We start from the raw sequence: 51,343 nt of genomic DNA, 5'->3' as shown, positions 1-51,343 counted from the left end.
TAAAAAATCATCAGATGCATCGTTTCTTCATTTCCTTTTTCTGAAGTGCACTTTGATTTGAAATGATGTTTACTTCTGCTACAAATGCTCAAGAAACTCAAGCTGCTGTGTGTTTGTGCTCTTCAGGGCTCTGCAGCTGTGTTGCAGCGTCGCTCAGAGAACGAGGAGTTTGTGGAAGTTGGGAGATTAGGACCATCAGACTACTTTGGTAAGAGTCATCACAGTAGTCTTTTATTTTGTTCAGTATTCATGAATGTTTTTCTGTTTTGAATTCTAGAAAGGGACAAGGATGTACTAGCACCATTTTAATGTGACAAAAGCTATTTTTATGTCTATGGACTGTCAATGATTAGAATAAATATGATTGTTAATAAGTATTACGGAATTAAATTTTTTTATGTTGTAGAAATAATCAGCCATACCAGAATTATATTATTAGAGCCTTTTTTTTCCTTTTCAAGAATTGTGCTTGGACTTTTTTCCTCTACTTCAGAACAGAGGTCTTCACATTTGCCCAAACCTAAAAAGAAACAGAAATGCATGACGCAGAAGTGAACCCAGCCTGTCTGTTATTTAAAAAAACATGCAGAACTGAGAAATGTTGGACCTGAACTCAGCTGGGAGACACCGATTTTTAGAGATGCAAGTTGTCAAAATACACGTGTCATGTGTGATGGAACGTAGCCCGGCTGTGTGTTTTCTGTTATTCCTGAATGAATAGCTGATTGAAACAACATGGCTAATCTAACCCTTAGTTCAGAGTATTACTCCGCCTACTGTCACAGTGGTAGATGACAGATTTAATGACAGAATCGTGCATGGTAAAGCTGACTTTATCCGTTTGCTTTTTGAGCTATAATGTTTTCTTATTCATTGCTACAGCTGTGAATATTATTAATATTATTATTATTTTAGTGTCTATGGTGTATTTTCATGCGTATTTTGAAGGGTCATACTAAATAGAAAGTTATTGGAAATGGCTGAATTTAAGAGCTCTTTACACTCACTTGAAGTTGCTTTTGATTGTTTAGAAAAAGAGTTGATGCACATCATGGGACATGGAAGAACCTTCATTTAAATATATTCTAACACTCACCATTTAATTCATGTCACCGATCCATTTTTTTCCACTTCATTCACCATCTTTGTTTCCAGACAATATTGAAATAGATTGAAATGATTTATTTGATTCTTCTTCTTCAGGGTGTTTCACGCACAGCTGGTTCTGTTTCCTTTGTTCCAGTCATGTGTAACGTATTGTGTACCACTACCTTCTGATGATGCTACCCAGCCAAGCTTATTCACTCCAAAACATTTTATTTCACTTCAAATTCACTTAATAGTTCTGAATAAACCGGGCTACTGTTGAAAGTTTCACAGAACTTTTGTCATGTTCTGGACTGATCACTGCTGGATCTTGTCAGATCCACAGGATGTTAAATGGAACTGGAACATGTGATGACAGAAGAGTGACGTGGATCTGAACCAGTACAGATTCAGGTTTGGGTCTCAGATCCTCAGGTGCCAGGTTTTAGGTTGCATTTCAGAATGTAGAAAAGAATACTTTGCAGGAATTTTGCATCTGTGATACTAGGGGATTTAAGATCATTCTTTATTTCTCCCCACGCCAGGGTAAAATTCCCATTGTTACAGTAGTTTATGTAGAAATAAACATAGTAGTAGTAATAAAAAAGTAGTAATAATATTTACAAAATGTACAAAGATGAGAAATGAGAATGAAATGGTTCAGTTTTGACACACTATAAACAATACAATATAAAATGGCTCAAAAACTAAGTTTAAAAAGTGCAAAGATGTAGCAGTGCAAGAATTGCTGTGCAAATTTTACGGTTTGGGGTGATCTGATATGAGTCCAGTATATGCTACCATCACCACTGATGCTGATGTTCTAAAGCCTTACAGCAGATGGGATGAACGTCCTGTGATAGCGCTCCTCCTTGCAGGGTGGGTGTCTCAGTCTGCTGCTGAAGGAGCTGCTTAAAGACCCCACAGTGTCATGCATGATTTCTGTTTTTTTTTGAGATTCAAAACTGCGACCGTGTTTGTGTGTTTTCCAGGTGAGATCGCTCTGCTGATGAACCGCCCCCGTGCTGCCACCGTGGTCGCCCGCGGCCCCCTGAAGTGCGTCAAGCTCGACCGGCCTCGCTTCGAGCGCGTCCTGGGCCCCTGCTCAGACATACTCAAACGTAACATCCAACAGTACAACAGCTTCGTGTCGCTGTCTGTCTGAGGGAGCCGCCCTCCTCATCCTCCTCCTCTCCTCACACCCTCCACCTCCCTCTCTCCTTTCAGACCCAGGGTCCACCAATGCAATTTGCTTTTTGTCACTTGTTTCTGTTAGCTTTTTTTTTTTCCCCTCCCTCCCTTCTTTGTTTTTCCATGCACAGATCATTTTGTTGTTACCACACGTCACGCAGAGGTGACTTTTAGCCATTCACCAGCGCTTGTACCAGCTGCTGTACGCTACCTTGTAGGCACAGTTACACCACATGTCACTTATGTTCTAAATGTATTTGCTGGTTAGGCTTTCTTTTCAAACACAGAGCAGGAGATTCTGAAAGACTTTAGGGTCTCAGACTGATGAGACAGACAATCAGACTTTACATGGCGCTTTTGGTGAATTTGTTACAGATTTCTGTTGTAGATTGAAGTGAAGAGAAGACTGCTTATTCCCCGTTTAAGAGTTTCCTTTTTGGCATCAGTTGGCTTCAATAGACACCCAGAGTAGAGCAGAACCTAGAAACCATAGAAGGCAGGAAGAATATAGGTTTCAGCTGTAAGATGATGCTCCATTTTTTTCGGTTACCTTTTGATCGGTATGATGAGACAATGACGTGTCTGTTTTGCTTAGTTTGAGAGAGCTTGTACAACTTTAAGATTTTTTTTTTTATTGTGCAGCTACCAGGCTAGTGCCAAATGTTGATTATTGTCACGACGCGAAGATGCATAGCCGTGGAAATGCAGTGCGTGTTCTGTTCCCTGACTATTCGGAGCTCTGGCGGGAGGTAGTTATCACCCTTATTGTCCTTTTACTCGATAGAACGACCATACAAGAACTGCCTTGACTACTCTGAGGAAAAAATATAAATATAAAGAAAGGAGAAAAAAAAGAGTATTAAGTGTATTTCAGTATTCAGTTTATTTAGTATATACCAAATAACTTGGTCACTCTTCTGCTATGGTTTGTAATCCAAAATGTTCTCATAGTATAGTTAAAATGATCATAGTTATATTATTATCATTGACTAAATGATAAACTTATGGTTTGGAGTGATGGTGATCTTTTAAAAAAAATCTGTTTAACTGTCTTTTGTAAACACTTATTTTTCCATAAATTCTATTTTAGGTGTCCAGTGCCACAAAGTAAATAAATGCTTCTTCTTGTCAACTGACAAAACAGTATGTAATTGTATTGTGTAAAATGTCATGGGTTTTTAAAATAGATCAAAAGGGTCAATCGCAGGTATATTGAAGTGAAGAAAAAAAAACTTAAGTAGAGGGATTTTCAGGACATCTGAAGTATTTATGTATCAAAGCTTCACGCGGGCGATCTGGCGGACAGAGCGAGCAGATATTTATTTCAAAGTAGTGTCATTGCTTATTGCCTATTTGAAAAGGTGGCTGTCTTTTCATCAGAGTAGCTTGTGACCTGTTCTCTATGCTTACTTGGCATGATGTTTTAGGCATCCAGTGATCCGGTATGAATGGAAGCGTGTATTAAAAAGCCTGCAGCTTCGTACAGAAGCAGGAACTTTTGTCAGATATTTGGTTTGTTACTCCCTCGCTTAACTGCTTCATGACTATTTAGATAGCATAAAGTGTTTTCTTTCTTCTTTTGCTTTATTTTTAAAAAGGATCTTTACCAAAATCACACGATGTTCTGGATTCTAGGCTTAACTCTTCATTCCTGCCTCACTTGTCTGTTATCAGAAATGATGAGTCATGTTTCTGTTTCGTCTCATTCAGGGCACTTATATGCGCTTAGAATTGAGACGTTTGTTTGTACGTCCCAAAAAAGGTTTGATTTTTGGTGCCGATTGCAGGGTAGTCACGTTGGTGAGAAGACCTTTTTCTTAATGGATATGAGTATACGTTTCCTCACACTTAAACTGATCATCTGTTCCCCCCTAACCCTCAGGTTATCCTTGTGGATGTGGTGACGTGGATTTGTGTCCATTAACAGCACATCCTGTTATTCCGATCCACAGGACATGACTCCGTTAGGGGCGAGGGTTTCACCTTTGTCGAGTTTTCATGTAAATAGCTGCATCATCGGTTTTAGTCCAAAATGTTTTTAGCCACACTGCAATCGTCCCGGTTTGCCTTAGCTTACCTAACCTGGGCTTACAGTAGTAGTCAGTCACTCCTGCTAGCCCGACCTTCAGTGAGTTTGTTCGGCCTGCAGCGCAGAGAGCTGCAGCCATCAGAGGACCATTCTTTTTCTATTCTACCCTGTATTTAGTTTGACCTCCTGTATGTGCAAAGATGTTTATCCTTTTGGTATAGATTGTTCCAGATGGCAGTTTAAGCAATAAAAAAGTAAAAAATTATCCCACTTTGTCTCAGGCGTCGTTCTTTTCTTGAGCGGGTTTTACCTTGAAGACTTTACAAACTAGGAAAGAGGAGTGGAGCACAATTCACAACCTTTTGTTGTGCAAACAGACTCTGTGAAGACAAGAGTGTTGAAATGTTGCTCTGTTTTCACAACACAAGACTGTAAATTATGCAGGCCCCTTTTTCTTGCACCACAAATTTGCTGTCCTCCACTTGAGAAGCAACTTTTTCACCTTTATTTTGCCTAAAGACGTAAGTACAATCTTGTTTTTACTAGATTTCTTCATTATTTATATTTAGAACCCCATCAGTGCTTAATGTTTTTGCCCCAATACCAATTTTTTAAGCAGTCAAAAGAATCCCAAGTTGTTGTTTTTTTTTTTTGTCGGTATTTTTGATAGATACAAGGTTTGGCTATTAAATAATGGAGTCTTTTCTGTATTTTGGTTTCATTTAAGCAGATTTTTAGGTGCTGTATATTCTCGCTCTGATCAATGAACGACACAGCACTTTAGAGTTGCCTTTGAAAAGAAAATAAATGCAGGGGTCATTGTTTATTAACTTTCCAGTATTGGGTTTCACAAAGTAGTCTGCAACATACTGGGAAGACTCCACTCTGCTCATATGTGGTACGTGCTCTGCTACATGTGCTGCAGACAGTCCACAGGAATGTTTTTCTGTTTTTGGCACAACATTTCTCAGTTACCAATATAACTGAGATACGTAGTTCAACTTACCTCTTCGATGTCTTGCTTTCTCCAGCCCACATTTAAACACCCACAGGTATGTAGATCTCAAAAGTTTGGGGTCACTCTCTCTGAAAACTCACACTTTTGTTCATGTGCTAACATAACTGCACAAGGGTTTTCTAATTATCAATTAGCCTTCCAACACCATTAGCTAACAACATGTAGCATTAGAACACACGAGTGATGGTTGCTGGAAATGTTCCTCTGTACCTCTATGTAGATATTCCATTAAAAATCAGCTAGAATAGTCATTTACCACATTACCAATGTCTAGACTGTATTTCTGATTCATTTAATGTAATCTTCATTGAAAAAAACTGCTTTTCTTTAAAAAAAAAAAAAAAAAGGACATTACTGAGCCCAAACTTTTGAATGGTAGTGTATATAACACAGGATAACAATGTATTTACAACTGAGAAGCTGTAACAAGGAGAAAAAATTACTTGAGCTTTTAATTGAATCATAACAGTTGCTATTTATTTCAGTCAATCCATCAACAATTTCAACTCTATTCTTGCCAATATTAGCTGTGAGAAACTGGAAATATCCCTCTTCATTTACAGTCTGACCACACTGAGTATTAACTCGCTGCAGGCTGGTAGAAGTAGTTGAATCTTCAAACTAGACGAGCCCTCAGTAGAGGGCAGAACCACGCCCTCTACTGGCGAAAACCCTGTCCTCCCTATACAAATGATGCAATATGTATCAATTTTGATCATCCTACGTATCTCCCTTCCTACTTGATCTGCTGACCTCTAACTCCACAACTGAGCAGGGGACCTTAGACTGATCTTCAGTGCCAAATTTGATTATCTTGACTTCAGCACTTGCAGAGATATCGGAACGGACATAGCCACATACATACATACTTACCCAGCCAGCCAGATACCGCAACAAATGCAGTAAGCCCACTGACGTTCGTCAGGCGTGGTTAATTATTAATCTGCAGAACCTCCCTCAGCAACAACAACCTCCACTAGACTTTCACAACAGGGCAGAAAATTTCTGGTCTGGGCTTCGCGACAAAACTGTTTCAGCTCATCAATATTTCCGGGATATCTTGATTAAACATCTCTCCTCAGGTCATTCCGTAGCATCTTGATTGGGTTAACTTCAGGACTCTGACTTGGTTCTTCCAAAACTTGACTTTCCGCTCCACTGTTGATGATTCACTCCAAGTGGCCTCTCCTCAGCTCCAGGTCATGGACGGCCGCCCTGACATTCTCCTGTAAAATGTCCTCATACAAGTTTGATTTCATTGTTCCCTCAATGATTCCAAAACAGCCTCCAACCACGATGCTCTCTGGATGAAGTTTTAATGCTGCAGTGTGGCGTCATTTTCCCTCCGAACATCTAGTTGTGGATTTTTGCCAGACCTTTGTCTCATCAGTCGACAGAACACCGTCCCAGAAAAGTTGTGAAACACCCAGGCGGTCTGTTGCAAACTTCAGATGTGCAATAATGTTTTCCTTTTTTCCCAGTTTCCTCTCCCACTCATGCCACTGGACGCAGAGACTAATCGACAACTAAAATAGTTTTCTCCACTAAAACTAATAAACATGAGGTCAAATAGAAGGAACAGTTTTAAATCCTGCAGTCCTATGATGACAAGAATAAAGATTCTCAACAAAAACTAAATCTGCTGGTGGATTCCATTAAAGTCCTAATAAATGATAATAAAGTGTGATACTAAAGGTTTGTGGTGCTAAAAATCTCAAAGTAAAGATATCAAGTTGAACATCTAGATGGAGGTTGATCAAAGTTGACCTCCCTTCATTTCTCTGGAGTTGACTCCATGGATTTTATGGATGCTGGTTAAAAACCTGCTCTTCTAGTTGTCTTCCTTCTAGTCGCTGTAAAAAGTCCCTCCATCCTCGCCGATTTCAACACCTCTTCATGACAACTTGTTCAGCCTCTGACCTCGTGGAAACTCGAGAAACTCGGGAAACCCGTCGAGACTCGGATTTTCAAAAAACTCGTCGGGCGGGGGAAGGTGTGGTGGGCGGTGGGGGAGTAGAGGGGGGAGACCGCCACCCACCTCCCCGCCTACTCTCCGCCCTGACTCCACTCAGACTCCGCCTTGGCTCCACCCATGTGGTCACTTGGAAGCTACGATGTCAAAGGGACGACGAAATTATCCCTTTTTATCTGATCTGTAGCTCAGTGAGTTAAGGGTTTGCCTATGGAGTTGCAGGTTGCTGGTTCACGAGCCAGACCTTCTTAAATTTTTTGAAAAACTTAGACAAAGAACGAAAGAAAAATGCCAGGGGTGGGACTCAATCCTGCTACCTTCCACTTGGTAGTCTCTCCTCTTATCCTCCTGAGCTACTCACTCAGGTACTTATGCTTCTTTTTTTTGCCCATTTATCATCGTTTTTTTGTCGTTTTTCGAGTTTTTTTTTAACTCGAGTTTCGTCTCGACCGTTTTTCTCAGGAGGTTGGACTTCAGCCTTTGTGCTGGAGGGTTGAACCCTCAGTTCCAAGACTTTCCAAAGCCTCCAGACCTCCTGAGTCCTCAGGACCTGAGCTTTGACACAGTCTGAGGGCTGAAATTTTCTAAGTCCCACAGTAAATCTCTGTTAGTTTGAACCTTTAGACAGTCTGAGGGCTGAAGTTTTCAAAGTTTCTCAGTACTTCACTGTGAGTTTGAACTTTCTGGTGAACAGAAGCCTTAAAACTTGTGACCATGAGTCTTGATTTCACATTTAGACCATTGATCTGAGTTCTTCTCAGACCTTCACCTGTGAGTTCTTTAGAAATCCTAAACAAACTTTGATTCTCTTCACTGAACAGTAAAGTTTGTGGAGATCAGAAGGTAACATTAGTTTGATCGATGCCTTCAACTACTAGTAGACTTTATCTGGAAAGCAGTTTTCTGAAATGAGTTTTTAGTAAATCTGTCCACAATCAAACCAAGAACACAGAAAGAGGAAATGTTTGAAGAAACAACTTCATGTTTTCATTTCAGGCTAGAAAACGCTTTACGACCTTTATCTGTTTTTGCTCTTTTTGATCGTTTTATTGTCTCTTCTGTTTAATTTGATCTTCTAAAGTCTAACTGGTGTCTTTTCAAATGTTTTGTCTTTAGTTTGATTCTTCTTAAATGTTTAGTTTTGCTCTTTCTCACCTTTTATTCTTTTCTAATGTCCGATTTGATTTTGAAATGTTTTGTCTTTTCAGTGTTTGTTGTTTTTTTCAAATGTTTTATCAGCTTGTTTGAAAAATTTCCTTTTCTTCAAGTGTTTAATTTTTAGATTAAATCTTTAAGGTTTTTCTTTTAAAATGTTTTACCACCTTTTAATGTTTAATTTTCTTTTTAAATGCTTCATTGTATTTTCTGTTTAATTACTATTTAAAGTTTTATTGTCTAAGATTTAATTTTCTAATTGAACATTTAATTTTTTAATTAAATGTTTTCTTTAATAAGGTTTAATAATCTAATTAAATGGTCTTTATTTTTTAAAATGTTTAATATTCTTGTTTTATTGTATTTATTAAATGTTTAATTATCTAAAATATTTCATTTTTAATGTTTAATATTTTTGTTTAAAAATGTTTAATTTCATAATTACATCTTGTATCTTCTGTTTAATTATCTAATTAAATATTTTGTCTGTGTAATATAATATAATTGTATTCAATGTTTAATTTTCTTTTTCAGTTGCTTTTGTTCCTTTGATTTAATTGCTTTTTAATGTGGTTTATTTCTTTAATCTTTTTTTCTGTCAACATTTTAACCCCAACCTTAAAAATGAAACAAACCCTTAAATCAATGAAAATACTTCTGTTGTCACAATCATGAGTTCGTCAATTATTCAGTTTATCAATTCAGCTTTATTTGTTTAGCACCTTTCACACAGATGACAAAACTAAACAAGCAAAGAGAAAAAACTAGGCTAAAACTATGATTACAACTCAAAAACATGATAAAACCATTTGACATGGTAATAAAACGTGTCCAGGGGATGCAGGGAGTTTATTAAGTCTTCTTGGGCTCACACAGTAAATCATTTAAAATAGAAGCTTGATATTCAGTCTAAGGAAACTGGAAACTGCAGAGCGACAGAAGAACCAACAATTTCTCCTGTTTTCTCCTTTAATGTGTCGACACTTCTTGTGCTTTCAGACCAAAGAACCACAGACTCTTCACAACCTGCTCAAACTCTTGGTACAGGACCTCACCACACGGGTCAGGAAGGTTTCCTTCTCATTTCTACTCTGAAGCTCACCTTCTCCTGCTCAATCTGCTGACAAATGTTTCTGCTGCTCCGAGGTCTGGTCTCCAGAACTTCCTAAAAACTCTTAAAGTCTCTTCTGCTGCAGGTTGCTTTGTAGAACTGTTACAGAAAACCTCACTAAACCACATGGAGGGGCCTCAAGATAGTCGTCCAAATGAAACCGTACAAAAAACAAACTAGCACAACCCAAACACTAAAGTCTCCTGCAGCCCACCAGAGAACCGCTTTAAACAGAGAATCATGACAGGAACTCTTACCTTCTGGACAACCAATGTTGGTTCACAAACAAGAATAAAGAATGTGTCTGACTAAAAACCTCTGAAGACTCACTACAGCCAAGATAAAGACACAACTCAGCTGCACCAAATCCACTAATCACTGTACACATTAGCACCATGTGCTAACTGTGGCTAAATAACCACATTTATCAAGACAACTATCCAGTACAAAGCCCTAAAACACACCAAGAAGCACATTAAAGACAATTTTACTGCTGGAAGCTGCAAGCCAACGCCTAAAGAACAAACTAAAGCAATGGAGCCGAATCCTGTTCGGAGAAGAGAAGCAGAGGAAATGTTTGATTGCAGACATAAAGCAGGAAGACACTGAGCTGCTCAGGTGTTCCTGATAACACCAAGCAGCCACCTGGACAGCCAATAGGAACACAGCTTACTGGAAGTCCACAAGGCTGGCTTAGTGAAGGAAATTTAGTTTAAAGTTGAAGCAGAAAGTTAAATAAAGTTGAAAACCACCTTTTGATACCTGAAACTTCTGAGTTTCCACACTAAGAACGCCTGAACATGTCAAACTGGTTCCATAGTAAAACCATTATTGTAAAAATGTCATAGTGTGTTGCTCAAAAAACATTACGACCAGCTGTCTATGGTCGGGGCTGCACAGTGACGTAGTTGTTAGCACTTTCGCCTTGCAGCAAGAACATCCCCGGTTCAAATCTCGGCCTGGGCCTGGGAGTTTGCATGTTCTCGCTGTGCATGTGTGGGTTTTCTCCGGGCACTCCTACTTCCTCCCACAGTCCAAAAATATGCTGAGGTGAAGTGGCTACTCTAAATTGCCCGTAGGTGTGAGTGTGATTGTTTGTCTGTATATGTAGCCCTGTGACAGACTGGTGACCTGTCCAGGGTGTCCCCTGCCTTCGCCTGAGTCAGCTGGGATAGGCTCCAGCACCTCTCATGACCCCAGTGAGGATAAAGCGGTGTATAGAGAATGGATAGATGGATGTCTCTGGTCGCTGAAGTGCGACAAACGCTGGTTTCCAGGGGGTTGAAAGAGTAAGTTTACAACAACACAACATGTGAGCAGAAAAATCAAAAAGTCTGTCTTTAGTTCAGCTGAAAATATTAGTTTTTGTCTTTTTTATTGACCAAACTTTTCAGGAAGGAGATGAAGAATAACTAAAGCTCCCATGTAGAAGTCAAACTTATTTTGGATCTTTGTGGAGAGTTTAGTCTTAGAGTTTGTAAAGCTGTTAAGTTTTTAGAGTCAGTTGTTTTGACATTGAATAACCGAGTCCTGAAATAAAATTGCAGTTGTGGATTTCTGTCATTTAGTCTGGACTAAACAAATAACAGCAGCATAAATTTCAAATGTCATTATGAGGAGTCTGGATTGAGGTTTCTCACTTGATAATGATCAAAACATGAAATTTAGGTTGGGTTAAAGGAATATTCCACCTTAAATCTTTGAATGTTGACCTAAAAGGTTGGTTTCAGGAAGTACAAGGTCCTCACGCATCAACCGTAAAGGAACATTCACCAAAAATCCCTGGACATGCACCTAAAATGTTGGTTTAACCGAGTATTCCATCCAAAATTCTTAAAGAGACCTGAGGGGCTGGTTAAAAGAAATATTCCACCTGAAACCTCAACTAGGGCAGTATGTGTAGCAGCGACAGCAGAAAGAGGTCCTCTCTGGGTGGAAGAACCGCGATCGAGTGGCTAAACCAACGCTACTTTATTTCCATCCCATATGAAGAACGCAAAAAGAGGAGGTGCTCTCGGAAGTAGACGATGCCAGACCCCCCCGGCCTGTTCGATGGCCATGTCTGGACCATGGAGCTGCAACACAAGAACATCTGCTCACTGTGAAAGATTACTGAGAGCAGCTTTTTGTGAGTTCTATTCAGAACACTGTGATGTTAGCTGAGCTGTGCACTATAAACCACAAAAAAAAAAAAACTTTGTAAAAGCAAGAGGTTGGTAGCAGCTTTCATTCAATATCTGTTGTACCTCCCTGCCCCCCACCCCCACCCCCACTAACAGTAATCTGGATCCGCCCCTGGTTTGACCTACAGGACAACACAAGAGCTAAAAATAAACCTGTAATGTACCGTCTGCCCACTAGGGGGAGACATTGAGCCGCTGTATGTGCAAAAAAAAACACGATAAGTTGTGTCCATTTGCTCAACAAAACTTAAAATCTGGTATAAATTAATCCATTATTAGTCCAATTTTAAATATACAACTTTTCATTCATCATTTGTGACCTAGTTTTTTTTAAAAAAAAATCAGACTTCGTCCAGTTAATAACACACTATCACTCACTTTTTCCCGTAAGAGCTTTTATGACTTAGATCATTTTGCAGTTATATTTTCAAAACTTGATCATTAACAGTTGTACTTGGCTCTGGGACACACCAGCACTCGCTGTTTAACTTTTGTTGGTCAGTTTTTAAGATGGAAAAGTTCACTTTCTTCCTTCATTTTTTAATCTGCAATGCCTCATTTTAGGGAGTGTTTATTCCTGCTGGCAGCTCTTCCCGACTGTATAAACTCTTTGGTATGAAGGTATTTACCTGCGCTTAAGAGCACATTTAATGAAAAGGGCCTCTGTGTGCTCTGATGTCTGACTTCACTTGGCATGATTCACCATGTCTAAGATCTCTTAAAAATAGTTGCAGTTATTCATCTTGCTGTACCTCACATCTAGACGGGGAACATGTCGGGTTCAAAGAACAAAGGAAACGACGACGGCCAAAACTCTGGCGTGTTCACAGAGGAAAACACAGATTTATAACACCAGAAATCTGGCTGGGATCAGAGTCACACCGGCGCTGTGATGAAATGCATGTTTGCTGGTTGCTTTACCTTGTCTGCTTCTGTGTCTCGGCCTGTTTTGGTTGACAGTGATGTCGTAAAACTAAGCAGTCTGATGAGACGGAGGATTATAAGTCTGGAAAACCGGGTGGAGTGAGCTAAATGACTGTTTAATAGGTAGCACTTTTCTCACACACACACTCTTCTGTTAATTATAGGTGATAACTTCTCTCCAATACTTGCAGTGTCGTCACATAAAATAACTTTATTTTCAAATTAAAACAACACAGATCTTTCTTTGCACAGTCAAAACACACACCAGCAGCTGATCAGTGCATCACAGCTCTCTCTTATGAATCATAACTCCTTTGGTGATTTATCAGACAGTAAGAGCGCACCGATGGCTCCATGCTGCTCCTTCAAAGGTTGAATGTATAAACCACTGACCTACAGTCATGGACAAAATTATTGGCACCCCTGGGAACTTTCCAGAAAATACACCATTTCTCCCAGAAATGGTTGCAGTGCCATAGTGATTCTTCTCATTCATGCACCCTGGATCTACAGGACAACCTGGATTGTGTGGAAGTTGACTGAGGATGTTTACCTACCATTCAGACTATCCTGCGCTGCATTCTTTCATCGGTTTTTCTCTTCCGTCCAGCGAGATTAGCCACACTTCCATGGGTTATAAACGTATTGATTATATTACACACAATGGACAAAGGAACTTCAGGATCTGTGGAGATGGTCTTGTAACCTTGTAACCGCTTCTCGGCTCTTCTTTCTCTTCTCCATGCTTGGTGTGACACTGACAGGCACACGACACAAAGGCTGAGTCAACTTTTATACGTTCTAACTGGCATCAGGTGTGATTTCTATGCTGCCAGCACCTGTTACTGCCACAGATGAGTTTAAACAAGCATCACATTCTTGAAATAAAATGATTTACCCACATTTTTAAAAGGCTGCCAACAATTTCGTCTGACCCATTTTTTGAGTTTTGTGCAAGATTATGTCAATTTTGGCTTTTTTCTTCTGCTTTTTTTTGTGTTTTTCCAAAGCACATCAAGGAAATAAACACATGTACACCAAAACAAATCTATCTGAAACAATTTCTGGAAGAAATGGTGTATTTTCTGGAAAAATTCCAGGGGTGCCAATGCTTTGGTCCATGACTGCATGTGCACATGGTGGACGTAAAAAGATAGAAATCTCTCTTAAAATGCAGCTTGGGGTGAATTTATGACCAAAACCAGCTACCTGAAGTGATTCTCTGACAGATCCCTATGAAGATTTCACAGCATCTTCCATAAACAGCTTGTTTCTTAAACCGAGTCTTCTTGGCTCACAAGGTGGCAACACTTCATCATGAAGTCTTCTCCAAAAGCAGCAACGAAGCAGAGCGATGGCTGTTTCACCCTCTGCTACCTGACCCTTTTCCCCACTGTGGCCGTCTGAGGTTTCCCTGTAGCTTTGATAAAGTCCTTGGTGATCACTTCCTCCTCGCCCAGCCTCCGGACGCAGCGCTGGACCACTCGGAGGACCTTCTGTAACCTGCGGTCCAGAGCTAAGAGGTGGGGCTCGGTCAGGACCGGACGTAGAGGGTCTCCCTCTAGAGATTCCCTCATCACGTCGCTGAGCCTGAACTCTGATCGGGCCAGAAGCTGCAGCCTCAGCAGCGTGGAGCGTTTTATCCTGAGGATAAAAAGCAGAAGGGTGAGTACACGAACCCGTAAATCCGGTTTGAAAGGCATGTTGTCTTTAACCGCCTGTTGTCCTCATTTATGGGCACCAAAAAATATTGTTTCCTTGTCTGAAGAAAATCCAAAAAAATCTGCAAAAAAATTCCCCAAATTTCTGAAAATTTGCAAAACCTTCAGGAAGAAAATTTCAATGATTCCTTAAAAGTTTCCCTTAAAAGTTTTATTTAAAAAAAATCTTAAAATATTTTCAAAAATGGAGTAAAATTTTTCCAAAAAAATCCTAAAAAATATCTAAAATGATTACATATATATATCAATAAAACTTCTATTTTTTTCTTTAAGAACATTCACAAAACGTCAAATAAAATCCAGCAAAATTTGCTGGATTTTGGTTCTTAAGAAACATTTTAAACATTTCTTTTTTCCTACCAAAAATGTTGAAAATATAGCCATCAGAAGTTCACTGTGAAAATATAGATTTTTTCCCCACATTTTCAAACTTTAAAACAGGCCAGTTTTGACCAACAGGACAACAGGAGGTTTAAGACATCACTTCAAATACACCATGTACCAGAGACAGACACGGTAAAAACAGAAAAAAATCATCAGATTTTCACCTTTTCCAAATATATTGTTTGTTCTAACCAGATTCTTTAAAAAACAAAAAAATCTGCCATCCTCAACACAACCGCGAAACCACAGAGAACTGCAGGCTGTTTACACAAAGCAGAGAGGAGACAAGCAAACAAATAAAACATGCAAGTAGAAAAACATCGGTGGTGTGTGGCGCCCACATTTCTTTCCAGTTTCTGTAATAACTGTGGGCACTTGGATAAATGTTGCACACGTGTTGATTCTAGTATTATTCAATTCTGGAAAATAAATGACAAAAAAAAAATCTAACTTTTGCTTTTTTTTCCTCCATGATTTATGGCGTAACTTTCACAATGTGTGCTGCTCATTTCTGAGGTCTTTCTCCTTCTTTATGGTTGTGCTGCTTCCATACAGGAGCAGGACTTTATATTGCGGTTAAAAATGAGCTCAAAGTGAGGAGAAATGCGACAGGAACAAAATAAGATCCAGCTTGGAGTTCAGAGGGTTAACTTGGTTTGGTTGAAGAGCAGCAGCAGCAGCGAGACGGTTCACAAACACTCCACACAGAGACACTCATTACTCCAGTCCTGGTTGAATTACAGCGGCTCCTCATTCATTACAGAATCCAGATTCTGCTGGTTACTTTTAAATCTCTGCATGGTTTGGCTCCAGTCTGCTTCTCGGAACTCTTAACCTCTTATTTTGCACCTAAACTGCTCCGATCAGAGAATCAGCATCTGTTGAAAGTTCAGCATTCCAGGCTGTAAACAAAAGAGCTTTTATAGGTTTTATTTGTCTTATTTTCAGAACAGCTGAGATCAAAAAGCTTTTAAAAACCCACCTGCACAGATTGGCATTGTATTTTATATTGTTCTTTCTAATGTTTTATGGCTGCTCTTTTAATGATCTTTTCAAGCATTTTATTGTCTTTCTCGGTGTTTTATTGTTGCTTTTTTTATATAAAGCACCTTGCAGCTCTGGCTTTCCGAAGTACTATAAAAATAAGTTTATCATATAGTCATTTTCTTAATGCCTCTGCCTTATTAACTATTTGAAAGCAAAGTTGTGAATTTCTGGGGTAAATCTGAGCAACCAAGTTTAAAATTCCCAATTTTTAATTAAACAAAAAAAAGAAAGAAAGAAAGAAAAGGATTTGTAAATGCTGCCTTATAAATTCCAGACAGCTCTTTCTGAGTCATTCCAGAAGTGGAGGACATTTTACCGTACATTTCACCCATCACATCTCAAATAATCCACGTACAAAATACTAAAACATGCAGTCGTGTAAATATACTTGTCCTGAGAGCAAATCTGAAAAAAAAATGTTTGAAAATATTTTTAAAAATGCCAAATAAGTCTGGAGTTCACCCTAAAATGCTGTTTTTCTCTTGTCCCAGCCCCCTGATGACCAAACTGAATCTACAATAAAACAAAATTAAATTTGAATCTACTTTTTTGGGTTTTTTTAATTGATGTCTCTTGTAATTGTGGGAACATTTTATGATGCATGGACCATGTGTCCCACTGCCCTGTTAGCACAACCTTTTCCGCTGGTAGAAGAAGAAAAAAGTGAATCACACGATACATCGGAAATTTACCAAAAGAACGTGCAGAGCAAAGCTATGTCGTCTCTGCTATTGTTCATATTTTCATAACACTGTCATTCTTTTGAGTTTGTTCTGGACTTTATTCCATCGGTCAGTTTGCCCTCTTGGTCTGCAGTAGCAGCTAGCTAAATATCTAGCTCCTACTGCTGAGAAAACGCTAACATTAGCATGGATTAGCAACCCTGTTACTGTGATTAGAGCAGGGTTAGCAAACAACAAATAAAACATGGAATAAAAATGGTAGCACTGATGTGTACGCTGAGCCAATCCAGGCTTTGATCGTTTATTACCTATTGTTGACGAATATGTTGCAGAAAATTGTAAAAAAAGAAGGTCTATTTTTCAGACATTTTGAAACCCAGATGTCCTCCAGTTCTGGGATGGCGCTGAAATCTGTCAGATCGAATTCTACAACAAACCCAGCAGACTGACTCTACTCACATGCAGCACTGAGTCAGAGGAGCCAGGATGGACGTCTCATCCTGAGAGTGTTTCCCGAACCTGAACACAGGATGTGACACCAAATGTGATGAAATGAAAGGTCTACACATCATTTCACAACAATACAACTCTGAACAGTGTTTCTGCCTCACCCTCTGGCATTGTCCAAGTGGAGGAGGAATCCTTCATCCCCAAATCTGGTAAAAATCTCATAGTGGTGTCTGTCCATGTTACCTGTAACAGAAGCTTTTCTTTAGTGAAGGCAAAAACTTGCTAACATATAAAGAGAAAGATTGGTTGATGTGACATTTTTAGTGCTTTTATACACAGCTGATAACATAGTGGATGAAAATACCCGTCAGAAAGTCGAAGATGGACATGTCTATGATGTTCAGGAGCCTGTTGCCTGAGTTGTAAGGATAGAGCTGCTTCACTGTGTCACAGTAGAACGGATTCACTTCCCACCTTTATAAAACACAAACAAGAGGAATGAAAAGAGATCGATGGAGAATATTATCAGTGAATCAAATAAATATCTATTATAATGTTAGAAAACTGTCTAAATTCAGTTATTTATGGCACATAAAGGGAAGTCATTTCCATTCATTTGCTGCAAACTGACATCAAAAGTTACAAAACTGACAAATGAAAAGAAACAGAATTTGGAAGAACAACTCTTTTTTTGCCCTAAAATGGAAAATAGATGAGCATCAAATTTATGCAATACCTTTATCTAACAGATATGGCTTCAGTAGCAGAAACATCCTGGCTAACATCATCTCCATCCATCTACAGTTTCTTTCTTTGCCACCTTAATATCCGTTTCCATTTTTACGCAAAATGGAGCTGACTAAAGTAAATTATGTCTGCATATAAACACCCGCTGAAGCTGTGAACCTGAAAACAACAGTCGAGCTGCCAAACTGCTTGAAGACATACAGAAGGCGAGGTCTCCAAATGTCCTGCTTCTAAATGCAGATAAAGCAAAGATATTGACTGTAGGTCTAGATAATGGAAAGATCCAGTTCTGCATTCATCATATCAGACAGTTTCTTTCAACTAAAAACTATTTTATTCTGTTATTCAGCTATTTATTACTAATCAATTAGACTCCTGTAATCTTGCTCATCTATGGCTTTGATTTTGACCCAGGTTCTAAAAATGAGCCTGGCTTCATTAAAGTTGCTGCCTGTTGCCTTCAGCGCAAATTGTAGTTGCCCTGAAAGGTCTCAACTCTGATTACTTATCTGAAATCTTATTGTGCTATCCTGCCACGAGATCCTCCAATGTGTAATTTTTAGATGTTCAAAGGCCCACATTGGCAAAGAATAAAAAAGACGAGAGAAATCAGGGCTTCTTAATGACCTACCTGAGTGGATCAGGGCCTTTAAAATGTTGCTTAAAACCCATCTTAAAATGCTTTTTTTGTGTTATTTGTGTCTGTTTTTGAATTTATTATTACTATTATTTTAACTTGTGTGTCTGCCTTTGTGTTTTTAGTATTTATGACTGTTAGTTTGTTTTATCTCAGTCAAATCTGAATCTGTTTTGTACACTGATCTGCATTTTTAAAGTTGCTATATTAGGTGTATTGTTACTATGACTACACGCTCTATAATATTATAGACGCTCCCAGTGTCGGCTAAAGACACAGCCCTGTCAGCACTGATGTCAGGATATTCTCACTGAGCAGCACAAAAACCATTAATCGGCCTACTGCGCTTTCAAATAATAATTTCTCTCGATTGAACAGAGGTTGGGCTCTCACTCTTCGCGCCCGGTGAAGGTGTAGGAGCGTGTCCAGGGGTTGGGGATGGAGATGCGGGGGGCGATGCTGAGGCCGGGCAGGTAGGCAGACAGGGATCCCTCCAGCAGGTCGGGGCGGCCGCACACCGCATATTCAGTCTTGCACACATACAGGCACTTGGCAAAGAAACACGTGTTGTTGGCTGTTTGGGAAGCAAAAAGGGGAGAACGCAAAACGAGTTCACACACAATGACTCTGCCTTCCTCTGTGTCAGTGGTGTCAGCCTTTTTTCTTAACATATAAACCTGAAGAGTTAAAAAAAATGCAAAGCTTAATCTCTTCCATACAGGAGATCCTTGTACTGGGATGAAACTAAAAATGTTTGACACGGGTTCATTTGCTGGTAAAATGGTTCTAGCTTTGTGCTACTTTACTTTTGACGCATCAAGTTTAGTTGAGTTGCAGCTGAGAGGCTTGAGAACAGATGAAATAAAACCGGTGTCGCTGACTTTTTGGTACAAGATGGTACTTTGTTCTAATTTTTTTCATGTGCAAATAAAAATCTAAGTTTTTGCTGAAGTTTTTCAGATCTTACCCTAATCTGGTCATAAGAACAGTTTATTAGATCTGAAAATGTTCCAAACTGTCTCGTATCCATACAGGTTATTGGGTTATAGACATCTTTACTGGGGTGGAGGTTTAAAAAAAGGAGTTCTCGGGCTTCTTTACCTGGTGAGGTGAAGAACACAGCTCGTAGGTCTTCATTGTGGGTCACCTGGAGAACTTCTCCTGTGACGTTCACCAGCCTGCCGGCGACCGGCGGGACCCTCCGGAAGTCCAGGATCCTGAATGAGAAGAAAACCCGAATACAATGCAAAAACTCAAAATCTTACCAAGTCTATTTGTCTTATTTTTACTCAAAATGTCTCGATTTAAGATAAATTCAGCAAGATGAAGGGACTTGTTTTAAGACAACACATCTTAAATCTCTTGTTAAGTCAAACAATCTTGAAATGATTTTGTTTTGAGTTGAATTTTACAAGAAAACTCAAAATAAGTTTAACCCTCGTGTAGTCTTGCGGGTCAAATTGACCCATTTTAAAGTTAGAAAATGTGGGGGAAAAATATATTTTCACAGTGAAACTTCTGATGTCTGCATCTTCAACATTTTTGGGAAATCTTTGAACATTTTCTGGTGGGAAAAAAAGCCATGTTAAAAAAATGTTTCTTAAGAACATTCACAAAAAAAAATCAACCAAAAATCAGGGAATTTTGGTTGATTTTTTGTAATGGTTCTTAAAGAAAATATTAGAAGTTTTACTGATATAATAATAATAACTTTATTATTTTGGAAGCTTTTTACTCATTTTTTGAAAATATTTACAAGAATTTTCTTGCCAAATTTGGGGGATTTTTTAAAATAAAAATTTTAAGGGAAACTTTTAGGGAATTACTGGAGTTTTCTTCCTGAAGGTTTTGCAAATTTTCAGAAATTCGGGGAATTTTTTTGAATTTTTTTCAGACAAGGAAACAATATTTTTTGGCGTCTGTAAATGAAGAAATCTAAAAATAGGAGGTTACATGAAAGCAAAAACCTATTTTTGAGTGAAAAACTGCTATTTTTAAGCATGTCTGGCTTATTTGAAGACACCTAAGCTAAACAATCCTGGTAAAATATCACTTAAAATAAGTTTTCCCAACTAATTTTAGGATCTCAATATTCTAAATATCATATCTTATTTCAAGAAATCTTACCAAGCCATTTTTCACTTGTTCTATTGGCAGATTTTTTCACTTATTTCAAGGGAAAAGTTCCTTGAAATAAGTTTTTTTTTCTTGCTTTGAGAGTGGCATTTTTTCCAGTCTTGAAGTGAGTTATCTCTGCTTCTACTTTACAGTCCCTGCCTGCATGAATGTAAATGTATTGTGGTCCTCCTGAAGATGATTGCAGTCTTATCTCTGTCTGCTCACCTCATTTCACAGGAGCCCACGCTTCAGTTTTACTGATTCTTATCAATGGATACGCCCCCTCCACGGCCTCCACACTGTGTAATTCAGCCGGCTGTGTTTATACACACTATCAAGAGCTTATACCTCCCCGAGGGCCAGTCGTGTCTCACAAACAGTAATCAAGCAACAATCAGTGTGTGGAGCTGAATTGCTGTTTCTAAAATTGACGGCCTTCCTCAACCCCTGATTGCGAGTGATACTGATAAGGGCCTGTGGCAGCCGAGTCAGACACAACAGAGAGAGACGACACGCTGCCACAGAGGGAAAACATGTTCAATTAAAAAAAAGAGGGGGCAGAAAGCGTGAAAGGGACGTCCAAAATGTGAGCAGTTATACAGTAAAATGACCCTCTGAGTGTAATGACAGTAACTGTTTGAGCTGCTGACTCCTCTTGTTGTCGTCTGCAGCTTGTCATTGTGTGTGGCTTCTTAATGACACCGTCTGGCTCCGATGACTGTATTTCAGAGTGAATCACCTCACCTCAGCTAATGTGCTATTGCATCAAGATGTGTGTGTCCTCATCTATGTCCAAACACTGTGGTTTCCGCTGATCAGCGAGTTGGGAAATCCTGGGCTGGGCTCACATGTTGCAATCTTTCTGGAGGCTGGTTGAAGCATTCAGGGGCAGAAGGAGACTCTTTTTTTTCTATTTGTTGGAGAGTATGTGGAATTTTTATGATTTTTTGTTTTTGTTTTTGTTTATCGGTGTGTGCTATTACAACAGCGTGTTTCTATGATTACCATCTAATTTAATTGCTGCTCCTCTAAGGCACAGTAAATGTTTTTGATCATTTCTGTGGTTTTTACCGTCTGAACTTCAACAAAACTAACAATCCACAGCCAGGGTGATGGCACGAAGGCTGATGCATGTTTACGGTGGTGTGTTTACCATATTCAACTGCAAGTTAATGTTCTAGCATTTGCTAAGTAGCTCCAAACACAAAGGGATTTTTTTTTTTGACTTAAAGTTACTTTTATTGCTGGTTGAATAAAAGTAACTTTAAGTCAAAATTTACTACAGGTATGAATAATTTCAGGCTTGACTGTATGTATCCTCAACTACACACCAAGAACAATGTGTTATATTTTAAAAGCTCATTATATTATCCACAGGCTCAGATCTTCATCTCAAAAGCAACTCTGGCTAGCATATAAATGCAGTGAAATAGAAAGTACAGTATGTCCCTCTGAAATGTAGTAAACGGAAATGATAAAGTAGCATAAAATGGAAATACTAGTAGCAAAGTACCCTAAAACTGCACCCAAGTAAAGTACTTGAGTAAATGCCCTTATTAACTTTCCACCACTTGTGTACCCAAGGAAATAAGCGGCACCAATAAAATAACAGATGTGTAACCAAAACCAAAATTACCCCCACGCATCGGTGTCACTTCATTTTAAAGAGCAAACAGTAAAAACAGCCAGAGTGTAAAACTGCAAACACAACAAAGTGATAATGAGGCTGCACCTGTCCAGGTGGAAAGCGGCGATCTCTGCGTTGTGTCTCTGGAAGTCGACAAAGTAGAAAGAGTCCTCTGGAGTCTCCTCGTCCCTCTGCTGCCTGAAACACACACAGCGATGAAGCTGTCAGTCACTATAGTCTCCTCTGTAATATATAATCAACAAGACGTTTACTGTGCTGTTCAGAAGCAGCCTCAGGATGAACACATTAATTAACACGCTTACTGTTACACTTACTGTACTGTTATATAATTATGTAACTTAATGCAATTTTTTATGGCTTGTTGGATTTCACATCAGCTCAGTGCTTCAAACGCACATGCAGAGGCGGAAAGTACATCTACTCAAGCACTGATAATTGTGACAGGCTTCACTCAAATATTTCCATTTTATGCTGCTTTCTACTTTCACTGTTCTTCATTTTAAAAGGAAGTTATTGTACTTTCGGCTCATTTATCTGACAGCTTTAGTCCCTTTAAGATGAAGATTTTACACGAGATGAAGACAACATAACCAGCTTTTCAAGTACAACACATTATTAAAGATTAAACCAGTGGCTTCCATCTTCTTTGGGCTTTTGATGTCTTACAAAAAGCAGTGTGCAGTCAGTCAGATTGTAGATGTCTTTGAGTTCCGCCAAATAGATTGCTTTTTTCCGACAAACTGCTCACTTGGGTTCGCTTTCATAACCGTTCAAATGATCCGACATCTCGCTGAAAATCAAAGGTTAATAAAGCTGAAACATGAGAACAGATTTGTGCCTCAGAACTTAGGTTTTTCTTTTTCCTTCTAACATAAATCATCTAATGACACCTCAGATTTATCTGCTGTTTCTGTGTATAAAAGTGAATATAAAGTAGTTTAAATCTTCCGCAGCTACAACACTAACAAGCTGCTGACACACTGATGTTTCACTATTAATAATCTAATGGTGTCATAAATAATATTTTATTCAAAGGGAACAAACCAGAACTTTCACATGAATATGTTCAACTACATTTTGCTGCTAATACCTGCCGGACTTTTCCATGTAATAGATGTAATGGAGTATTTCTACATCACTATATTGCTACTTTAATTTAACCCTCGTCGTGTCAAATTGACCCATTTTAAAATCTGAAAATGTGGGAAAAAACATATTTTTATGTCCACATTTTCAATATTTTTGGGAGATTTATGAACATTTTTTGGTGGACAAAAAGAAATGTTAAAAAAATGTTTCTTTAAGAACATTCGCAAAAAAAAAAATCAACCAAAATCCAGTGAAACTCGCTGGATTTTGGTTGACTTTTATCTGAATGTTCTTAAAGAAAATATTTCAAGTTTTACCGATATATATGTAATCACTTTAGGTAATTTTAGGATTTTATTTTTGAAGATTTTTACTCATTTTTTGAAAATATTTAAAAGAATTTTCTTGTCAAATTTGGGGGACTTCTTTAAAATGCAACTTTTAAAGGAATTATTGGAATTTTCTTCGTGAAGGTTTTGCAAATTTTCAGAAATTTGGGGATTTTTTTCAGACAAGAAAACAATATTATTTGGTGCCTGTAAATGAGGACAACAGGAGGGTTAAGTGAAATATCTGAATACGTCTTCCATCACTGCATATATAGTGTTTGATTTAAAAAAATCTAGATTCACCTCATCGGTTTGAACATGGCTTTCGCAAAGTTCTTCATTTTCAGAGCCAGCTTCAAGTGATGTCCGCTGGGTTTCACCACTGCAGGAGAGACACACAAAGAAGACGCATACGAGTTTAAATGATCCAACTTTATATCCGTTTATTATTTCGAAACTGACTCCCACTTTACACCGAGTCAAATTTTGTGCTTGAACATTAGTTCAGAGAGAAAATGAGCATCAGGTAACAGAGTCAGGCTTGGAGTTTTCAGCTTTGAATCCCCAGAGGCCAGTTTGAACTGTGGAATATTTTCTGGGTCTGCCTGCTCCCTGTGATAAAGTAATTGGAGGTTAGTCACACAGCTTGCGCTCTTTCAGCGGGCAGCATTCCTCCCTCTCAGTCAGTGTGTATATTATGTCACAGCAGTAGGCCAGACTAACCACACACACGCCTCCCCCCCCCCCCCCGTCGAGCTCTCTGAAACTTCAGAGTATTAATAGTTAACAATCGCTTTGGGTTCTACAATCAGAAATTTGCTGGAAACGAATCAAAGCGGAGACCGAGCAGCTTTTAGTGGTCGACGAACGGCGTCGCTCTTTTGGTCGCTGAAATAATGAGGAAGTTTCACGAGGTTAAATTTAAACACGAGGGACTGATTGTTTTGCTGCTCGTTTCTTTCTTGGCAGTGAATCATGTTTGTGTGGTCACAGAAACAGGACAAAAACAATGACTAGAACTGGCTTCATCTGTATTGGCCTGTGTTGGAGTCAAACACATACTATAAAGTTATTATTATGACTAAAATATACAAAAAACGGAGCTATTTTTAATCCTTAATGCTCACATTAGCAGCTGAAAAGCACATTAGAGCCTTGACACATGTGTTCTATCCATTTGTAAGCCTCATTAGGTTCTCTTAGCCAACAGCTAGCTGCAACACTACTCCATCCATCTATTGTTTGTCATGTCAGCGACTTTCAATTATCCATCCGTACATTTGCAGCTTTGTCTTGCATGTGGCTCTGAGGTAAAGTAGGAGATGGCAGCGTAGGTGGTGGCTGCTGTGTGAGACGTCGGCTTCCCTCTGAGCACGAAAGACATCAAACATTCAATTAAGGGCTCTGTCTTTGAACGCAAGCGAACGCCTGGTGTTTATGCCCCAGAGCAAGTGTCTCACACGTGGAGACAAATCTGAATTTTGGTGCCAAACGAACAGCAAAATCCGCATTATCACAAAGGCAGCAGTGTGTTAGTCTTCCGATGGTACCGCCAAGCAGAGAGGAGAAGCAGGGAGGGAAACAAAACAGAGAAACAAAGAGGCGAGTCAGAAATCACGCTGTTACACACTGCGCACAAAAAAGCAGAATTACACAGCGTGAGATGTGAGATAACGAACATAAAAACCCAAACTCCCTGGAAAGTCTCATGAAAGGCAGGGGTGAGCAGACCGTACCTTGAGTGCAATCACAGGCTCCTTTTAGGGCTTTCTCATCTTGAGTGTAATCTGGAAGAGAATTGATGAAATTAGAGGTTTTATATGCAGAACACTGAACAAAAACTACCATCTAAGAGTAAAGCATCCATTATTAACTGATTCCTTGCATACATATGTTTTAAATCCCATTCACCTGCGCTGACGACTGCCATGTTCTGCATGTCCTTGAGGAGCTGGAGGACAGCGGGGTCGTCACGGGAGTACAGAGCGTAGCGGTTGATTCCCAGGTGGAACTTCATCCAGCTGGCGTCGGGGTCGTAGGTCACTTCATGCTCGGTCACAGTGAGGTTGGCCACAGCAGCCGCCTCACTGTACAGCTTCATATGTCTGAGGAGGAGGAACAGAGGTTACAGGACGTTATGATCTCTCTAATCTAATATCGGGACTTTAAGAAAATAGCTGACACATTCACTTGCTGTACAGACTTTTTTCTGTAAAACAACCAGAAATGCTGCGTGACTTAAAATCAATTTGGCTGACTTAAAGAGGCCAGGGCTTCTGCTTTGGCTGAACCTGAGATGGCAACTGTAACCCTGTGAGAGCCAAATACAGAAAAAAAAAGAGCAAAAAATAAATGAATAAAATTAAACTAAAAATTATACATAGATACATTCAAGCCTGAAATTATTCATACCCCAAGCAAATTTTTAGTTAAAATTACTTTAAAATGTAAACAAAAGCTGAGAAATGATTTTTTTTCCACAATGATGCCACTTGTACGTCATCTTATTGTCTTTTGGGAAACACCTGTGTCTTTTCCAATAAAAAAAATGGCTAGTTGAATAAAAGTAAATTTAAGTCAAAATTTGTTAAGGGTATAAATAATTTCAGGCTTGACTGTATACATACACACACACACGCACACATATATCACACACACACACATATATATATATATATATATATATATATAAAAATAGGAAAAAATTAAAATAGAATAAAATAAAACTAAACAAAATAAATGAAAGATATAAGTAATAGAAAATAATAAAAAGCATATATATATATATATATATATATATATATATATATATATATAGAGAGAGAGAGAGAGAGAGAGAGAGATAGAGAGATATAAATTGGTCATTGAATAAACCCCTAAAAATTAATTTTTGTGGGTCCAAGTTCCACTTATAGAAGTTTTCTCTTTGAAAAAAAAATCCTTTTCTGCCTTAAAATGGCCTAATGCATGAATCTGTGAAGTCCCTGCCTGTTAATCCACCAACCCTTCTGCTATTAGGTGCAGCTCGAGCACATCAGCTCTCCCACAACTCCATTAAAACACTCTTAAACTACTCTGCGCTACACAATGGCATGTTGTAATATTGGAGTAATTCACTCAGACGTATTTGAACTGAAAACTAATTCTGAATAAAAAGACAGGATTGGTTCCTTAGGTTTGTTACATATGAAAGCCCAAAAGCTAGAAGCCATATTTTTGACGCTGTCACCAGTACACTGCAATTTTAAAGTGGAAATGCTCTGTTATCGCACTGACTGCTTATTTCTATCATATGTCTTCTAGCAAATAAAGTGACACATAAAAGCACCATATGGGCATGTTAGCAAGATAAAAAAAAAACAGTTTTTATTGGAGAATGTCTTTAAACAACTGCTATATGGGAATCCCAAGCAGGAAGGTTAAAATTACTCTGAACATTTTTTTATGGCCAGCATTTCATTTTGTGTAGCCTACAGACTTGCAGCTCTGTTTGGTTCCAGAAATTTGTGGCGTGGACATGCATTCAACGGGTTTTATTTTAGAGCAGGCCATACATAAATGCATTACAAACAAAGGAAAATCTGAGAAAGCATGTTGGGATACAAACAACTACTAAATATATAAAACACATTGTGGTTTACAGCTAGTTTTATTTGCCAATTTACACTTGTGTCCATCTCTCATTTACTATATTCAGCCCAGTGTTATGTTACATTTCTCACTTATGGGCTTTATGTTGTGTTCAAATGCAGTTGTAACACATTTAAAATTTCTGCAGACTCCTTCACTTCCCCTCTAGCTAAAGCAGAAACAAGAATAATTTGATAGCAAAAGAAAGCAGCCTGTGGTGAGAGGAGCACCACATGGCTGGAGCTGACCACACTGAGTGGGTCTGCGCAAACAAACTTCATCACAGGCTGGAGTGACGTTCGGCGATAATGGGCTAAAAATATGTGTTTGTTTGTCGGTCATCCTGCCATCTCAGCGGCCAACCAGAAGTGACAGATTGGGCTAATCAGGACTCTGGACAAGTGCAGACCACAGAGTGTGGAGCAGAGCACAGAGCTGAAGCGGAAAAGGGATTCTTGCGTGCACATTAAAACTGCCTCATTTGAGCCGTCTCTGTCAAAACATGTGTTTACTGCAACGCCAAGATGCTGCTGCTGTTGCTGCAAGATTTTGCAACAAGCCTCTGGGCTATCCATTGTTTTTGTGCACATTTGTAAGGCAGCAGAGAGAGAAGATCCATTCCTCATATTTCTTCTTATTTTCCACCTTAAGAGCCCAAAATCTGTATCTCTCGGAGGGAGTGCACTGTGTCGGGATAGACAGACAGCCTCACAAGCCAAGACAGCTACAGCTCCCAAAGATTAACTTGGATTTCAGCTGCTTTAAGTCCCTGTTTACCTTAAAGATCCAAGCTCTCAGAGTGACATGTTTGTGAAGGGTTTTTGCTTCAGCCCACTTGACATGAGGCTTTTATGACGCACAGAATTGTCAACACATTCTGCTATTTATCTGTGGGTATATATCCATTACCACGAACAAAGTGCATTCATGGATGAGTGCTTTGTGTGTGCTTTAGGGTGGGTTTGACTGTAGTGTCACTGACCCTGCCTCTCGACCACAGTCAAGCTTCAACACGTGCTCTCCCAGTGGAAACATTCAGCCAAAATGAACATGTTATTCTTTCACAGTGAAGTTAAGTAACACTGGCAAGTTTGAATAACTGACAGTGCAACATTAAAGCCACTGTGGAGGAGATAAACCTCGGTGTTATTTCAAAAAGTGACATCAGCAGCTTACCTTTCCCAGCGTGACACCTTCCTCCTGTAGTACTCGATCAGCTGCTCCACCTGCAGCAGCCTCTCCTCCGGCCCCAGCGCCGGAGTCTGGATGTTGTACAGAGTGTGAGCGAACAGCTTCTCCAGCTTCGAGCCTCCATCTGCAGGTTCAGGCGTAGCACCGTCCAGCAGCGGCACAGAAGTCCAGTTGGAGAGCAGCGGCGTGGCCAGACCCCCCTGCTTGGGGAGGCTGAGGTTGCTGGGGCCACATGAGCAAGAGTGTGTTCGCCCCAAACTCCTCAGCTTTGGCAGGAGGATGAAGTAGAGGTCAGCAGAGAAGATAGCTGTCAGGGTTGCAGCCAAGAAGAGACGGTCTCTTCTCAGCATTGTGGAAATTAAGAGTTGAGAGATAAAAGAAACAAGAGAGGAACAAAGGTCCTGACTATATGCTGCTCCAGAGTGTGCGAGGCATCACTTTGCCTTCCTCCAGTCTCCCACACAGTCAGCCAGGCAGAGGCAAGCAGTCGCAAGATTGGTCCAAGTCTCTCTCGTTCTCTGGTCTCTCTGTGTTTCAGTCTGTTCCTTCCAGCCTCACTTCTTTTTCTTCTCCTCCTCCTCCCTTGGCAGCAACTAAAGAAGGAGCAGAGCTGAGAGCGAGCATGTGTTAGCAACAGTCACTGACAGTTTGGCTGCTTTCAGGGACCTGCTGCTCTGAAGGAAGAGAGAGAGAGAGAGAGAGAGAGAGAGAGAAAGAGGGAGAGCGAGTCACTTCATTGTGGGTGTGTGTGCGCAGGTATGTACACAAACATCAAGTTACCGGGTAGCAGATTGAGAGAGCGAGTCAAAGCAGAAGTCCTTGAAGCAGGAAGGGGTGGACACAATGCGCTTCTCCTTATCACAGCAGATCTGAATGAAACCACGTCCAGCTGGTGTATTCACTCTGATGCAATGCATGAGTTTGTGTGCAAGCGCAGCTCCAAGTCCAGTTTTCATTGCTGTGTGTGTAAGCTGGCTGCCTTCCTCCACGATTTCTGGCAGGAAGACTGTGAGTGTGTAAATTTACGGAGAGTGTGACTTGCCTTGACATCCCTTCTTTTTTTCCCCCCAAGAAGGCGTGGAAACAAGCCTCCCTTCCCTTCTGTCATCTTCTTGTCTCCACCCTCCTCCTCCTGATTAAGTCCACTTTCACTTCTCCTTCAGCTTATCAAGTCTTCTCTCCTCCGTCATCCCCGCTTGAAACTTTCATCCTCTTTGCGCCTCTCCTCTCATCCCTTCCTGCCCCTCTCTCCTCTCCTTCTCTTTTTGTTTTGCTTCTTTACGCCACAGACCTCCAGTCTGTCTCGCTCCAGGCAAAAATTCCCAGCTGCACTTTCCTTCCTGCTGCAGTTCCCACACATGAGTCCTTCACTTTTCTCTCCTTTTTCTCTGCTGACACGCACGGAAAAGGCAGAGCAGGACAAAAACAACAAATACAGCTTCTTGCACAACTTCAAAAATGAGGAAACACGGGGAAAAATAACACCATCTCTACCTGATTCCTCATGAAAACATACAGTGTATAAATTACGATTGCTGCTCGTTGCCTGTGTCTACCCTAAAAGCCCTGGGCAGCTTTATAGTGAAGCAATGAAAGTCTCACCGGGCATTTCCCAGCCTGCATCTGTGCTGTTGTTACTGTGGTATTTTGGAACATCTGTCATCTGCTTGGGTGTGTGTTTGTGTATGTGTGTGTGTGGAACTCTGGCAAAATTACGCATCGATGTCTGGGAGTAGCTCTCCAGGGTGTTTTACGCTCTCTGAAGAGAAAACAGGCTGAGAGAAGCCGATGTTGGAAATTAGTGAAAGGAAGCTTTAACTTGCCATTTAGCCAGATTGTAGAGGAGCTTCTGTTTTGCCTCAACACTCACAGACTAAGTGGGCGACAGCCATCTAAAAGTTTGTTTTTTTTCAAGCCACAACTGCAAAAACCAAAAAGAGACACTATTGTCTAAAAGCAGATATTTTTGAGATTATGCATTTGGGTCAAAACAACAAGCAGAAATCTGATTTATCACGACTGAATGAACTTTCCATTTTAAAATGTGCATTCTGTTGTAAAAGACTTCTAAAGCAAAAAGTCCCAAAGCTAACCATCCCATGTGAACCCTCAGGGACAACTAAATACGAAATGGACGAACTTGTCATTTTATCTTTATTCCGCTACACAAAAAGGCAAAGATGTACGCCTTTGGTTGAAAATTTAATCACTTAAGAGTATAGTAGATATTTTTGACAACACAATACGTTTGGTGGAGTTCCGTACCACTGTGGTGGCATACGGATGCTTGAGGGGGCAAAATGCTGTCAGGATGACTTGCTCTGCTTGTCCCAGCTGTGTCTGTTTTTATTTATCCCCAAGAAACAAACTCAAAAACGAGCTCTGAGCTCGCTTCCTCCCCCACTAAAACACCCAGACCGGTTCTTAAAATAACACAGTTTTCAGGGATGAGCAGAAGAGCGAACGCAAAGAAGTTGCAAAATCAAATATGGAAAGAAAACATACCAAAAATAGGGCATTGAGCGTTGCGTCACCAATTTGTGCAATTCAGCAGAGCCATGATGACAAGTGCAGGGTGGCATTTGTTGACATAAAAGGAGGAGATGGCTCGGATGTCTGTCTTTCTGGATGACTGTCTTGATGACCCAGAAGCCTCGCATCAGGAAATGTCAAATTATCTGCTGATGAAACAACCACAGGAAATCAGATCACAGCTGGAATACAGCAGAAGTGGGGAGATAATCGTACCTTAGCTCAGTTTACCGTCAAGACACTGAGGGAAACAGTCAGCCTGACGCTTTCCAAAGGCACAAAATTCTGAAGAAAATATATTGAGTGGTGCAGTCAGTGAGGAACAATATTGTTGGTAGAATGAAAATAATAAAGTACAAATAAGTTTCCCCCCCAGAATAGGTCAAGCAGTCAGTAAAGATAAGAAAAAAACAAAAAACTGTCCCACTCCTTACTAATGGACTTCCTTGGTACGCATCAATGAATATCCAAGGCATGCTGACTTCACATGTAAAAAATCCTTTCTGATACAGCATAGAACTCCTGTGTTCTGGGAGTTTTCATTGGAGCAACATCATGATATCTGCTCCAATGTTTCTTGAATGGAGGAAATAACATCCTGGGATCTCCATGGGTTGCATGGCAACCTCACAAAGGCAACAAGACTGCAGGTAGTGTCTGGTTGCAGCCAAACAAACAGCACAAAGCATGAGAAAACATTAACGCTGCATTGTGATGTTTTTACACTCCAGTTCTTGTGAAGATTCTGAAAAACCGATGTGATATGCTAACTAGTGAGCAGCAGATGTGTCGATTAAGTGGATTTCTGCAACTTTGCACAGAGTCAGATAAGGTATTTACCCTCATTTTCAGTTCTTATGAAAACTTAAACTAAACCACCACTCTCTCAACATATAAGCAAGTGCATTTCCCAGTATGTCATAACTATTCCGCTATTTAAAAAAAGTATGGTTCATTATCTAAAAGAGATGAACCAAACATGAGGAAATGAGGGAGGACTGAGTGACATAGAAGATGAAAAAAAAATGATAATGAGGGAGAACAAGGTGAAAAACAAACAGTGAAGTCCACATTATATCAGTCTAATTCAAAGTGTAAATCTCCAGGCACAGCATCATTATCGAATATTCAAACAGGCATATTTAATTAACAGTTTCAAGATGACTCTCTGAAGCAATGGAATGCATAGAAACAGTGTTCATGTTTGGATTTTTGTCTGTACCTGACTGGAAACTCACTTTTCCTTCCAGATGCTGTGTGCAGAGCTTTGTGCTGCCAGTCACACCCAGCGGATTATGGGAGAAAAAAAACAAGGAAGAGCAAATAAAAAGCAGGTTTTTCATCTTCAGAAATGGTATTTTTTTCTTGAATATGGAGTTTACAGAGTTATCACTGAGGCATTTCCAACATTCTTTCCTTGGAAAACATTTAAAGAAGTGAGATAAATCACTGGAAGTCTTTTTAACTCTCTCGCTCTCTCTGACCTCAGTGGTCAGTCCACATGAAGAAGCAGGAAGCCTCTTCCATGTCTGGGCCACAAATGCACAATGTGGCGGTAAACACACATTATAGGGAGATGAGGTAAGGAGAAGAGAGAGAGAGGCAAAGAGAGGATGGAGAAGAGAGGCAGAGATCAAGATTAAAAACTGCAATAATTAAGACAAAACATGAAAAGGTGAACCAGCAAAGACGGGAAGGCACCAATCCATGAGAAATAAAAAGAAAATAAACCTTAAATAGGAGGGAAGCAATCATTTCTTCCTCCATCTATCCCTCTTTCATTATCCCCTCCCATCAATCTTGTTTTTTTGGACAAATTTAGCCTGACCATGGAGTACTGCAGCCACAGAAGCGGGACAGAACCAAGTGGAACTGCGCTGTCACATTCCTCCAGAATTGATCGAGCCTTTTATAGTTGCATATGTTGACCAGTTTTTTATGTGAGCCACTGCTGGATGTCCACAACAGGGGCGGAGCCAAGGGGTGGCCATCATGTACTAAGGTCTGGCCACCCCACACATCCAGTCGTAAAGTCTGTTAGAACTCATAGAACTGACGACACATCCAGTAACCACTATTTCTCTTACTACTACAAAGCAGAAAATGTTTACCGTGAGTTTATATCAGTTCAAATATACCATAAAAAACACAGTACACAAATGCGTCTGCTATTTGTATGAAAATAAGGAATCTGTTTGCACATGTTACTAGTTAAAGAGTATTAAAGTTTAGCTGTGGATTTATTAGAAGCTCTTCTGCAGACTCTTAAAGACTGAAGGAATGAAAGAGGAATGAAATCTACTTTGAAGCTCTGAGTGGTACAAATTGCTGAATGTAATACTGACTCAGAACCTGCAGCCAAAAGAAAGAAACCAGAAGGCTGGATGGATTAAGAGTGATTTCTCAGCTAGGTAGGAGCAGAACCAGGACATTTTTGGCCTCAATGTTTTGTATGTACTTATATAAGTTCAACTGAATTATCGCATGAGCTTTATCCACAATTATAAAACCACAACTTCAGCAACCGTTCCAGGTCTGAAGCAACTGACACTTACATAAAAAAAACTTAATTTACTGTATATGAGTCCTCATGTACTTCTAATGGCAGTTTTGCCTGCAAAAACAAGTGACAAATGTGAACAAAAAGATGACTAGTCTGACTAGTGTGCGACTGAAAAAATCTTAACATTTTACCACCTCAGTCAGAGTAATGGTCTCAGCCTGAACATCCCTATAAAATCACCACTGATGTACAAATCTAGACGAGATATCCTCCAGTACACCAGTAACACATAGTCATGGTTGTAGGTGAAGACTGAATTATGAATTAAAGGATATCTACTGGAAAATCAGGAGGAAGATAAAACGCTAATACAACAAACACTTCACATTGCAAGTGACACAGTATATTATAATCAAATAGAAATGGTATGGGTGCCAAGATAGCACAACTGGTTGAGCGACTGACCCGTTAACCCAGCAGCCTGGGTTTGATTCCAGCTGACGGCCCTTTGCTGTAGGTCCTACCCCCCATTCTTCTCCCTACTTTCCTGTCTACCTCCCAACTAACCTATCTAATAAAGTCAAAAGAAAAAAAAAAGTAGAAATGGTAAAACATTGCCTTATAGCAACACAAGTTGTGCAAAATTTGCCAAAATGATCCACCTCAAGCTACTGGTCATACTAATTAAACTGCCGTTTAGTCTGTTGGTGTTGAATTTATCTCACTAACAAATAAAGGAATCTCTGTCTTTGTGTCCGATTTTCGCTTTTCTCAACAACCGTCTCTAGGCAACAAGTGGAGAAAACCTCCAAAGTTTAAGCTGCACTTGCCCAAGTTCAAAGACGGCTAGACAACCAGAGGCAGCAGTGGGAGGAGGACAGCTCCTGTCTCCTGGCTGAGCAGTTAGAAACAACATCGAGCATGAAGGCGGCAGGCATCCAGGAGCAGGAGGACCTCAAGGGTAAAAGACTGCAGAGGCATCAGGAAAAGTCCTGAATCCTGAAGTCTAGAAGCATCCTGAAGGAGGCCACTGAGGAGAAGGGAGAATCCACAAATGGGTTTCTGGACAGATTCAGGGTCTAAGAACAATAAATAGAGGAGGTATTGAAAAACAGAAAACAAATCTTTGAAGAAAAGACCTTACCTTGATCTGACTCCGACATCAATCCAATCAAACCATTCTCTCCCCACCTCTGCCGCCATACATGTTTCTCTCCCCTCACCCCAACTGGTGGAGACAGACGACTGCCCTCCCTGAGCCTCGTTCGGCTGGAGATTTCTTTCTCTGAATTTTTTTCCTCCCACTATCACCAATTGCTTGCTCAAAGGGAATTGTTGGATTTGTTGGCTTCCTCTCTATATTATATTGTACGATTTTTACCTCACGATATGATGTGCCCTGAGATGACTTGTTGTGAATTGACGCACTATAATTGAAATGATTTGAACTGACGTGAAGCATCTTCCCCTAACTGAACCTCACTATTGTTTTTCATTAAATGTGAGAATAATGTGTAAACAAAATATCCATCCATCCATGCATTATCTACACCGGTTAATCCTCACTGGGGTCGTGGGGGTAAACAAAATATGAAAAATCTAATAAATCATTTAAAGATGTAAGAAAAAAACATAAAATTAAACAATGTCCCTTATATTTTTTCTGTAAGGAAGTGCTAATACTAAATACACTGAGGACAATACTGAACATCTATGTTAATGTAAATCAAGCAGTCTATATGTGTGTGTGTGTGTGTGTGTGTGTGTGTGTGTGTGTGTGTGTGTGTGTGTGTGTGTGTGTGTGTGTGTGTGTGTGTGTGTGTGTGTGTGTGTGTGTGTGTGTGTGTGTGTGTGTGTGTATTTGCATATCTCAACTATACATCCAATTAACTTCAAACTTTGTGGGCACACTGCTGGGAACCCGAGTGATGCAGTGTCTTGAAGCAGATCAGATAAACAGTGTCTGTTTTTGTGGTCTCTGGTGGTCTTATCAGAGTCCTCAACCCGTCATAAATAAAAGGAAAGATTCTGTAAGGAATTTTTGACTACAAACTTGCATGTGTCTGCTTGTGCATACCATATGTGGCTGTAAACATCAGATTTCACCACTGACAGCAGACTCTTGCTAGCTACTTGTTAAAGATTCAGCTTTGGGTTTCTCTCTACTTAGTCTTGCCAAGAGTTGACAGACAGAATTAATATAATGTATCTCTGTCCACCAAATTTGGAACTTCAGGAGATAGTTCAGGGGCCAGTAATGCTTGTCAGATCATCAAATAGGTCTGAAGACCACAAGCAAGGTTCATCATATCTTTCCAGCTATCTTTTTTCCTTTGTTACACAACATTCATCGTGAAGAAACGCATATCATGGTATGAATGTTTCCAGGAGATGCTACCTGACACACTCTTGATTCCTGACTTGTTCAGACAGCACATAAGATCTGCTTTTGATCTGCAACTCACCTCCCTCAGCTTAGTTTATCATAAAAACAATGGCAGGAGAACAGTTGACAGCAAGTCTGGTGGTTTTGCTGTTTTCAGGGGATTCAGATTATCAGAAGTTTCACGTTATCAAGTTCTCATAGTGGAAACGCAGCTAAAGCTACATCAGAAAGGTTCTGAAAGAATCAGCAAAAAATTGCCCAAACGTGATCACATATATGTTTTAACCATTTAAATTTTTTATTTATTAGCACAATTAAACCCCACATTTTCACATAGAAAGCTCAGTATTAAAGATGTTGAATCACAAACATATATAAATGTGTACAACGAGGCATAAAGTTGTGCTAAGATTCACTGAAATAAAAAGTTAAATAAAATTAAGTATTATTTGATCATTTTTAAGGTAATTTATAAGTAGATGTCAATACAACAGAAGCAGAGCTTATAAACATAACTAGATCTATAGTTTGTTAGTTGCATCGAATACACGTCATATGTGTAAATGTATGAGATAAAACCTAAGAAGGTTCAGACTCGGGGTTCACTTTATTCTTTTGTAAAACCACTGAATTACAATGCTTCCATTCACAGAACAGAAAAAAAATTCCCCCAAAATCTAATCATGTAATAAATACTAATAATTATATTTGACATTATAAAAAATAATTAAATAGTATTGAAAAGATTTTCAGCTCTCTTTCTGCTCCTGCTGTACAATTCTTCTTGTCTATTATTTACTTACTAGACCTTAAAATTGTGCTTGTATGAAGACATTTACTTTTGTTGTTAGACAAATGGGAAAAATGTGTTTGACCATCTTCTCATGCAAGTTTCGGGGTCAAATCTCAGCCAAGGATCTTTCTGTGTGGCGTTTGCTTGTTCTTGTTTTTGGTTTTCACTGGCTGCTCCGACTTCTTCCCACAGTCCAAATTAATTGGTGATTCTACACCCCCCGTAGGTGTGAATGTGCTTGGTTGTGGCCCTCTGATCGACTGGTGACCTGCCCAGGGTGTAACCCGCCTTCACCCTCAGTCAGCTGGGGCAGACTCCAGGCTGATTTCCCTACAGCTGCTGAGAAAACTGTTGTAAAAGTGCGACAGAAAATGACTTTTACCAAAAATAAGAGGATTGCTCATTCGAATGACTTCAAACTGTGCTTCCTCAGGTCCCCAGCAGTACACCCACCAAGTCTGAAGCAGACGCACGATGTCAAGATATGAAAAGAACAGACAGACACACAAACTCTCACACATTCTTACATTTACTAGTGGCATATTTCGGAGCACCAGAGATGTATGAAAAAAAATGAAATAGATTCATTATTTGTTATTGCAGCCACGAGACAGCAACAGAGCATAAAGATGAGGTGTTTATAAAACCAGCAGGGGGAGAACAGAAGGGACGGGATCCAGTAATCAGTACAAAAACTCACCTGCAGGACCTGCAGAGTCTCACGAGGTGAAAAAAGCCCGTCAGTCGTGATTGTTGTTTTTGATGCCATCAAAGAGGCGTCTCCTCTCCTGACTCACAGCTACTGCCTGGCAAAAGTCCTCACACAGGTACTGACGCACACAGATAAACCGATGATGGATGGGTGGATGTGCACGAGGGAGGGAAACAAGACAACTGAGGTGAAAATGAGAAATCACAGTGTTTACCCTCACCAGCTGCTGATTGCGTGTTTGCACATTACCATAGGTTGCTGAGGTTGCTCTCGATCATTGTCTGCTGGGCCGCTGGATGAAGCTAAAGTGGATGACAGGAGACAAGGTTAAGTGTGTAAATGTGTGCATGTGTGTCTGCCTGGGTGTGTCCGCAGAGAAAGCACAGCTAATCGCTTATTTTGGCACGTTCGGAGCAGACAGCGAAAGGAAAGAGTAGGAAATGTCTTGCAGATACACTCACGCACACCCTCAGACACAAACTTTAAATGTTTGTGCACTTTTAAAAAAAATCTGGCCTGAGTCTCTGGAGCAGAACATTTCCCAAACGTTCCAGAGTTGAGCTCCAGACTTTAAAAGAGGAGAATGTGAAGAATGCTCTGACTCTCCTCTTCATAATGTGGTGAAATTGGATGTGATTGAATCAGAGTATCAGGTTTAATTAGCTTGGAAGCCCATCTTGACCTGCACTGTTTAACCCTCTTTCATGAATATCCTCAACAGCAGCAGCAGCTACACACACCCATGTACATGTGCAGACGGACTGTGATGAAAGTGGTCATTACTGCAAGGGACATTCCCAGTGCACGGCCGAATGTGACCGGCTCAGACCTGGGTCAGGGAGAGGACATCTGTATGTCTGTGGGCAGCACACAAATACACCTGCTTGCACTGGATAGTTACCTTCAGGGCAGCAATCTTCCTGTAAAGTCTGACCCTTGTTGCTGGGGTCAGGTACTTCACTTTTCACCTCACCGGGTCCCAGTTTGTCACTTTCATTCCTCTCCTCGTCGTCTTCTTTCTGGTTGTTCTCCCTGTCAGAAGCAAATGATATCACTCCCTGCTGAAGTGAATCCACTTGTGCAAACACAAAGCTGTTTACTTTAGATACAGACGCACAGTTTTGTTCAAGGACTTAGGTCAGTGATCTCTGTTTGATGATATCTTGTCACTGAAGCAGATATTTGTGGGAATGTTTGTTGCTAGATTTGATTTAAACCAGAGCCGTTACTGTTCTCCATCTCTGTGGTGCAGTTGGCCTCTAGTTGAGGACTCTGTGTGCTCCTTCGCAGTGTGTGCGTGCACACATTTTAGGACTGCTTTACTGGATAAGGTATCATTTCAACATATGCAAGGCTTCAACTTCAGATATTTACAAGCTCGTAAGAGTCGATAGAGCATTTTTACACTGATAATCTGTTGACATCTGAATTGTTTAAGCCATCTGTGGAAAAATAAGGTTATGAAGAGCTAAAAAGTGAATGTGGGGCAGCTACTATGATGCACAAATTATGCACACATGGAATTATTTTATGCAAATAGTTGCTGCTTGGTTAGAGTAATAGCCCAAACGTTTATAGCCTAAAACTTACAGGAGAGATATGAAATGTTGTCTAGTGCTTGGTGATTCTTCACAGAATCAGAAGCCACAGAGGCAGTGACAGAGGGTGTACAGAGCCACAGATACCAAGAAAATAAATGACAGAGAAAACACAAACTGTTGTAATCTGACCTTTTTCTCTGTCAGTTTCTTCCTCATACACAAAGACATTAAATACACACTCTCCATGAACAATGCCTTCAGTTTCAATAGGATCACCCATGTCGTACATCTCTAATTTAGAGACCACAAGCAGATGTCTTGACATATCTTGACCTGACTAAAACAACAATGTTGCAATGACTTTTGCCCCACTGTGAGGTTCACATATTCAGACATTTATGTTTCTAAGCGAGTGCTGACTCTGACTTTTACTTTAACTGCACTTTCTTATGCCCTGAAATTAAACGACTCCCGACAGCTTTCTCCTTTATGGTCCATGTTACCCAACATGTGACAGAAATACAGTCAAACAGGCAGCAAAGACCCGGGCCAAGCCAGAATTTATGACCTTTAACCAAACGGACGTCTCTATTAAAGACTGAAATGTTTGTGGAACGGAGAGGGAAGTTTCTTTTGGAGGACATGCAACGGAATTCCTCTTCAGAACATCTATATTAGATTTAGTAGAAACCATTCATCCTTGATGTCATTACTTGTTTGGACACGTTTCGAGTTTGACAGAGGCAGACTTAATATGCCAGGTACACTCTGCTATGTGTAAGTAGACCTGAGCGATCTAATTCCAAAAGGCTGCCACGGTTACATGCGTCATCATCGAAATTTGAACTGTACAATCCAATGTGCTTCACATTATCATGTGTACGGTCATTTTTAGCATTTATGGCTTTTGGTGAACCATCCATGGATAAGTTAGCACACCACTGAGTGATCTAAGAAGTCAATATGAGTTCACTTCAGTTATTCAGTTAAAAAAGTTGGCTAAAAGTGAAGTTTTGGATTTTTTTAATCTACCTTTAGATATGATTTTGTTCTAATAAGTTAATAAGTATATAAGCAATTCCAAGCTCTTTCTATAATCTTTTAAGCAGGCAAACCGCTGAGATATCCTACAACAAGAACAAGCTGATTTACCTCACCTATGGTAAGTAGCTGGGTCAGTAATATTCCACATCACTCCCTGTCCAAAAATTCCCACACAGCCTCCGTCCTTTGTCCACAGTCCAGCTGAACCGTCAACTGATGCTGTGAGGACGAACAGTCTGTCAGCTACCTCAAGGACTTCCACACATACCAAGGCCTTTGTATGAGCCTTCCAACACCGCAGCAGGGGAGGTCGTTCACAAGCTGACTGCACGGAAAGAAAATACATCAAGTACAAGGGGATGTATGGTACAGCACACATTGCAATTTTTCATTTCAATTCAGCAGCTCACCTTGGGCTGGATGTCCAGTGCATAGGAAGAAATATCCCAGATCTGAAGCAAGCCTGTTGTGTCACCTGAGACCAGGATGGAGTTTTTAGGCTGATCTGAGCTCAGGCTAAGCACACACTCATTTGGCTGCTCTGGAGCACAGAACTGACCTGGAATAAGAAGAACAACAGTATAATACTCATGCTGTTGCCCAATCACAAAGAAAAATCTTTAAGAAGGTTGTATCTATACGTTCTTGTAAATGTTTACATGCAGTTGAAAGGTCTGCAGGTTCACTCAAAGTTGCACGCCAGCAAACCTAATTATAATCTGATTTTGCACCAATTTCAAGAATTCTATTTTAATATTAAATGACAAATGTACCTCTGAGACAAATTGCTACTCTGAACTGCTTTCTGTTATGTCATGATCTGAAATTCCTCACTGCTAGAAAAATGCATGGACGCATACGGTATACAGACACACAAAGTCTAACACGCACACACACACAAACCCATGCAAGCTCATACACATATGCAACGGTCACAGTGCATGAATCCCACACCACTAAACACAGATGGGATCTGGAAAGAGACATAGCTGTGGGCTGCCAGGAATGGTACCGGCAGGAGGCCAAGTCGCCAGTTCAGCCTTACTGTCACTGCCTGCCTTCGTTTGTAAATCCATCTTACTGGAGGAGGGTCATTAAAACTGACAGCGGCTTGTCAACTGGTTATAAAGTGAGGATTTTCTTTTAAATGAATGTATTTTAGTCTTTTTTTTCCCTGAACGACCTCACGTAAATCCCTCATGTAACTGTTTCTCACCATACGTATGTTTCTGTCCAGTGATGCTCCAAAAGCACAGGCAGCCAGCCTGCGATGAAACCAGGACACCCCTGCTTCTTAACTTTTGGCTGCCGGCTCGATGTTGAAGAAACAGGAGGCTGTCCACAGGGAGTGCCACTCTGGACGCACACAAGGAGAAAAAACAAAACAAAAAAATAAAAATATAAAACCAACCACTGAAAGAAAGTTTGGTTCCCACCAGTCTACTTCCAGACTTTCCAAACTTTGCATGCAAAGGTTCTATAACAACATTAGTATCTATTTTTTTTAGGTTTCATGGTAACAGAAATAAGTTAACCACTTCAATTTTAAGCAGTCTTAACATTTTGTTTTTAAAAGTAGACATCTGACTGGGATTTGTGATTTTATAGATAACTATGGAGGTTTATAATGTGTTGGTTTTGCTGGTGTGCAGCTCATCTCCTCTTCATCTTTACATCAAAGATCGCAGCGCTGAAGCAATCATTTGATTATTCATTCAGTGCACCCTTCAAAAAAAAATAATCAAGAGTTGCTTTGATTATCACTTGATGGCATAAATCATTTGTTCCAGCTTCTCAGTTGTGGGTTTTTGTCTCCTCTATGGTCTTATGTTATAAACCATCTAGAAAATAGTCTGCATACTAAGATTGAATCTTCATAGTCTTTCATTTGACATGTTCTACAGCAGAGGTGCTCAACTTGCATTTTCAGGGGCCAGTAAATGTCCATGTAAATCAAACAAAATCAGCTCTGTTTAGGGATTTCTGTAGCCTAGCCGCGCTAGACAAGCCACGGCAACGAATTTAATTCTCTGCCAGGGTGGGTCTAGTTACCCTCCATAAGGCTCGAGGTTGGATTCTCCTAAAACTGGCCGACGAATCACCATGAAGTGTAGAGTCAGAAGGCGGGCGTAACTAAGTGACGACAGAGGTGCGACGATTCTGACAGAAACAACCGGCGCACAATAAACAGTTATCTTTCAACTTGGCTTTGGCCACAGCCCTTAAAGATTTGAAGCTAAAATTCAACTTGAAAGATAAACAAAGGACAGCACTGAAGTGTTTCATTGAGAAGAAAGACGTATTTGGACTTATGCCGACGGGATATGGCAAATCCTTAATATACCAGTTGGCTCCGCTGGTTGGGAAGCTAATGGGACTTAGCCACAATCCGCCGGCGCTCTAGGAACTACGTCAACCTATTCGTTGCGCTGAATGGTTGTATACCTACCCAATTGCTGCAGAGTGATTTGAAAGACAACCTTTTAGCCCGCCTCCCTCCCTGTCGAGCGGTCCTAGACCCTTGTGCCTTCAGAACATGGGTCTAGCGCGGCTAGGCTAGGATTTCTGATGAATGAATGAAAACTTTCCTTTAAGGATATTATAGTTGTGAGTCTTACATCAAGTTGTACTTTAATAAACAATATAGATTTAAACATTTTATCCAGACAGCACACACAAGGTTGCCTCCTCTCACCTCGCCTGTGTCTCTCTCTGCAGGTGGAGCACAGGTCCTTGTGTCTCCAGCCTCCAGACAACTACTTCTCCATCATAACTTGCTGTGGCAACAAGTCCCAGGGCAGAGCACTGACACACAGCCAGGATGTCTGATTTGTGGACGCCGCTGGACTTCCACGACATGTCTGCTCTCACATTCATGTCCTATAGACACAGCAGATTATAAAGTTGAGGAAAGTGTCAGCATATCACCAGTGCTAACGTACAGAAGGTTGTCCAGAAAAATAAAGTCCACTGCTGTTTTCAGGTTGTATTTTATACATAAGCTTGCTGGTTGAGATTGTGAAACTCTGCGCATGGCTTCCCACTGGCTGACAGTTTACAAATGGAGTGAAATAACATGTAATTGTTTGTGTTGCCTTGTGGAAAGCAGGTCTATTTCCTTCTCCGGTTTGCTGATTTTGTTTACACCTCTGGGCTACCATGTTGTGGTGAGCTCTTTAAAATGGACTGTGTGGAAGCTCAGCATGGTGGAGAGAAATACTGGAGAAGATAAATGTCTTTGATCTCACCGGCTGCTTGTGTAAATGAATATGGAATTTACGTCATTTGCTGATATCAACTCATTCCGTTCTAGATTTATTGGACTTGGAAATGTTTTCTCAAAAAACGAACTTACACCAGTTTAGAATAAGAGACATTATAAGTAGGGGGGAAATAGTGTTAAAAATCTGCTGCAGAAGCAGGACCCTGAATGTTACTACTGTTCTCTTTAAGGGAAGAATCCAACCACAGAGCAGATGGCAGTTACAGGTTGAGAGGTAAAATGTAACACAAGAATGTGATGCATGAAAATACAGTCTGCACACTCAGACATTTATATATTTATGCATTTAGACCCGGGTGCCGGCATGTATGAATGTGGATATGGGTCTGAATCAGAGCTCTGAAGAGATTCCAGAGATTTTTCTGAGAAAGGCAGAAGATTTAAAGTTTATTAGACATAATGGGATAAGTTCAGTGTTCCTGTCAGAGGGAATATTCTCTGAGCTTAATTTTGGGCAAAGTCTTTTCAAGGCCCAAATTGTTGTCAGCATTCTTAAGAAAAAAAACACAGTGTTTCAAGTCTGTCCTAGATTAGTCACTATGGTGACAGGTGTTTGTGTGGGACTCATCATTCTGCTTTCAACATCTGGGGAAAAACTTGCGGAGACACAGCAGAAGTGTGAAGGCTGAGACTTTAGGAAGGAGACTAATTTTAGAATATCTTAATATGTTATATTATGAGTATCTTTTTGGTCATTAGTGCATGAGAGTGCTGCAGTTCCCACAATCACCGGCCTATCAAAGGTTTCTGTAAATGATTTAAAGCGGTGACTTACTTTTAATCTGTTGAACTTCAGCTAATAAATTTTGTAACTTTGGGAATCCAAAGGCAACTCTGGATTGTTTGGTTTTCTCTGTTTGTAATTCGTGAGGTCTGTACCTCACTATGCTAAGTGCTTTGAGATGGCACATGTTGGGAATCTGCGCCATACAAATAGAATTGAATTGAACTGTAACTGCTCTCACTAACTATACAATTATTTCTCCATTTCCCAAACAGCTAATACTGATAGGAACATGAACCCGTTGTTTATTGGCCAGAGAGCATTTTTGCCCTAAAACGTCTATGAACACACTTGCTCTTGTGGGGTTTTTTTCTCTATTCATGGGGGCCTTCTGAATGCACATGACGTAAAGCTTAAAGGCTGACATGCTCAAAGTTCCCTGCAGGTTGTTTCATCACTACTAGCACCGTTGATCAATGTTTGTTAGGAGTGGGTCTCAGTGATACACTGTCTTGTTGATATTTTTATGTTGTTTATCAGCAACTGTTAGCAGGAACATGCCAAGAAATGTAGTAATGCACAGGAAAGAGTTAGAATGCTTTCACGCAATATAATGCATTAAAAATACTCAGGTTGGGGGCATAACTGTTTCCTATGAAGCTGTATATCACTGTGCACAAAAACTCACATTTCCATTTTCTATGGAGCCAAAATGAACATAAACATTGCAGATTTTGTCAATGGTGATATAAAGCTTTAAATTACACAGTTATGGCCCAAAATAGAAGTTACACCCGCTGTTTCCAGGTGAGACCAAGAATTCCTCTTATATGTAGCCAAACCACTTGGCTATCGTACAGTTGTGAGGTACTTTACTTAAGTATATCCATTTGACAGCTACTTTATACTTCCAGCTTACTTTCTGTAAAGGGTACTTTCTCCTCTACATTTATGTGACAGCTTTAGTTATTTGTACAATTAAGATTTGACACAATGGACGATATAACAAGTGTCTAAAATGCAACACATAGTTATTGATTAAACCAGTGGATTCCAAATGATTGGCTTCTGACACCTTACAAAAATCAGTGTGTAGTTTGTTTGATTCTTCCCTCTACAATTCTCACATGGTTTCATTTCAATAAATGTTCAAACATTTCAACATCTCAGCAAAAATGAAGGATTAACAAAAAACTGAAAACAGATTTGTGTCTCAGTGTAACAATATATCAGTCAGAGAGACCAAATTAGTGCTTTTACTTTAACTACATTTCGCAGCACATAATTATGTACTCATTTAGTTTCAATGGATTATTTTTAATACACTACTGTATTGGCACTACATCTGGATACTTCATCCAATACTATTCCTCGCCCTGCTGCAGCAATGTGCCGTTGTAAGTCTTGTGATATCCCTGTTAAGTGTGGTTGCAGCACTCCTGACCATATCCAGCCACTTGAAACTTTCAGCCAGAGAGCGCAGGGAAACAGAGTTTTCAGCCCGGTGTTAAATTACTCTCATTAATTCCGTTTATGTGAAACAGCTGTGGATTATAATTTAAAACACCCTTGATTTTACCTTCCCTCCTGCAATGTTGTACTGAGCGATGCGTCGGCTCCACCCCACCGCCAGCAGCTGGTTGTCATGGAGACAGGTCAACCCGGTGACTTCAGAGTCGGTAATAGGCTCCAGCTTGTGCAGGTTAAGGCCACTGAGTAAATTCCACACCTGTTTGGGAAGAGGTCAACACAAGGGTCTTTTTTATTAAGACTCTTATTTCAACTAGAACTTCACACATGTGAAAAAAATAATGTATGCAACTGAAGTATCAAATTCACAGTATTTCTGTACATACATAAAGTGGTATTAAACCTTAATAGTGCCATTACGAGCCTCAGTGATCAGCCTTCTGTGAGAAGAGTCCAGTGTCAAGCAGACGAGTTCAACTTCTCCATGAGCATTTCCAATGTGAAGCCGCCTCCTCCCCGTCTCTACATCCCACACAGACACAGATGAGTCAGTGCATCCGGTCACCACCTGTCTCAGGGAGGGGTTGTACACAGCACAGGACAGGGATGGACCCCAGTGAATTTCACTTCCAAATTCCCTTCCTTCATGTGTGAACCAGCCGCCCCCTCCTCTTCTCCTTTCAGCCAGCTTAAGCACCGCCAGGTAATCTTTGCATCCCACCACTAAATGAGGCTGTGTGTCCTCAGGAAGAGGAGGGCTCAGCAGTAAGAAAGGGAAGCTGCCGTGTTCTGGGATGCGACCAGGTTGCAGGCAAGGAAACTGCAGGCGGATGGTTTTCAGACAGTGATGTGTAGAAATGTCCCAAACCCTCAGCTCCTGACAATGAAACAAACATCAATCACTCAACAAACAAGCTCTGTTGAGAAAATAATATGTAAGCAAAAGGTCTGATATTTTAGGTGTCATATTTATTGACTCACAGCATCTCTGGAGTAGCTGAAGATCTGCCCGACAGGTTGGTATATTGTAACATCCAACACAGTGGTGTGGTGACCCCGCAGCGTAGCTACAGGACTTGTGGTCACATATCGAGCCCACAGTCTGACTGCTCGATCGCAACCTCCTGTCACCATCAGCTGCAGAGATGCACTGTAGTCAAAACAAGTAGCTCCCTAAAATGAGACAAAATGCAAAGGAGGCTGAATAATGAGGGGGAAAATGTACGTGAACTTGTGTTTAATGTGTCTGCCTTTTGAAAATAAAGGCCCACATTTAATAACACGTCAGTTTAGCCAGCCTCATTACTTTGGGGAATTTTTAAGGGTGGCCACAATGTTAAAATGTCTCAGACAGTTAATTGGAGTATAAACTTAGTGGGCTTATTTTTTTAAAAAAGCCATTGTGAATAACAGGAAACATCACCACCCACTTTAATGTTTTGTTTTACTCCTTTCTCCACAGTCAGTGCCACTGGCTGCCACTGCAGACAGGCTGTGGAGTGAACTTTATGAATGAGTAACTTGACTCACATGTCATATTTGTTCTTCTAGATAAAACTGGTGAGTTATGTGATGCAAGGACATTTAAGGCTTTATAAATAAATTCTATACAGTTAACTGAAAAAAGAGTTTGCTTTCAAACCTTGACCCGCCCTATTAGGTCAGTGTCACCTCGACCACAATACTGCGACCCACAGGTGTCCTTCTGACCTCAAAAAGTGGATTGTAACATCAAAATCTCTACTTACTTATTGAGCCTTTTTTACAAATGGAGACAAATAAATTTATCATACATAGAGTCTGCATCTTTTGACAAATTAAATAATAGCTACAAAATACAGTGTCGCAATTTTGAGACCACAAAGAATTAAAACACTGAAATATTATTTAAGCTGTTGCTGTTGTGTTTCAATAGACACACAGATACAGCAACTATTTTATAAGTTTAGTTACGCAAAGGATAATTTGTAGCAACATTAACTAAAAAGAAAACAAACTGACCTTTGATTCAACATTCTAAATATCAGTCAGACTGATACCTGCTTAAATTTCCAAATGGAAGGCTCCTTCTTCAGTGACACGCTCATAAAAACCACAGACGTGGTGTCGCTCTCTGATGATGTCATGATCACATTGGTACCGGGTTCAAACATCACTCTGTTGATTGGTTCCTGGTGGATTTTGGGGATGTAATGGTAGGAGACCATGCTGCTATGTTCACCAAGGTCCTGTTGGGTGAAAATACAAAGCTGATGTATTCAAGTGCTGTTTGTAATCAGCAACTGCTTGTGAAGGTTTGTTGTTTCACTGTTTCTACAAAGCATCCTCTTCAATTACTGAGTTCAGTAACTACAAGAAGCAAAACCTACTGGGAAGTAGATCCTCTGTGGGCCACCTTCTTTCTTGGATGAACTCTTGAAAAGACCTTTAAATGGATTCAGGAACCATATCAAGTGGACTCCTCCTTTTTCATCCCCCAGCAGCAGCAGAGGAGGCCTCTCTAGACACTTTAGGGGAAAAAACCCCACCTCAATTAAAGTGTTACATTTAAGGCTTTCTTAGTTGAAACAATAAAATGTAAATGCATAGAGGAACTACCTGTACTTCATGCCAGTAACAAAGAGCAGTCAGGACACTACGAAACCCTTTGAGCAAATGTGAGACAGAGAGTTTAAAAAATTAGAAATTTCTACTTTAATTTACAGTCATATGCTTTCCTATACGTCCAGACTTTAGGTACACCCTGTATTTTCATCAGCGACCAGTTCTGTTTAATAGAATTTAGTACTGATAGCAATCTAGTGTACCAAATAGGTGGACATCCTCTATTACAGTGGTCGGAGAGGCACTGAGAAAGTGCAAGTCCCTGCAGTCAGTTGCTATGGCAACCTTCTGGACGTTGCTCATGTACACAGCATCAGTGGTCCAGCCTCTGAATCTCCTGGTGTTGGCCACTTCATCCGTTGGGTCTCCAGCAAGCTAGATGAAATAGAAAAGTGTGAGTGTGTTGTAATTCTGGGTGGATGTGAAGGCAGTAACATGGTGTCACTCACCCCTGAAGTTTTCAGGATGTGTAGGCTGCTGTTCCAGACAGTGACCTGGCCCCCCTTACTGACACTAATATAGCGGCGTGGAGGAGGATGAGAGACAGCGAGCACTCGGACTGTCGGCTGCCGCTACAGAGCAATAAGTACAAGTATAAATAATAATGATAAAAAAGTTACTGGGGGAAATAAATATTACTTCCTGAAAACAATTTAGAGCCAAGTGCTGGCAGATGGAGACAAAAAAATGAAGAACATTTGTTAATCCTGACAGATATTGCAGAACCTCTGGGCAATTGGTTATAAAATGCTTCATCTTCCATCCATTATATTATTGGAAGCTTTATTTATTTTCATTTGTGAAAATAGCTAAATGTGTTCTTTCATATTTGTATACCTGTAGAGCATTATATAAACCCTGTGTGTAGAATCTGATCAGCTACTCAGCTACTAACTTTGCACTTGGCAATTAGCAGACATTTCTTGCATAGCAGAGTTTTTGGAGCTGTTAAGAGAGATAAATACAGAAATAAATAAAAAATAAAGGGGGGGCATAAAATGAAAAAAACTAAATACTAAAAGCTACTGATACTAAAAGCTTTGTAGTGAAAACTCTGCAGAGCTGAATTATTGATTTGTCACTAAGACTGCCCATTTTCTAGTATTGTCATACTAGTATGACTAGTACACAGACATTCCCTAGTCAGGTGTGTCTTTAAAGGACAATGATCTAATAGTACTATTGGATCATTGTCCTTTAAAGACACACCTGACTAGGGTGTGGATTCTCTCTGCCGTTAACGCTTTTTGTGCTCATTTGGCTTAATGTAACCCTTTTCTAACCGTAACAACTGAAACAATATTTTCAACTTTTTCCTCAAAGTGAGAAGAGAACGTTATCAGATGCTGAGTTTAGATTTTTGTATTTGTTTTACTGAATTTATCCGAGACGTTCCATGTACGAAATTAACAAACTCATACAAGGAGAGGACATGTCTTGAGATTTAGCAACATGCTTAACCATCCTCAAACAAGGATGTCTCACATCTGTAAGCAGACTCAAAGTGGCTGCAGTCTTTGCACCGTGGACGTATTCGTAGTCATTACTTAAAATGACATGTTCTTTAATTTTGGTGCCTCCTGTTGGTAATTCAGCATAATTGTTCGGACACTGGAACATTCAACAAAGATGCACCATTTTACCTTGTTGTGAGAACAGTGTCTCATCTGAGGCTGGGCGTCCAGCAGGGCAGCTGTGGGAATGGAGGCTCGCTGTCTCTCGGTGTACTCCAGAAGCAAGTAGGAACACAGCTGCTGCCACGTAATTTGCCCGGTGCGGCTGATATCTACCTGGATACGGAGGAAGTCAAAAAGTCACAGTAGCACTGCTTCATCTTTTTTTGATGGCACTGGGAGTTTCTGTAGCACTGAACTGCAGGGATGCTGTATTATTGACTTTGTATCGCCATGGGCTCCAACGTAACTTCTGTGCTGTTTTTCTAAAGACATTTCAATCTGTCTTCTTACCTCGCTGAAGAATCTCTCAACCCACGAGTCCTCAGTATTTGCACCGATCACAGACCTCAGAACCTCCCGAAACTCTTCAAACTTCATTCCACGGTCTTCACCTCCACCTCTAGCGTTTCCTTTTTGCCTGTTTTCCTGCATTTGTAGCGCAGCTTTTGGACAGCTGAATGCATGTCTGAGGAGCTGCAGGTGCTCTGGGCTCAGTTTCTCTGCAGGACTGACACCACAGGCTGTATCACTGCAGAGACCAGCACAGAAATGTTAATTTGTGGAGAAACAGAATAAACTGTCAGATACAGAAGACTCAACTGGTCAGGAGTCCACAGGTTTAATCCCTAAGAAGCAGGTGCCATTCTTAACATATTCTGAGTTACTCTTACAGGACATAGAATTAGGGATAACATTTAGTCTTTAGAGTTTTTCAGCAAGTCGGAGTTTTATGACTGCAGCCAGTGAGCCAGGAATACAGATGGATTGGTATGAGGACTAAAACAGAATAAAACATTGTTATTCCGTAGGGAATTCCTAAAGCTTTGAGGGATAAGTTCAATGTCAAGGTAGGACCAACGCCAAAGATCAATCAGGGACAGTCTCCACTCTTGGCATCACTTCTTATCGTTTTTCTTAGTGAGTTAATTAGGGTTATCAGATTTCTAAAATCTACTGAAAGGCCGGGCTGAGAGCCGAATGAAAGCAGCGCTCCCATGTGGCAGGACATGGACAGTACACTGTCAAACCAACCCCCACAAAAAAAGTTTATTGTTACTATTTTTTGGACTTGAAGGGATAAATGTTGAAGGAGTACTTTAGGTTTAGGAAATATGTTTAAAAAATTTCTTTACTGTTCCACCAGCAGCTCCTGTGTGGGCCGGTTGCTCAGGGAGACTGCGGACATAAACAATGAGTCACACGTTTCAGCCTTGTGAGCTCGTTTCCACGTCCATCACGGCACACGAGCTGTGCTTTACATTTCTCACAATCAACTAATGGAACCATAAAATCATTAAGCAATTAACACGTTGTAATTTACTGAAAAGGGAGTTTGAAAAGGCTGTTGCATCTGAAAGAGTTTAGCTGTGGCGATGATGAAGGGAACAAATGTTTAAATGGAAAAAATAGGCAAATTTGAGAAGTCAGAGGAACACGTATTGCTAATGTACAACTTATTTTGACTTTGTAAGACATTCCATGAGTTGCTTAGTGCTCTGGGTGGATGGAGGAATGGATGGACAGATAGAAAATAGAAGACTTGGACCATTTTTTCCACTTGATTGAAAGAGATGGGAGAAAAATTTAAATGAGAGGATGTCAACGTGGATACTAAACTTACTAACTTTTTTTGTTTATGCAGTAAAAATTCCATACAGTTTATTATAATTGCTTTTACCTGCCAAGAACACATAAGAAAAATTGAATAAAACTCACCAAAACCTGCTGTGTG

At 40.1% G+C, this 51,343-nt stretch overlaps 3 protein-coding genes across 6 annotated transcripts in view; 1 reads left to right on the top strand and 2 right to left on the bottom strand.

The window, feature by feature from the left end:
* LOC110961672 (cAMP-dependent protein kinase type I-alpha regulatory subunit) overlaps window positions 1–4,571 on the top strand; it is a 12,566-nt gene extending 7,995 nt beyond the window's left edge. For both annotated transcript variants that reach the window (XM_022209368.2, XM_051939664.1), the window contains exons 10-11: window positions 127–208; window positions 2,079–4,571. In XM_022209368.2, the coding sequence (XP_022065060.1) occupies window positions 127–208; window positions 2,079–2,251 (255 nt within the window). In that variant the 3' untranslated portion in view covers window positions 2,252–4,571. The remainder of the gene's footprint in view (window positions 1–126; window positions 209–2,078) is intronic.
* An 8,289-nt stretch (window positions 4,572–12,860) lies between these two features.
* fam20a (FAM20A golgi associated secretory pathway pseudokinase) lies at window positions 12,861–30,238 on the bottom strand. Of its 3 annotated transcripts, none has more exons than XM_022209369.2 (12): window positions 29,124–30,238; window positions 28,329–28,953; window positions 25,434–25,627; window positions 25,259–25,309; window positions 23,826–23,904; window positions 22,189–22,281; window positions 19,440–19,555; window positions 18,732–18,912; window positions 17,319–17,428; window positions 17,116–17,197; window positions 16,964–17,023; window positions 12,861–14,313 (listed from the first exon to the last, which is right to left on the bottom strand). In XM_022209369.2, the coding sequence occupies exons 2-12, from the start codon at window positions 28,691–28,693 to the stop codon at window positions 14,043–14,045; spliced, it is 1,602 nt and encodes a 533-aa protein (XP_022065061.1). In that variant the 5' UTR covers window positions 28,694–28,953; window positions 29,124–30,238; the 3' UTR covers window positions 12,861–14,042. The 3 variants fall into 3 exon arrangements, with proteins under 3 accessions (XP_022065061.1, XP_051795554.1, XP_051795552.1); XM_051939594.1 differs by having other exon boundaries at window positions 28,329–28,936; XM_051939592.1 differs by having other exon boundaries at window positions 28,329–30,238.
* A 5,801-nt stretch (window positions 30,239–36,039) lies between these two features.
* On the bottom strand, window positions 36,040–50,126 carry LOC110961678 (WD repeat-containing protein 49-like). Its single transcript, XM_051939890.1, has 17 exons — window positions 49,903–50,126; window positions 49,579–49,725; window positions 48,385–48,507; window positions 48,139–48,310; window positions 47,930–47,976; window positions 47,701–47,829; window positions 47,371–47,559; window positions 46,313–46,504; window positions 45,735–46,208; window positions 45,441–45,590; window positions 42,550–42,734; window positions 41,071–41,210; window positions 40,265–40,413; window positions 39,968–40,179; window positions 38,171–38,301; window positions 37,519–37,571; window positions 36,040–37,387 (listed from the first exon to the last, which is right to left on the bottom strand). Exons 1-17 carry the CDS (start codon window positions 50,041–50,043, stop codon window positions 37,298–37,300), a joined length of 2,724 nt encoding a protein of 907 aa, XP_051795850.1. The 5' UTR covers window positions 50,044–50,126; the 3' UTR covers window positions 36,040–37,297.
* Window positions 50,127–51,343: the final 1,217 nt, after the last annotated feature.

This window comes from Acanthochromis polyacanthus, chromosome 19 (assembly GCF_021347895.1).
Source record: "Acanthochromis polyacanthus isolate Apoly-LR-REF ecotype Palm Island chromosome 19, KAUST_Apoly_ChrSc, whole genome shotgun sequence".
Taxonomy (NCBI): domain Eukaryota; kingdom Metazoa; phylum Chordata; class Actinopteri; family Pomacentridae; genus Acanthochromis; species Acanthochromis polyacanthus.
This window is presented reverse-complemented; position numbering and strand designations above follow the sequence as displayed.

Excerpts from the sequence above, each read along its gene's own strand:
- LOC110961678 (XM_051939890.1), bottom strand. The coding sequence starts at position 50,043 with ATGCAGGAAAACAGGCAAAAAGGAAACGCTAGAGGTGGAGGTGAAGAC. Across the intron at positions 47,560-47,700 it reads CACAGAGGATCTACTTCCCA|GACCTTGGTGAACATAGCAG; the intron begins GTAGGTTTTGCT and ends TTCACCCAACAG. Across the intron at positions 37,388-37,518 it reads AGCAACCTCAGCAACCTATG|TACCTGTGTGAGGACTTTTG; the intron begins GTAATGTGCAAA and ends TGTGTGCGTCAG.
- fam20a (XM_051939592.1), bottom strand. The coding sequence starts at position 28,693 with ATGCTGAGAAGAGACCGTCTCTTCTTGGCTGCAACCCTGACAGCTATC. Across the intron at positions 23,905-25,258 it reads AGCCTGTGATTGCACTCAAG|TGGTGAAACCCAGCGGACAT; the intron begins GTACGGTCTGCT and ends TCTCTCCTGCAG. Across the intron at positions 19,556-22,188 it reads GCCGCTTTCCACCTGGACAG|GATCCTGGACTTCCGGAGGG; the intron begins GTGCAGCCTCAT and ends CTTCTCATTCAG.